At 39.5% G+C, this 60,948-nt stretch overlaps 1 protein-coding gene across 1 annotated transcript; it reads left to right on the top strand.

The window, feature by feature from the left end:
- Positions 1 to 10,270: 10,270 nt before the first annotated feature.
- On the top strand, positions 10,271 to 59,820 carry TBX20 (T-box transcription factor 20). The gene is made up of 8 exons (XM_040260204.1): positions 10,271 to 10,864; positions 14,163 to 14,418; positions 15,419 to 15,583; positions 19,516 to 19,624; positions 23,036 to 23,194; positions 32,354 to 32,430; positions 53,256 to 53,368; positions 55,714 to 59,820. The coding sequence occupies exons 1-8, from the start codon at positions 10,738 to 10,740 to the stop codon at positions 56,052 to 56,054; spliced, it is 1,347 nt and encodes a 448-aa protein (XP_040116138.1). The 5' UTR covers positions 10,271 to 10,737; the 3' UTR covers positions 56,055 to 59,820.
- The last annotated feature ends 1,128 nt before the right edge of the window (positions 59,821 to 60,948 follow it).

Raw genomic sequence — 60,948 nt, forward strand, 5'->3', positions numbered from 1 at the left:
CAGTAAAGAATCCGCCTTGCAATTCAGGATACCTGGGTTTGATCCCTGGGTTGGGAAGATCCCCTGGAGAAGGGAACAGTTACCCACTCCAGTATTCTGGCTTGGAGAATTCCATGGACAAAGGAGCCTGGCAAGCTACAGTCCATGGGGTCACAAAGAGTGGGACACAACTGAGCAACTGTCACACACACACAAATCTTACTTATACACTATAATAGCAGTTATATAAGAAGCATTCAATCATCTTCCAGAAGAATGTACTGTGGCACAAAGGACAAGTGATTGACAAGAAGTCATCCTGACTAGTAAAGGCCTTCAGAATCCTGCCACGAATGGTAGCTTCTATCCCTAGGTGCCTCCTTAGAAGCACAGAACTTTCTGAGGTATTTTGTTTGCTTGATTTCTTCCAGATACATTGGTTTTAAAGTGTTCTTGGAGTTGCAAAAGAGAAGGGCTATAAGTGCTGGGAGATGGGGGCACAAGAGAAAGGAAAATAAGAAGTTAAACCTATACTCCACATTAGCTGTGTGACTTATAGTAAGTTAAATAACTTCTCTGTGCCTTTGTCCATGAAATTCTACCATCTCCTCATCTGCAAAGTGGGGAAAATGAGATAATACAGGTAAAGTGCTTAGGATATTGCCAAGCACATATAAGCACTTGAAATAACCATTATATGGGCCGTTTACTTCATGTCAGATGAAGAAAGTCAATTCAAAAGCACCTCTAGGATTTTGGGGAGACTGATGAGGTGAGACCAATGCTGACTGAAGCTGAACACAGTCCTTAAGTATTGGGCTCTGTGCCCAGCACATCCCACTTAAGAATATTCACAAACATTCACTACTTAGAAGATCAATTTAATAATTAGTCTTGCTTTGTTAATTGTATTTTACTGATTAGAAACTACTGCCGAGAATACTGGAGTTGCTGAGAGTGCTAATTTTTTAGCAGCCATCTGAAAATAACAGTGACTGATTGTGCTGTTGGGACTTTTACCTTTAAATGGACCATGTCAATAGGGCATTGTGATGGGAATGCAAAGAGGCTAGAAGACAAAGTTGTATGATTCTCTTTCCTGGCATTTCCAGACCTGACATTCAGCCCTAAACCTGACACCCCCAACCCCAACATGAATATTCCTTAACATCAGGAGACAGTTGCTTCCTTGTAGGAAGATTAAAAACAAACCTAAAGAACGCGGTTTGTAAAAACACTTTGTAATAACTAATAAACTGTGCTTAAGGAGACCCTACTCTGTGCTCAGCATTCTGCACGTGCATGTATTAGTCAGTCCTGTCCAAGCTTTTGTGACCCCACGGACTGTAGCCAGCCAGGCTCCTCTGTCCATAGGATTCTCCAGGTGAGAATACTAGAGTGAGCAGCCATTCCCATCTCCAGAGGATCTTTCCCACCCAGGGATCAAATCTGGGTCTCCTGCATTGCAGGTGGATTCTTTACCATCTGTGCCATCAGGGAAGCCCCGTGCAGTATCTTATTTAATGTGCCCAACAGTCTAATAACGAAGCTGGTAGTATTCCATCCGTTTTACAGCTAAGGTAAAGAGGCACTAAGAGACGTGAAGTCCCCAAAGTCACACGGAGAGCAAGTGGCAGAGGAGAAATTAGATCCCAGCAAGTCATGAATAAATCCAGCAAGTCCTTAAGTAATCTTTGGACTTCTTTGGTCCCTCTACACTTTTTTTTTTTTTAATTAAACGGGTGGGGGTGGGGTGGGGAATGCTTTTTTAAAAAAAAACACGTATAATTCTAGTGTAATAATAGTATTAACACCATTTGTGGTCTGAACCTTCTTAGTTTATCTTAGATGCATCATCTGAATTTATCTTCAAGAGGACCTTGAGTTAAGTATCTAAGCAGATCCATTTTACAGATGAAAAACTGAGTCTCAAAAAAGTTCAGTGGTTTGCTCCAACGCCAAAGAGCTAGTAAAGGTCGAGTTGGGAGGTAGGAAATAAAAGTCTAAAAAACTGTCAGCTTTAGAAGAACTGGTTTGAGACAGCGCTAGCCGCCACCAGACCCCGCGGCTCGGCCTTTCTCAAAGCGCCCCAGAAGCGCTGCAGCTGCGTTGGGACAGACGGCGGTCTGGGGACCCAGCCCCCACCCTGCCCTACGCTAATGGGGGTAAAGCTCGGCCGGCGCCATCCTGCAAGCCCAGTCTGATAATAGCCCTGATTAAATAGCGGGGCAGCCAAGGGAAGGCCCCCGCCGCCGCCAGCGCCACCGTCACCGCGCCGACTAGGCAGGGACTGGCAGCGGCGGGGGCTCTAACTTTAATGTCTGCGTCCCGGCCGTAGGAACTGCGGCGGTTGGAGCCGAGGGTACTCTCTTGGGCCTCGGGTCCTGGGTGGGAGCCGCGTGTGCGGGAGGGTGGCCCGAGGACCGCTAGCAGAGAAGCAGGTTAGCCTCTGCTTCTCCACCGTTCGGTCGTTCGCAGGAACCCCCTACGGCGTCGTTTTAGGAAGCATCTTTAGGAATGTGAATCCACCTCTAGCGTCACCAAGTGATGAAACTTGGTGGAGTCGGGCGTACAGTGCTGTTGTCCCCTTCATTCTGGTCTGTCGTGGTCTCTCCAACGTGGAAGTCTGACCCTATGACAGCCGCAATGGAGAGGGTGGGTTGGAGGGAGAGAACCAGCGGATCCGCGAGGCGACAGTGAGCCTTGCAAGCCCGAGGGCTCGGTGAGTCTGCGCCTCTCTGTTGCGGAGTGTTGGCTTCCTGCCATCCTATCTGCATTACTGGGGCCGCGGCTCAGCCGGCGCCGGGCACTGTGCGAGCCTCTCGCTTCGCGCTAGGGAAACTAAGGCTTAGAGCAGTCCAGATAGCCCAGGGTCATTTGACTAGCAAAGGACAAAGCTGCTTCGAATCTCCAACGCTTGCAAGTCTTCTTCCCATACTTGCGGGGTACCCAGAGGCCAGTCAAGTTGTGCACGATCTCCAAGGCCGCCCCGCCTCCATTCTCCTCGCCGCCTCCTCGAAACCTGTAGATTAATCGGTAATTAACCCCAGAAAATAAGAAAATAGTGACAAAGCGCCTGGACTCGCGGTCTACGTGCGACAACGAAAGACCTTTATTTGGCCCTCCTTCTTCTTTGCGCGTGGGGAGAGTGGACCATGGCAGGCGAGTTATATCTGCCCACATTTGGAGGATCAACGTTCTCGAGCAGGTGGACCAACAACAAAGACAGGCAGATGTTCACGCGTTTCTGGAGCTGCTATTTACAAACAGATTGAGAAAATTCAGCCCTTTCCTCCGAACTGCCTCTGTTTCCAGAACTGGAAACTAGCCAGGTTAGCGATAGCATTCGATGTGGGTTAGAGGTTAAGATTGTGGAGTCGAAAAACTCGGCTCACACAGTCCAAGATCAACTGCTTTTCCCCGTGAAACTACCTATTCGTGCGCCCAGATCAAGTGAGTTACTTCGCTTTCAGCGCTCGGAGCCTCATTTTCTGCAGCGTTAAAATGCACATGATAATGCTACGCGACTGATATTATCAACATTACCTATTTCTTGGAAAGCCTACTGCAGAGACTAACACATATTAGTAGGCAATAGCTCTTTGTAATGCATTGAAAAACTAGCATCCAGGCTTGAAATGTACATAGAACGTCTTCCAATCAGTGAGTTAATGGAAGGAAATGCAGTCCAGAGGCCAACTGTGGACCTTCAAGCCTTTCCAAGGAGGGCATTCACAACAGAGAGGCCAAATGTCTGAGCATCCCTAGGGACCTGGCCCCTTCCTAGTGGCAACCTATGGGTTTTTCTTACATCACAGAAACTGAGACCCAGACACTTTCACAGACTCCAGAGAGAAAGCTGTTTCTTACATTCCTTACAGTTCCAATGTGGAAACGGGCTCTTGAACACAGTTCTCCATCAGATCTAATCTGTATCCACTACAAATGTGTAAATATGTATTAAACTGAAAAGGGGACTCGCCCAAGTTCAGGAGTTGGCTAATACTAATATCTGTGAAGTCCTTTACCCTCATGAAGACATTAATCTTCACAACACACTTAATGTAGTTTGTTTTTACAGATATGGAAATGGAGGCATTTTCTCCAAACTGGTGTTTCTAATGCCAGGCCCTATACCTTCTTCTGCAAGCTTTTTTAATTAAAGTTGTTTAGTCTGCCTTTATGCCCCTACATCTTTCAGTTCAATGTTGAGAAGACTGTAATGTATACTTTTCACAGTGATGCTCTTTTATAATCTCCAGCTAGATTTTGAATCCTTGATAGTCAAGAATCATATGCAAATTATCCAACACCATCCCCACCCCCCCATAAGCCAGTGCCTTGTCCAGGAAGGAAGGAATGTCCATAATCAAAAATAGGTTTAATCGGCAATGATCACTGCTTTTGTTTCCTCAAGTCTTTATCACAAGCTCTATTGTGTGTGTGTATGTGTGGTTTTATGTGCTTATTATTGTTGTCTCCCACCACACTGTGAGTTGCATGAGGCAGAAATATTAGGGTTCTGATCAGTGGTTTATTCATCCAACTAAGCACAGTACCCAGCCCAGGGTAAGTACCAGGTAATATCAGATAAATGAACAAATACTCTGCACTCTTTATCTTTTGTGAGATACATACATCTTTGTTCCCTTACATTAATACATGCTTCAAGTTGTCTAGAACATGCTGACATTTGAGAACAGGCACCCAAGTCGTTACTGAGTATATTTTGCCCTCCACAGGGAAGAGACCAAGATGAGCTTCAATCAAATTGCTTCTGGGTAGACTTGCAATGGGAGCAGGCTGCAGAGACCCTGCAGGACTACTTCCTGCCTGGGTCTTCCCTGCCTTGAGCTCCCAAACCTCTTGATAAGGACCTGGTCAAGTATGTCACCAAACGTCAGGTTCCAGCTCCTGAAAAGCAAAGGCAGAATTTCCTCCAGCAATCACTTAGTTGCTGGAAGGCTGGCTCACCTTCCAAAATGCAGTAACCGCTGTAAGTTTCATTAGCTGATATATGATATCTGCAAAACTGACGCTGCCTTGCGGGAGGAGAGGTACTCGAAAGAGAGCTGTGGTTGCTCTTCTATGGAAGTTGCCTTATTTACTTTAGAGTTTGTTTTTAAACATATAAGAAACCACAGCTCAGGAAGCACGCTTTAAACATATAAGAAACCACAGCTCAGGAAGCACGCTCTGTCGTCCTGTTTGGCTACTGCCTTCCCTATCCACGCAAGCCTCATGCCTCCACACTGCCATACCAGGTCACCTGGCCAAGACCTTCATCCTGAAGCAGGGGACCATCCTCTACCCGCCTTCCTCCTCCTAGCGGGAGTTCCCACTGAGTCAGTCTCATGTGCGTGATACTAGCGACGGGGGAGGGGATGCTTTCGAAACTAGAGATTTGCGTGGGAACCTCCGCTCTACTGCTTATTATCAGTATAATTTCAATCAAATTCTTAACTTCCCTAAGCCGGCTGAGATTATGATGAAGCCTAAAATTTAAGGCTAACAAAAATAATATTTTAATGCAGTAATTTAAAGAATCAAAATTCATGCAAAAATTCATGATGTACGAAATATCTAAGTGTTAAACACATGATTGGTCAGCAGCCAGGCCTTGAGAGACAGAAGGTGAGGATGTCCCAAAAGGAGGATTGGAAAGGCGGGCAGGAGCACGTGTGGAGGAAGAGGAGGGAGGGTGGAGAAGGGGTGAAAGAGAACAGATCTGGATTCCTAGCTCACAGGATCAGAAGAGATCTTTCTTTGCTGTTCTTGGGATCACGCTGCGAGTTGTGTACCCGATTCTAGCGCACAAGTTCTTCCCTAGTCAGAAGGAGGCCTGCGGCGCTTAGGTCCTGCAGCCTCGAGTTCCTGGGGGATGTACAAGCAAGCGAGTGTCAAGGGAAGGAGCTGGAGGGTCGCAGCCCTGAGGGAACAGTCTGTGAGGAGGCTCTGGGACTCCGCACCTGATCGCGTTTAGGCTCGGTGGCGCAACGCGATGGGAACCCGAGAAAGGCCCCGGGAGTGCAAGTTCCAGTAGCCTGGTGGTGGCGCACACCCACAGTCGAAGGCCTCCTTGAGCCTTAGGATTGCGCGGGGCTCTGGCCTTCGAAGAATTTTTCCCTTCACTGTCTGAGGGTGTAGGCCCTGGAGATGCGTGCGACCTGCCTTAGGCCCATACGACATCTCTTTCCTCGGTTCCACAGCCGGGCGCCAGAGTGAAGTCCCGGCCGCATGTGAGCGCGCGTGCGAACACCCACCCACCCACCTATACACCCCTCCCCACACAGGGACCGTCAGATGACACACTCTGGCCTTGCCCCTTGAAGAACTGATCTTTGCCTCGCCCTTAGAAACGGAATTGGGTGGGGTGCCTTGCTTCGCCCGGTCCTGGGGCCTCCGGGGTGGACCGGAGCTCCGGCGGACCTGCCCGTTCTTGCAGCCAAAGCTGGACGGGGAGCTTCTCGCAGACACTTGGATTAAAGAAAACTTAACTCCATCAGGATGTGCTCATGTAACTCCAGAGGAACTCCGCGGTTCCTCTGAGGAAATGTTTGGACCACTCTATTCCTCGCACAATGAAATCCGAGGCCGCACTGCACGCTCTCTACGCTGTACGACGACGATGCGCGCTACTCTAGGCGCGCTCCCGGGACGTGTAGCAGCTGCTTTCAAGGGAAGTTGCGGCCGCGCTCCCCACACTACTTCGGGTGGGTTTCCTGTTCGGTAAACCGAATTTAGGAATTCAAAGGCACCGAAGCCCATTTCTTTTGCTTTTAAGGCGTTTACCAAAAAGAGCGGAGGACAGGATGGGGACGGGATCTCGAGAGCAGAGCTGCCCGGGTGTTGAGAAACCGGTCTTCTTTCTCGCCCTCGGGTACCCGGCGGAGCTCTCGGTCGGGCACCGGGTCCTGCAGCTCCGGCTGTCAGCGGAGGGCTCTGCATTAGCTTCAACATTCATTCAAGCGAGAAGCCATTGGCCGAAATCGTGAAACCGCTTCTTCCTGCACAGTTCTGAAGTCGACCAACTTTTGAGTTTCGGAGGTTACAGAGGAAAATTTGAAGCGGCGCTGTGTATAAGGAGACATCTTCCGGTCCTCCATATAATCAAACTCTGTACAACCAATTTCAGACATATAACCTCAAATTTTAATTCCTGAGTTCCAAAGTTTAGCAAGTTGTAAATAATCGTCCATTATCACCATGAGACCCCAATCCATACACTCCGAAAACTGCACAGATACCTGAATGTGAGCACGCGAAAGAAACATTTCTGAGATCGCAAAATTGCAGTTTAAAAATTAAAGACAATAAAATTCTGTATTTATGTTTCATTTATACTGGAGTAACTGTTCAGGCGCTTTATGCACTTTATCTCGTTTAATCCACAGCGATATTCTAGGTAGAAATAAATTAATGAAGATGATGAAACTAAGGCTTTAAGAAATTGAGGTAACTTATACCGAATCTCAGGGAGGGCTAAAGTGGGTTAAAGTCAAGATTCAAAGTCTTCTCCAAGTGCAATGGACTTTCTGGACCCCTCTCTCCCCAGACTCACCCCTACCCCCATCCCCCCTGACGTCAGCCTAAGAAGGACCTTCTGGGAAGTGTTAATGTGATTACTTAGTTCCAACTCCCTCGGTGGCTTTACCTATTAACCCGCGCTAACACGAAGGGACCTCAGAACCAGGCGATCTTCTCTTGGGGTGGGCTTTTAATCACTCTGTGATGGCACCTCCCTGCCAAGTACCGGTTCCCGGCTTTTACAGCACAGTATTGATTTGCAAAGGCAATAAATCTAAGAGCAGGGACAGTGCGCCCCAGATAATTATGTTGCAGTATACATTTTATTGCTGTGGTTTCAACACCAACAAGATGCATTGCTTTTTAGGGATCCCCAAAAGGCTCACCTCTCGAGCCCCGAGTTTGTTTAAAGTGGACTTTTCAGTTCCTCTTATTTGTAGTCTCCTTCCGCGCACTAGCTTAGCTAGCTTAGCTTCCTATTTTGTCTTTAGAAGGATGAACAGTCCAAGTTCGCTGCCCGCCAAAGACCCAGAACCGGACTAAGAGTGCGTGGGCAATTGGAAAAGTGGAAACTGACCCTGGGCAAAGCATTTTCCCCCTGGTCTGCCAAGTTTTCCAAAACTGTCCCTGTCATGAAATTATTCAAATTCCAGCCTCAACCACTAAGATAATTAAGAAAAGATATGACGCTTTCTTTGTGTAGAAATGCATTTTTTTAATAGAGGTATAATTTCACAATAAGTTTTTGAAAACTAAAACCAGCAAATAAGATTTTCGATGCCCAATTGAAGCGTAAAATTCTAGACTAACTATGCCATCGCTCATCCCAACAAACAATGCCACACACCCCCTTCACGCCCCCCACCCCACCCCACCCCCCGCAAAAAAAAGACAACCGCTCTTGACAGAAATTTTCTTTCCTGGCCAAACCCTAAGCATTTGAGACAGGACAGGAACAAGCTTGTGCGCCTTACGTTTAAATAAGGGAAATGTCACAGTTGCATTGGTTGAGGTGGAGTGTGTTTGCCTGCTGGGGGGGAAGATTTATTAATCCAAGGGTCTGGGTTGTCCAAAAACAGCAAAGGACTAGAGACTCAAGAATAGAAACGAATCTTCAGGCACATGAAGTGGTGCTGCCTGTATTCTTACTAAAGTTTAAGCTGAAAGCATTCTCAACCAGCGTTACTTTACTATGGATCTCCCGTGTGAAGAAACCAGGCACAGCTGCAGGGCTGGGGTATGATCAAGATCTCTGCCTGGAGTGCAGGTCCTGTGCCTCTAGCTGGCTGGGTCGATTTTAGGGGAGATGCATCCACCCTGCTAGCCAGACTCGATTTCTCGCTGTCAAAAGCAAATGGACATGGGCTAGACAGTATAAATCGTTTCCAGCACAAAAATCTATAGTTTTACGAATTTCCCCCAAATTTACACATACACTTTCTGTACACAGAGATATTTCAAAACTGTTCCTTAGTCACTGTTAGGCAGTTTGTTGTTAGAAACTCTTCACATATGGTGACAAGACAGGCTTAACTCACAAGTCCCCCACCTGTCATCATGTTACTTACATGGCTGATTTCAACTTTTGAGTTTCAGCTTTTTTCCCTCATAAGTTTATTTCAAGGGGTGGAGAATGTCTGTGCCATGGAGAGAGGAAAATGTGGGGGTGAGAAATGGGGGGGCTGTTTTCCTTCTCTTTCTTTTTTTAAAGACCTACCAAGAGGCTCCTAATCGCCAGACCAACTGGAAAGGGGCGCAAATATTTACATGTACAGCTTGAGTGTGTGTGTCAGCCTGAGTTTACACGGCTCCGAGTGAAGCGGATTACCCCGCGAATTTGGAGAATTTGAGTTATTCAAGCTTAGCAAGGCCAACAAGACGACCCCCACAAGGCCGTGGGAAGTCCGAGTTCGAGAAGACTGACGGCTCGGCGTCCGCCGCGCCCGGGCGCTGTAGGGCTTGCACTCTCCCAATGCGCGTCGCATGGTCCCCTCAGGGTGCCGCGCCACCAGCACGTCGACCGCCCCTCACCTTCCCTTCCGTCAAGGCCCATTTTCGAGTCCCTTTCGGGAATAGGAACCCCGAATGAGAGGCGCACCAGTGTGCAGAAGCAGCCGTGGTTCTGAGAGCATCCTTTGCCAAATGCTTACAGCCCACTCTTAGCGCATCGTTCTCAAGGCTGCTTCTCTCCAGACCCATTGTCTAGCAGTCAGATTCTGAAGCCCATCGGGTTCTGGGATCCAGCCCTTCACGCTGCCCGGCAAATGGGATCTATCCCATTGGCGCCGACTCTGCGGCGCCAGTTTCTGTCCTACTTCTAGCACTCTCCAACTTTCGTTTGGAACTTTGATTACCAGTAAGAAAAAGAATGGGAGAATCAAAAACTCCCCGAGGCTTCCTCTGGTCTAGATTCCTGCAGTGGGCCACTCCTAGGCTCCCAGGTCTTGAGACAAAAATGCCCCCTCCCGACAGCGAGCACCTCCCTCCCACACTGGAACTGCGAGGCCTGACAGGCTGCATCCGCGGTCGCTGCACTAGCCTGGTGGTGGCACCCCATTCCCCGAACGGATGCCAGGTTCCACCGGTCTGTGTGTGAGGCCACACCGGCACCGCGCCCCGGGCGCACCCTCCCCACCCGGACCGCGGCCCCGCCCCCGGCGGCGGAATCAGGAAGCGGTGACGTGTAGCAGCGCTGACTGGCTGCCGGCCGCCGGGATCGCCGCTGCCATCAAATTAAGGCGCAAGGCTTCGAGCTCCAGGGCGCAGTGTCCTCCGCGCGCCGCCGCGCTCGCACGGCTACGCTCGGGCTCCCAGGCATCCGCCCCCTTTCAGCGACTCTGAGCCGCTCCGACTGTCCCCAGAGTGGGGAGGGAGGAAAGACGTGGAGCGGGTGCTGCAGGACCTCTGGGCTTTGCGCAGCTCATGCTAGTCTCCAGCTTCCGGCGCAGCCTGTGCCCCTGCGGAGCGTCCCTGTACTTGCACACCCAGTTGAGCCCGCAGTTGGTACTCTCTGGCTAGTTCGAAGTCTCAGCGGCTGAAGACTTGCGGTGGGGCAAAGGAGACACCGGTGTGGAGCTCTTGGGAGGCTGGGGCTGACTCATCTAGAGTCCCTGGCTCCCCTCTGGCTGCACTTGGAAACTTTGCTCTGTGTTTCGGTCTTTGTCTCTTTTGGGGAAGCTGGACAGCAGTTCGGCAGGCCCGGTCCCTGGCCAGGACCGCACACTGGGGGCCATGGAGTTCACGGCATCGCCCAAGCCCCAGCTTTCTTCCAGGGCCAACGCCTTCTCCATCGCCGCGCTGATGTCGAGTGGCGGCTCCAAAGAGAAGGAAGCTACGGAGAACACCATCAAACCACTGGGTAAGTCGGGCTGCTAGACTGTCCGGGATGGGCAGGCTTGGGGGAGGGGGGGGGCTGCACATTTGTTTGTCTTTCTGTCCCCTAGCTTCACGACGCTCTTGAGGGTGTCCACCTTTTCCGGCTCGCGCGGCAGCTCTGACCCGCGGGTCATAGACTATACGTTGAAATTATTTTTTTTTTCCTCTTAGACCCAGATTCTTTGGGGACTTCACAGTGTTGTTATATGCAACCAGTTTCATACCTCATATGTCGCTTTCCTTACCTATTTGTCTAGAATCCATTTGTCAAGTCGAACATCCGGGGTGTGTGTGTGTGTGTGTGTGTGCGTGTGCGTGTGTGTGTGTGTGTAACATTTTTGGGATAAAGATTTAGGGATTAATAATGATAAAAGCCCCTTTTTAAGACTCGACAGAATTTATGATGCATCTAACACCTGCTTGTGCACTTGCAACCAAGGAAACTGTCACTTCACAAGAAACTAGTTTAATTTTGTTTTTCCCTGACTTGAATAGATTACACAAACTCAGCTCCTTAAGACCCCTGTCAGGTGCTGTAGAATAAGCCAGTTCTACCGGAATGAACCATTTTCTTCAGAGAAGCTCCAGATATATCAGTAAGACATTTCATAGCTGCTGTCACTTTCAGTGGAGGTTGGCAAAAACATTAGCCAGTAATCATTTCCCAGATTCCTCCACTTTTAGCTATACTGTTTATTTAACAACCTTTGCCATTTATAGAAGACACTATGCTCAGAGAAAAGGGAGAAAAGTGACTATACTCCCCTTAACACAAGTGAATTGTGTGAGAAAGAGACTGCTGGAGATGTGTTTCAAGTCCCTTCACAACTGGGAGGAAGAAGTGTTCTCATCATCACCTTCTGGGCACCTGGGTAATAATTAGTTCACATCCTGATCGTCTGGTAGCCCTAAAACAGTGAGAAGCATCAAGTAAACTTAGGGTAACTTTTTTTAACTTCAATTTTTTTCCCTTCTCCCTGCCTTTCTCAACATTTTAACATCTCACACCTTGAAACAATAATAATATGGAAGATGAAATGTTATAGAAGGAAAATAAGGGGCCTCAGCAGAGAGAAGAGAGAGCTAGAATCCCTGCAGAAACTTAGAACCAAGGCAAAGGAAACAGGAAGATCTGCAGAAAACGTGTCAAAAAGTCTCTCCTCCAGGGTTTTTACTCCCTTTCCCCGGTTCTTCCCATCTAACCTCCCGTGTAAATCTAAACCTGCTAAAGAAATGGAAATAACCAATCAGATAAACTCCAACTGTTTAGAAAAAAATTCACCACCAATTTCAAAGTTAACTTTGTGGCCCTTCCCAACATTATCCACTCCTATTTAGAAGGCCTCCAAATTCTTTATAAATGCCCCCATTACTGTTTGGTAGCTAGCAGGAAAAGAGAATTTCAGGTTAAAATTCCTGACAGATGTACAGTAGACCGGGAAACATGTTAGCTTCAGCTCTACTGTCATTTCAACATTGCTTCCTTCTCTACTTTCCTGAGGGGGAAAACAATACCTTCCTCTGAATTCTAAACTATAAAACTATTGGCAGCTCAAAGCACTCCCACTTCATTCCAGTCTGTAAAATGAGCATCCTTCCTCCCCTGGGGCTTTTGAGACAGGCTCTGAAAGAACCTGAAGGCATCTTAGTCCCTTTCTAGGGCCAGTGCAACAGCACTATTACCGACTGTAAGCCAAGGACTCCAGCACGTGAAATACCTGTTCAGAGAGAATGCAACACTAGCGAGATGCTAAAGAAGCTGTAGGGTGGGAGTCAGAGGTGTCTCATGAGTGCTCATTTAAACACATTAGGTCTATTCAAAAGAACCACCTCAGACAGCTAAGTCATAAATTTTTTTAAAATTGAGATATAACTGACATAAAATATTGTGTTAGAACGTTTCTGTATCATTTCCTTCTTCCATTTCCCAACCCTGACACACTGGTTAGTTTGGAGCTTAGGGAATTTGCCTTTTTCAATTGTCAGAAAAATTTTAAGGCTACTTAATTCTCTATAAAGATGTTATGTGAATATGTTTCTGAAAATATTAGTAGAAAATATAATTTTGTGACTGCATGATTCTCTTTGAATTTGAAAACAAGGATATAATTAATTTGATTATTCTTATTTAAAATTTTTTCCATGAGTTGATTATTGTAAGAGAAGGTTAAAATTCTCTACCTCTTGCTTGCTGCCCCAAGTCAAAGAGAAATAAAACATTATATATATGTGTGTGTGTGTGTGTGTACTTAGAACTTGTTTCAATTCCTTGAGGGCACTTAGAACAGAGTTGTTTTGGAGTCCAGTTTCACATTGTCGATTCAAGTAGTTTCTTTTTTAAGGGACGCAAGATAATTGGGCCAATTACAAAACTCCTCCTGTATTCCATCAAAGTGACTGGTGTATTCCCAGGCCCTTATCAGCTGTGGAGGAGAATGTTTGGTTCATAGGCAGTGGTATTCCAGCCTGATGGTTGATGGAAAACTGTTCTTCCTACTTTAACACTCTGCTAGTCTGGGTTTGGGGTTCTTTTCCTCACAGAACATTTTTTGAGAGAGAGAAAATACACACATTGTCCCTCAAGTAATTGTTTCAAGCCACGTCCAAAAAATTGGAGAGTGTACTCCCGTGATTTAACAAGCAATATGTTAGTCTTTCATAAGATCTCAGACTGGGAGGGAAATTATAAAAATGTTCCAATCTAACATCTGAAAGTCTGGGAAACTGAGAACTGGGCAAAGAAGTGAAGTGACTTAATTTTTAAAAAAAAAACCACATCCCCAACACCACAGCAAACCACACCCCCTTTTCATTTTCTCTTATGGGGAGAGGGCTTCAGGAGGGAAGGGAGGTTCCTCTCAAAGTGAGGAAGGAGCTGATATTTTCGCTCCTTTGATCTCTGTGGAAAAAGTGTCTCCTCTTTGTCAGAGAGGAAGAACTGGTACCAGGGCCCACAAACTGAGAAGAATGTGGAGGGATAACAACGGGAATATTTCCACTCCTCACGTTTTTTCTTCTCCAAAGTGGGTTTCAAGTAATGGTAACAAGAACTGGTTCTGGAACTCACTGACTTGGTTCAGTAAGCAAGCAAGCAGGAGCCATGCCACCCCACAGGACTCTCAGGCTTGGTTTATATAGTGAATGGTTTGCACTGCCCTCCTGGAGATCCTGAGCATAACTTTTCCGAAGTCAAATCTAGGTACGGTATTTTAGTTGTGCTGCTGTCTTTCTATCTCTGATTGACAGAATTAGCTGTCATTCTCAATTCTTTTTGCCTGCAGAACAATTTGTTGAGAAGTCTTCCTGCGCTCAGCCCCTGGGAGAGCTGACCAGCCTAGATGCTCACGGGGAGTTTGGCAGCAGTGGTGCGGGCGGCAGCAGCCCCTCCTCCTCTCTGTGCACTGAGCCACTGATCCCCACCACCCCCATCGTCCCCAGCGAGGAAATGGCCAAAATTGCCTGCAGCCTGGAGACCAAGGAGCTCTGGGACAAATTCCACGAGCTAGGCACGGAGATGATCATCACCAAGTCTGGCAGGTAGCAGGAGGGCCTTGTTGGCTGCGGAGCGGGGAGGAGGGAACGGTGCCCTGGGTGGCATAGGGAGTCTCCAGGAACTGGGTGAAACTGCTAGTACTGAGCTTGAAGAGGAAGCTTTGCTCAAGGAGGGTTTCCTTCCACTGACTTGCTTGTGGTAAGATCTACTGAGACAGATGTCCAGGCATTTGCTTTCTTGGGATCTAGCTATGGGAAGCCCTACCCCCACCCTAAGGGCAAGAGACTGGCCTCTCTCCCTCCCTGCAGCCCAGTTCTGTTCTTAGGTTCTGAGTTTGCGTCTGGAGGGAAGCGGGAACTTGTGCCTGCTGCAGTGCCAGAGGGCTGCTCCGTGCTGTGAAGGAGGCAGGCGGCTTCCTTTTTATCACCTTTTTATCTTCCTTTTATTTGCAGAAGCTCCCGTTAAAAACAAAAATTAAAATCAGGGAGATAGAATGAAATTTGAAATGACCACTCTCCTGGTAGGAAGGAGCTCTGGTGCGGGGCCCCTAGATGCCGAAGTCCGGGCTGATTCAGGGAAGGCAGGAAGGCAGCTCCTGGGACTGGGGCTAAGGCTCTAGGGATCGGTGGCCTCTTGGCGCCCGACTGCTCCAGCTCTCAGGTCTCTGGGATGCACCCTCTCAGAGTCCCCCGAAAATAAAACCAGCCTGAGAACTCCGCTCTGGCTTTCTACTAAGGCAGGGGTGAGTTTTCTCCCTGCAACATAAGGAGGTTACAGGACTCTCTCTGCTCTGGAGACGTCGGTTCAGAGCCTAATGGGCTTGATGATATAGCACAGGATTTTCCCTAATTGCAGACCTTTGGGTATTAATGAGGACTCCTGTAGAGATGACACTTAAGATTATCTAGGCTTGGGAGAAGGTCAGTCTCTGTATTCACATCTCTGTGGCTTTACAGGAAACAAAGAGTTTGGGGGCTGGGTAGAGAGGGAAGGGACCTCTCTTCCTCTCTAATTCTGGCGATTCTCTTTGTCTCACTGTGTCAGGAGGATGTTTCCTACCATCCGTGTGTCCTTTTCCGGTGTGGATTCTGAGGCCAAGTACATAGTCCTGATGGACATCGTCCCTGTGGACAACAAGAGGTACCGCTATGCCTACCACCGGTCCTCCTGGCTGGTGGCTGGCAAAGCGGACCCTCCACTGCCAGCCAGGTTTGTGTCTCCAGATTTTCAGCCAAGCAAAATGTCTCCTGCCCTGGCTGTTTGAATTTTCAGCAGGTCTGTTTTTAAAGCCGTGAGTTCTGGTAAGAAAGCGTTCCAACCCCAGGCACTCCAGGATTAACTATACAAAATATGGATTAGTCTCTGAGAAAGGCAGAGTTTCTACTCAGAACACTGCCTTTAATTTTATCTTTCTTCATAATTCATTTCAAAGTTTTTCTTAAATTTCAAATGGAATGTTTGTTAGAAATCTGGACCCATTTCATATGACACCCCTCATTTCTATTTGGCTAACACCCAGCAGAATAAACCTACTGATGAAGAGACTGCCCTAAAATTCATTTTAAAAGTGTGCATTTTAGTACATTCGTAGCTTTTAGTAGATATTTGTTATAGTGTGGTTATAACTTCACATAGTAAACATCATTTTGGTAAATGTGGGGTTTTTTTTTGACTAATAAAAGGCTCAGAGATGTTTAAGTATGAAAAACTCTTTTTCCCCCCTCTCCGTAATTAGGGATAAATGTAATTCAACATCAGGTTAATATACTTTTACTGAAAAATTATTCAATTACTATGTTAGGTAATGACCCAAAGAAAACATGTCCATTTTTGTGCTAGTCATTGGTAATGTTTTTCCCGGAGAACCCTGTTTAACAAATCACATGCAAACCTTTATTGCTGCTGCTTTGCCCAAATGAGCATTCTGGAGGGAAGAAAACGGTATTTTTACTTTATGTGACTATGACTAGCTGAAGAACAGAAATCTAACAGGCACTCTTTAATACAAACAATGAATCTTTACATTTTACACTTTACATTTACATAGCTGATTATACATTTAGGGCTCTAAAACCAAAACTTACAGCTTTAAAGTTGTTTTATGACTATGTCATTTTTATAATCGATAGGCAGTTCATATCAAGGCTAAGAATTTATTTAAATATACGGGTTTAGGAACTTTGATGTTATGGTTCAAAGTGTGGTTCTTTGTAAGTATATAGTTTGGAGTCTTAAATCAAGGCACAGAATCAACACAGATAATTTACACATACAGTTCAATGGAATATTAAGCTTACTTAGTAGTCGATCACATTATTAAGCTTACAGTCTGTTAGATACACTAGAGACAGGATTAAAAGGAGCCTCTCTGAGTTTTCCATTCCCACAAAAGACTAGGAAGGATCCCAGCCTTTCCAAATCGACATATTAAATACATATTAAATAACAATCAGGACTAAAAAAGAAAAATTTAATGACACTCATTTTGAGTGACTGTAAATGATAAATTTACAATAGATATTTAAAGAAAAATAATTAGTGTTCTCTACTATTAACTAGCCAGTTCACACTAATCTAGAGCTTCTTTCCAATATTTACAATTTTTTTTTAAAGGGGAAAGAGAGAAAGGAAGAAAGGAGACAGAGAGCGGAGTAATTTAGCAGATTCCTAACTATTTTTACAAGCAGCCTCCCCTTTTCTTTTTTTTTTTAAGTCTTTCCTCTAAGAAGTTAATCACTCTTATTTAGCATACATTTTCCTCCTATCTAAAGGTATGGGGAACTGGTTTAGGCCAGTTGGGAATATGACATGCCTTGTTTATGTTACTAATCTGTTCTGGCTGGAAAAAGAAAGCATGTACCAATACACTATCTTAACTGAAGCATGTTTAAGCTATTGCTGGAATTTTAAGTCCCACGAGACTTGAGAGAAGCGGGGCTTCCTGTATGCTTTTTCGTTCATCCTAGTTCAGTTTATTTATATTGATATTAGATTAAAATGTTTGTGCCTTATAGGATAGAAATATTCTAGATTATACAAGCAACTATTTTTTATTGCTATTAAGACACTGCTATAATTTCTAGCTACATAAGGGAAAGGTAAAGAATTTGGGAGGTGATCATTTTTGTACTTATAGTAGAAATTCCTTGCAATTCTAGCTCTTTCAAAGACTTTATTTTAGACTAAAATTCATCAGTCAGTTATTTCTAATCAGAAGAAATGATGCTTGACAGTATCATTTGGTCATAGTAATGGGCAAGACATTGTATTAACCTAAATAATGTTTTATTTTAAATAAATTTATGAAATAAATTTCATAGGACATTTCCTTTTTTAAAAAAGTTGATATTTAAATAAATTAATATTTATTAATCTTATTATATGTGGTAAATTGATACATAAAGAAGGACCATCTCACCAACTTTTAGGACTAAATATTTTTAGTCCTTTTTGGAGGAGTGGGTAGGATGTGGTTGTTGTTGCTCAGGCCCTCAGTCCTGTCTGGCTCTTTGTCACTCTATGGACTGCAGCACATTAGGCTTCCCCGTCCTTCATTATCTTCCAGAGCTTGCTCAAACTCATGTCCATTGAGTTGGTGATGCCATCCAACCATCTAGTCCTCTGTCATCTCCTTCTCCTCCTGCCTTCAATTTTTCCCAGAATCAGTGTCTTTTCTAATCAGGATGTGGTGCTTATTAGGAAAACAACTGTGTATATAGAGTAATAGCCTTGGAAGGGTGATATTTGAAAAGCTATTTAATATTATGGTTGTGTCATTGAAGAACACTTCAATTGAAAGGCAATTCTGAGCACTCTTTCCAAAAATTATTCAGGCAGACAAATACCTAAAACCTTTAAAGTTCTTGTATGGGTCTGGTAAGAATCTTAGTACTGTTAGCCTATTTTTGCTTAGATCCTGGTGGGCTTTGTGAGTTGCAGCCTGTGATTCCAATTCTTCTACTGTTAGTCCTCTGTGTGACAAACCATGGCATAGACTTCTTATTCTTTACATGAATGTTGTTAGGAAAGGTTTTTTTTTTTTTTAACTTTTTCCCTTTCCTTTGTTCCCTCCATAATATGTATGTTAATGGTAGTTAGAAAGATTTGATATAAAATATAAATATGAATAACCTGTGGCATGGATAAAGGAATTTATCCCATTAAATCAAGGACATTTCCTTCCCCTATTATTAGTTCTATAATCTCCCATGACTTCAGAAAAGCTTATGTTAAGTGGATATTAGAATTGTGATTTACAAAGAGCTGTACTTAGTTTAAAGCTTTGCAGGTAAAGCAAATGACTTGCATTTAACTGTCAGTAGGTAAAAGCTAGCCAAAAACATAGCAGCTGATCAATAAATGACAAATACCTGATAAGTACATTTTTCCCCCATCAAAGCTGTTTTTGGGGGAGGGGTGAGTGCTTAAGCTATTTACAGATAAATACACTAAATAATTTGAAGCTTACCCAGCTTGTTTTCACTCTCATTAGCAAGCACTTAACTAGATAATGATGAAAGAAATAATATTAAGGTACCCAGAGAAGCAAATAGACTATGTGATCTATTAAAAGTTCCCCGGGTCACTGTATTAAGCACTGTCATGCTTATAAAGAAAACAAACTTTAAACTGAGCCACCTTCGAGTTTAAATGGATAGATTCTCTAGAACTGTTTCCTCTTTTAAATTATTTGTCTTCACTGCTTTTTAGCAATGTTTATGCTAGGAGCTCATTATGCAATTAGTATAACCTAGACTTTCCTTTGAAAATATCTACAATTGAATTTTATATTTGACAGAAGCAGACCAGTAGTTGATTAATTAGATGGGGAAAAAAAAACACCTTTAAAAAAATAACTTGCTCAGCAAATGATATAAAATGTAATAAGTATTATCCCTTGAAAATCAATAATAGAAAATGTATTAAGTATTACCCTTTTAAAATCATTGGTACACAAACACATTTGTATGTTTTAGCATTATTTTGGCATTGCTGTATTATTAAATTTGAGATTAAATGAGGCAAATAAAAATTCACCATTTATATGAGATTTTTGTGTTCCTTTAGAATCAGGATATTTTAAAACCCACAGTGAGATTTTTAAAAAATGTCTCAATAAAATTCTGTCATAATTTTCTTAGGTTGTATGTACATCCAGACTCTCCTTTTACTGGCGAGCAGCTACTCAAACAGATGGTGTCTTTTGAAAAGGTGAAACTCACAAACAATGAACTGGATCAACATGGCCATGTAAGTAGTGCTTGGACTCCGCGGATTCCCTGGGGTAGAATGGAGAAGCCACGTGAAACCTTCTCTGCTGAAGTCTCTTCCTTTTCTCCCTTTTCCCCTCCAACCTTCCAGCTCAGAGTCATTCTGTGAGAACATTCTTGTGTTCTCTGGGGAACTCTGATACATACAGAGATGCTGTATGCCATTTCTATGTAAGAGGGTCTGGGACCTTTGGCACCGTGGAATCCCACTTCTGCAAATGCTTTACCACCTGTGCCAACTAAACAAAGGGAATGTGCATTTTGAAGGTTACTACAGCCCATTCTTGGATTAAATATTTAATTTCTATCAGTGATAGATAACATAGCATAAAGGGAATGGGGCTGAGACCTCCAATGGCGGTTTCCCAAAGTGTGTTCTGCAGAATACATTCTTGTGAGATACAATGGGACCAAAGGGTTTTACGTACAAATAAATTTGGAAAAGTGCTGTTTGCTTATTACATATCTCTTCTGTAGTGAATCTTACGAATATTAGAACACAGAGAAGTCTTGCAGTTAAAAACAAAATGATTTGATTTTATATATCAATAAGGAATTCATCAAAATGTGGAGAAAAGAGAAACTGGAATTCTGAGCTCCTATCAACATTTAATAGAACAGCCATTGACACAGGCTTTTACACAATTGCTAGGAATGCTTTTTAAGGAACTATCTGTGATGTTATTTCATGTGCTTAAGTAAAGATTTACATTTTAAAAAGTGTTTTAGATTTTATGCTAAGGAAACTTCAGACAGACATGCATGCTTCTTTTTGATGAGGAGAATACTGCTTCCTTTTTTTTTCTTTGCCCTGTTTGCCAGAAAGCAAGTTGGTATTTTCATAATTTCTCTCCTTGGCTTAGATATTCTGATATAATTATTCTCTCTCTTAGCCCTTTTATTAAGGCTCTTGTTACTTAAGGTTTTAATTTTTATTGGATCTATGCAATTTAGAAGAAGAGTCTCAAGACTTTTCAAAAAAAATGGTTACTTATACATAGATAATCAGTTAAAGAGCCCTAGACATGGTTTCAAAAAATTGGATTGAACCTAAAACCAAGTAAATCACTTCAGGCACTGCCACCATCCATATGCCCACAGGAGACTTTGTTTATCCTGACCAAGTCAGAGTAACTAGGTTAACCTTCAGCTCAGTTGTCTAGAATTGGTGTGTTTTCCTTTCAGCATCAGTTTCATGGAGAAGAATAGCACTAAGCCATACTTCAGGAGCTCTGGGTTCTAGTCTAATTATGCCAAGATCAGACCGTGACAAATTGTTTGCCTAAATCTTAGATGATTGCTAATATCTATTTTGGCTTTAAATTTTTATTATTTAATATAATTCTTTTTCAACAGAAACAGTATATTCTGAAAACTACAGGGAAATTTTTTAGATCTTGTGTTGTTTAGACAAGTTCTCTGAATCAGCCCTGAAGAAGCCCCCCTTTACAGATATATTTTTGGTTTTATAATAGGAAAATTTCTTATTTCCAGGAATTTATTTCTCCAATGAAATAAAGTCTACATTTCTATCAGTGTTTCTTAGATCCACGAAAGCCTGAGCAGAGGTTCAAGAAGCCCTGGGGTCTGAGATTCAGTCTCGGGTCTGAGTCTGTCCAATACCCTTTCCTAAATGAAATTAACCTAGGGCTGGTATAAATAAGGAAGAGGGGACCTAATTTAAAGCTTAGGGCTTTTTCCAGTGTGTATGTATGTGTGTGCGTATGTGATTTGAAAACTCTTATCTTCTTAGTAGAACATATAGTGAATGTTCAGGTTTTTCTTATACCAGTTTCAGGAGGCAAATGTTTGGCTTTATCACTTCAAGTTTATTCCAGTTTTAGGACTGAGCACAGATATCTTGAATTCCTTGGAATAAATGCATTATACAAAGAGATAACTTTTTAAAGTTTATTTTGATTCATTTTAAGCTCTCATTTGCTTCAGTAATTCCTATTCAGATTTGGGATCATAAAAAGATGGCATATTCAAAATTCAATGCCAGTTAATGCCCTGTAACTTTGTTGGTGTATATCTCAGTACAGAAACAGATTGATTCTCTATCAGTTATCTCACAGTGACTAGTATTTAACTCTCCTAAAGTCAACCAGCATTAACATTTACCCACACACCCAAGTTAGCCAAGGAAACAAGAGAGCGACAGTATTGCATGCTGTTGACCCTGGTCCTGCCACAGCATGTATCAAACACCTCCTCTGAGAACCATGCTCTCTGCTAGGCTCCTGGGGTGAAGGGCATACAATGTGAGCCCTGTTATCCCAAGAAAAACATACTCAATTTTGTATCCTTAGGTAGCTGTCTGGGTGTGGCATTGGGGGAGATGTAGAAAATCTTTAATATCTGAAAGTAGATTTGTTGCTCAAATTTCATCATGGCAATTGTATTTTATTTAAATGAAAAATATTGCCTTTGTAAACAAGGGTATGTTTCTGATTTCTAAGTATTGGGCAACTTTTATTAGCTATAGAATGGAAGATAGCTGTCATTATCATTCCTATTTAGTTTGTAACTGGAAGTTGGAATCAATGAAGCTATCAGGCATGATGATGATAATACAGTTAATATTTACTGAGTACTTCCTATTAGCTATGTGATTTACAAGAGTTACATCATCTGATTCTCACCGCAACTCCTCTGAGTTTAAAACTTAAATGCTTTTGCATTTAAGAAAATGGGGTGAGAAAGGTAAGATCACTTGGCCCAAGATTAAAAGAGCGAGAAAGTATCGCTTCAGTATTCCAACCAAAGTCTATCTCACACCTCACTACCGTTTAAGTTTTATTTCCCTACCATCCGATCTGCCACCCACCCCAACCCCCAAACCCCCACTGTCCCAAGTAACAATCTGGCTTCCTCAAATATGTAATTTCTTACTTTAGAAAATTTAGAGACATACTGCCTTTGGTCTAACCAGACTGAAAAACAAAAACTATTTTTTTCAAAATAAACATATCCTGCAGATGACTTTTTCTTCTATAATTTTAGAAAGAACACTTGAAACAACCTGTGTTATTTGCAGTTGTTTTGGTAAAATGTGATTCACAGTGATGACTCTGCTGTATTATGTACAAATTACTTGCCTGGAGAATGGAAAGGGTAGATTTTAATCTTAAAACTATATTTAAAACTGTAGATTTTATGATCCTTTCTTTACCTCAATGTAATTGGGCCTGTTTAGCAATATAAGAAGAAGGAAATGGCAATCCACTCCAGTGTTCTTACCTGAGGAATCCCAGGGACGGGAGAGCCTGGTGGGCTGCCGTCTATGGGGTCACACAGAGTCGGACATGACTGAAGTTACTTAGCAGCAGCAGCAGCAGCAATATAAAAACCTAAAATTCAGTACTGTACTTTCCATTCTTCATTGTAGATAATTTTGAACTCAATGCATAAGTACCAGCCACGGGTGCACATCATTAAGAAGAAAGACCACACAGCCTCATTACTCAATCTGAAGTCTGAAGAATTCAGAACATTCATCTTTCCAGAAACAGTTTTTACAGCGGTCACTGCCTACCAGAATCAACTGGTGAGTGTACCCTTCACAATTTTTTTTTGCCAAAAAAGATGAGGTTTTAGCAGATGCTTTTATCTTCTTGGAGAGAAGGGCCATCCCAGTTCTCAAAACAGAAGTTTACTTTGAAGAAAGCTATAGAGAATCAACCTCGGGACCTCCAAGTATGTTGAGTGACTGCAGCTCAGTGTTTTAAAGGTCTGTGTTTCCTAGAACCTTTACCTTCCCAGTCAAGCTGTTTCCTGCCCACTCTCCTGCCAAAACCTATCCCAAACTGACTTCTTACCAGGTTCCTTTACCGCCTCTTGGTAGGGCCTCATCATGTACATAACCATATACTCATGACTTTATAAAACTTTAAAGTTCAGTTTTTCTGCTAAATTAGCACACACAGTCTAGCCAACTACCCAAACTATTGGTTTGTTAGATATTTTGTGAGCCTTATTCAGCTGAAATTCAGGCTAAGATAATTAGAGTGATTTTAAATACCTCTTTAGATAATAAACTGTATTATGTAAACATCAAGATATCTAATTTATAATATTGAGTTTTGTATTTTCTACTCTGTTGTAAATCATATTTAAAATTTATGCATCACTCCAGTACTTTTGCCTGGAAAATCCCATGGACGGAGGAGCCTGGTAGGCTGCAGTCCATGGGGTCACTAGAGTCAGACACGACTGAGCGACTTCACTTTCACTTTTCGCTTTCATGCATTGGAGAAGGAAATGGCAACCCACTCCAGTGTTCTTGCCTGGAGAATCCCAGGGATGGGGGAGCCTGGTGGGCTGCCGTCTATGGGGTCGCACAGAGTCGGACACGACTGAAGCGACTTAGCAGCAGCAGCAAGGCTTAGACTAAGTTGGTAAATAATTATCAAAATGTTGCTAAGGACTGGGTGCTATTAAGATTCTTCACAATTTATTCTTCTTTAATGGTCAGCATAAACTTGAAGGCTTTCTATATGACTTTGAGTAGACTTCAGTTCATCACTGTGGCTGCCATTTTCTTTGCCTGTAAACTGGGACTAAGAACTGGACCATCTTAGGGAATTCCTGTAAAGCTCAAAGGAGATGCTCTGCATAAACATGCCTTTAGAAACTCTAAGGCACTCTATCAAAAAGGCATGTTGTGACTATTAGACTGTCTCTGGAATGTCCAAAGAGGATTTGTCACCATATGGATTTTTAAAAGTTAATGGCATTTTAAAAAATGAAATAATGTATAAATAATAAAATCAATGTATGAATGTTATCATATTATTTATCTTTAAGTAAAAGCAAAGTACTATCACTTTTTTATTATCCCCAAAATAACACAAGAGTGGCAACTTTCAGAGAATGCCCAAGCTAAAAATTTGGGTATAGACTGAAGCCCACAGAGGCCTAAAACACTAATGCTACTTTTCTTAGAATCTAGAACACTGACATCAACAATCCCATTTTCAATTTATTTGAGGACACATGTAAGGTAGATATCACAGGTTCAGAAAAGATTCCTGAAACATTCATTCAACTTACACTAACTGAATTAGTAGCTTTTATACTATAAACATTGAAAAAAGAAAGTATTAGTCACTCAGTTGTGTCCAACTCTTTGCAACCCCATGTACTGCAACTCGCCAGGCTCCTCTGTCCATAGGATTTTCCAGGCAAGGATACTGGAGTGGTTTGCCATTTCCTTCTCCAGGGGATCTTCCCAACCCAGGGATTGAACCCACATCTCCTGCACCGCAGGCACATTCTTTACCTACTGAGCCACCAGGGAAACACTCATATAACACTGTGTGTGTGTGTGTGTTTTAGTTGCTCAGTTGTGTCCAACTCTTTGCAACTGCATGGACTGTAGCCCACTACGCTCCTCTGTCCATGGAATTCTCCAGGTAAGAATACTGGAGTGGGTTGCCATTTCCTTCTCCAAGGGATCTTCCCAACCAAAGGATTGAACCCAGGATTCTTGCATTGCTGGTGGATGCTTTACCATCTGAGCTATTAGGGAAATACAAGAGACACTGTTGATGTTTGAAAATGAAACAAAAATTTGTCATGTGAAAACTTCATTGCTTTTATGAAAATTATCTGTGAAAATTATGACAGAACAAAATTAAGGGAATTTTAAGTATAACATCTGAGATTTGGTCTAATTGGCAAAAGTGCAATCCTTAATATTGGCAGGACCTCTCATATCACAGAAAATGGAACAGGAGGCTATTATCTACATGATTATAATAACAGCTAATATTTGGGTACTTACCAGGTGCAAAGCACCACTTAAAGCACATTGTCTTATTTAATCCTCACAATGATATCTTGAGATAGGAACAACAGTATTTTTATGTTGCATTTCATAGCCAAAAGAATTGAGGCATGGAGTTAAATAACTTATCCAATGAGACCTTGCTGCTTCCATCATAGATTTAAATCCAGGTGGTTAGGTGTTAAATGTCAGTGTTCTTAACCTCTAAGCTTTAGGTACTTGGTGTCCCCAGCAAAGCAGAACCTCACCTCCTCTCAGCTTGTGACCCTGATGGGTTCAAGACATCCTTTTTAAAGGGTTTTAGTTCTTTATGTTAATTTCTTTTCTTTTCAGCATGTGCTCACTGCTTACCTGCTATGTGCAGGCAGCTCCTCACACTGACAGCAGTCAGTGTAACAAGATGGTAATCATTCTAAATTGACAGAATATCTGCTGGCATTAGCTGTTTCTAATAGGAGCTCTATGCTTTAGTGACATTATCTCATTGAATTCTTTTGTTCCCACTCAACATTTATTTGGAAGATTTTCAAAATCCAAAAGTGAAACAGATAGTAAAGTGAAGCACATGTACTCTCTAGCCAGATTCAACAATTAACATTTTTCCAGTTTGCTTTACCTTCCCTGCTCCATTTCTCAACCTCTGTTTAGATATCTACTTTTCTCCTTCTCTCAATCATGATACTTATAAGTACTTCTACAAGCCCAGACTGACAATAAGATTATTTTGTAACCACAGTATCTTTAACACATTTTAAACTGAGTTCATATTAAAAATTTCCATATGGACCAACAAATGTCTTTATAACCCCTAGCCCCTTCCCCTAAACTAGTATCCACCAAAGGTTCATGGTTTGGATGTTACTTTTAACTTAGAAAAAAAAACTATATATATTTTTAATAATATATCACTTAATTCTGATACTAATCCCTGAATAAGGCCCTATGAGCTCCATTTTGTGGATGAAGAAACTGAGGTTCAGAATGGTTAATACACTAGCCCAAGGTCACAAATCTGGTAAGTGGGATAATTCCTTTTGGGTGTTAATTCCTACTTTTTGAAAGCATCATGCTAGATTGCAGGATTAAGAAAGTGACCACTGACAGTGTAAGGGCTGGGAAACTGAATTTGAAAATACTTAGTTAAAATAGGTTAAGATTCTAATAACCACATATCCCAATACTAGTTACTCCTCTTGAGAAATGTTTACTTCTAGTTAAGATTATAAGTGGGCTCAAAAATCCACCTACCAGTGCCTATCTAACTTTCACTGCATCATTAAGTGTAGTGATTGATATGATTAGTCCATCATTTCATTGCTAAATAACCCACAATAAAAATGACTAAAATCAGAACTTATTTTGTCAATAGATCCTGCCAGGTCTGAGTTTATTTCTATGCTCCTACCTTTAAAGCCATAATCCCTAGCACAGTGCCGCGTGTGTGCACACACACGTGTGTGTATGTGTATGTACATCCCCCCCTACACACACTGGCATTGTGCTGAGGGTTATGGCTTTAAAGGTAGAGGCATAGAAATAAACACTGCTACATCATGCTTGTCTACTGATTTACCTATAATATACATAAAATAAATGTATAGGAATTAAATATGTACTAAGAACAATATAAAATAATTTTTTCATGGCTAAATAACAGAAAATAAAGAGAAGATTTAAAATTTCACACTTAAGATCATATTTATATCTCTTAAACTTTGGATAGACATTACTTTCATGTATATTAAAAGCCAAATCAAAGTTTCCAATAGAATTTGTGAAAAAGCTTCTCATTCAGGGTATCTGGTAGTTTTATTTGTAAGAAATGAAAAAGGCACTTTTTCCCCTATTTTTTGCTATTTTTTTCCTCTGGCTTTTGTGAGGAAATGATTGCATTTCTTTACATTATTAGTTTAAAGCTAAATACATTACACTCTCAACAAACTATTTTATAATTTAAGATTTAAAGGTCATACATTGTTTTTGAGCAGGCAAGCCATTGCTGTAGAGTTGAAGTATAGGTCAGGTTTCATTTTTAAATGCCTTTGGACAGATCTTTTCCTGATAATTGGAGAAATGGTCTCTGAGGGCCAATTTCACCTTGTGGTTGGGAACCCCAGCTCTACTCAGAGTCCAGTGATATCACATGGAATAATAACTATTGGAAAAAGTCCCTCTCTTTTTGGTGCAGCTGGCAGTGTAAAAATCTGCCCTCTATTTATGCATACACTTATCTATAGATAAAGGAGATATTGAAAAAGTGAATTTTGTGGTTAGGAAATGCATTATGATCCATATTTTCAAGATAATACAGGAAAAAAAAAACTGGTGTATTTTTGCTGGAATGGGCTTCCCTGGTGCCTCAAATGGTAAAGTATCTGCCTGCAATGTCGGAGGCCCAGGTTAGATCCCTGGGTCGGGAAGATACCCTGGAGAAGGCAACCCACCCCAGTATTCTTGCCTGGAGAACTCTATGGACGGAGGAACCTGGCGGATTACAGTCCATGGGGTCACAAAGAGTCAGATACACTGAGTGACTGACACTTTCACTTTTCACTTTCAGTCCATGATTTAGGCTGCCGTCTTATGGGGTCGCACAGAGTCGGACACGACTGAAGCGACTTAGCAGCAGCAGCAGCAGATACACTTGAAACTGCAGGATTTCTTAAGCACATACTACTGTCCTTACTTGCTAATTGTTTTTCCTCACAAAATGAAAAACACTGTGTTTTTAAAATTTGTTGTTGAATCATAAAGACATTTCGGTTGTTTCACATGGGTTCTATATATATTATGTTTAGTAATTGCCTATTTTGGGATCTTTCTTTTAGTTTTACCTTTGACATGGGTGACGTTGTTCAATGGCATTACAAGCTGCAGGCATTTTATATTACGAAAATGATGTCCAACTGAAATCACTGTATATAACTCAGATCCTTTCTTTCATCGGCTCTCAAATGTATAACTTTTTCAGTTCTCCCAAATTTCATAAAGGAATGTAAAACTATATCTGCAAAAATGAATTTCTGTTAGCTACTGGTTTTTATTTAAATATCTATGGGATAAAATCTGTGCCTAAGCTTTTAAAAATGTATGATTAACTAGAATGTTAAAACTTTGCTATTTAAAAATTTCTTTTTCTGAAAATAGAAAACAAAATGAAATGCTTTTTATATAAACTTAAAAAGAATTTCACTTAGTCAATAACTGGTAAACATGAAATCATATTTCTGACTGCTTGTTTTTGAAGCGAAGTTCAACAAACATTTCTGGAGAACTTATTGTTGGCACCCCGATAGATTGAGTCTAGTGATACTGCAGTGAGCTCATTAAGAAGTTTAACCCACAGTTCCTGTGTTGCTGATCAGGACTTCATAAAGCCTGTTCAAGACTGTAGTGGTTAGTTCAGGGCCCCCAAACAATTGTAGTAAGAGATCTATTCAGCTTTTATCCTCTAACTTTCAAAAGTAATTATTAGATAACAGGAATTAGTTAATATGGCCCATAGAGAAAGTAAATATTGGGTTAATGTCCTGAGATGCTTCTCTAACTAGCACACTAAAGTTAAATCACTGCTGAACCAATTGGTAAATCTAGCTGTATATACTATTCTTGAAGCTACAGTTTGAAATTATATCAAAATATAAAGTAGAAAAGTTACCATTGATACTCTTGGGGATGACGAAAGAAAGATACTGGAAAGAGAAAAATTCTAATAAATGAAAGAAAATTCCAAAGAAATCTGAAAACCTGTGTTGAATTGGATTTACTTCTCATTCAAAGTTATAGTGGTAACACTAGATATGGAGACACATTAGCTGACAGCACACACTGAAAGTATTTACTCTCTGTAGTAACTCCACAATCGTCACATTCTAAGCTAATAGTCTTTACCTTTTGGAAATACAAATAACAACAAATGCAATTCTCAAAATCCTTTTCAGGGACAAAGTAGATAGAAGGTCTTTAGTTATTATATGGATAATATTTTATATTCTTTTAGTTTATGAAGACTCAAAGAAAGCTTGATGTGGTTCACATTTTTTAAAACTATATTTCATTTATTTATTGCTGCACTGCACGGCTTGCATGATCTTAGTTCCCTGACCACAGACTGAACCCAGGACCTGGCTGTGAAAGCACTGAATCCTACCCACTGGACTGCCAGGGAATTCCTGAGCTGGTTCACATTTTAGAGGGATGGTTGCATAAGGACTTTGTTGAAAATTGTTTCTCCATCAGATATTATTTGCCTCTGTCTTCAGAAAATTTTATCCACTGGCAAATCCATTCACTTTTTAATCTTATTTTACATGAGTTTGTAGGAACTAAACTTGAAAGGAGCCTTAACTTTATTCATGTAGCTCACAGTTTCAGTTTGAACATTTCCAGGTTTGGTTCACCCCTAACATCATTAACCCTGCAGTGGATGTGGTGCCACCCTCTTTGCTGCTGCTGCTGCTGCTAAGTCGCTTCAGTCGTGTCCGACTCTGTGCGACCCCGGAGACAGCAGCCAGGCTCCCCCGTCCCTGGGATTCTCCAGGCAAGAACACTGCAGTGGGTTGCCATTTCCCTCTCCAATGCATGAAAGTGAAAAGTGAAAGTGAAGTCGCTCAGCCGTCTCCGACTCCTAGCGACCCCATGGACTGCAGCCCACCAGGCTCCTCTGTCCATGGGATTTGCCAGGCAAGAGGACTGGAGTGGGGTGCCACTGCCTTCTCCGCTACCCTCTTTAGTAACAAATGACTTCCAGTTCTGGTCAGCTGTGTATCCCTTTGCCTGTTCCATGGAATTTTAGGGACTGCATGTTCTCAGTCTTATTGATGAATTATTTTGAAAGTGTTTTCATGATCTATAAAGCAATTTAGAAATCTGAAGTATTTTCATTTATAATTATTCAGTAGAAAGAGACAAAAAAATCCTGTCTTTGAGGATTCAGAAATCTTGTTGATAATTTATAATCCTAGAATATATTGATTGCTTGGGCTTTATAAGATGTTTATAATTTATTTCAAACAAAATTTTTTGCCTTTGCCTTGAAAATTGCCCTTTAGTACTAAATCCTAGTCTGAAAAGAATGGTTAAAATAGACTCACCCTTTAGAAATCCATGCCGTTAATTAAAGAGGTGGCTGAGTGTGAGAGAGGTTCTCTAAAAACTGTTGATGGCCATACATTAGGGACAACCTCAGCAGTTCCTGTATATTTCTTTCAACTTAAAGTCCTGTTGCTGTCCATTAAGAACAGGTTTCTTACTTATCTAGGTTATTTTCTTCACTGTTTACCATTTTCCATTAACTAAGCTAAAAAGGAAATTAGCTATTTTATTTTTGGCTGCTCTAGAGTAAATGTCATAGGCTAAAAAGAACTTCTGAGGTACTGCCAAGTGTCCTTAAAAATAAAATTTAAATAAATAAATAAAATATGCCAGAAAATCAAAATAAATAAATAACTTGTATAAGGAAAAAAACCTAATATCAAAGAATCAGTCTTACAACTTGCCAGTATTAATGATAGAGAAGTAGCACCTCTCTGGCCAGGACAGTGTGGGAAGTTCTATTCTGAGTGAGGCATATAGCTTTTTGTAGTTTGCACATTGATTAGTGCATACTGAGAAAACTTGAGAAAGAAAAACAATGATTTTCTTTTGTAATGAATAAAGCAATTCTTCAGGTGTTAATGGTTTAAAGTGAACAGTAGATACATTCTGATCAAAGGAAAAGTATTGGCAAAACAATATTTCAAACTGTTGTTGATTGTTGTTCTGTTTTTAATTGTGTTTACTATTTACTTTGAAAGAGGAAGGTATGCCTCCCTCAACCTCTAACTTTCTTTTCAGGTTAAGACTATTGGGCGTATATTTCTCTCTCTTTCCAAAGATGAATGTGGGCTCTCATTTGGACACAAATGAGCTATGATTCTCTTTAAAGGTGTCTGTGGTTCTAACTCAGATACTAACTAGTTGTGTCCTACATTCTCCTCCATGCCTTTTAGCTCTAATACTCAGGAATTTTGCAAGTCAAGTATCTTTTAATTAGTGTTTCCTTTATTTACTTATTTTCTTTGTACCTAATATATTTTTCCTGAAACATGAAGTGCATATGTCTTAATGGATCTTTCTGCATTAATATTGTATACTGTGGGAATTATGGCTAGCACAGCATAGACACTCAATACTTCAGACTTTCCTAATGAGAATCAGACTATGATTCTTATTAGGAAATAAGAATATTTTTTGAAATGCTTTTTCCATATAAGTGTAGAGTCTGTAAGTAACATTCTGTGGGAGGGTAACAGGAGACCCATTAATTTGATTCTAATTTTGTCAGATAGAAAGGGGAATGGGGTAAATATATATGCTGAAAACTTTATATCATGTATTTATGTCATATTTTTCAGTACAGTATTGAACATGAAGCTATTATTGGCGTATCTATTGTGGTATATCTAGGTGCCCATGGTATTAACAAATGAGGCTGTCAAGTCGGCATGAGGCAACATTCTTGTTTTTATTCCCCATTACCCACCAATGCTGGCGAGTATTGTCCAGTTCTGGACAGTTTCCTCATTCCCTAGTCCAGCTCTAGCCTTTCACTACTCTTAAATACTTTTCACATCAGGCACACTGTTCATAAAAGGTCCCCATTTCTAACTGTCTCTATTTATTGACTTCCAGCCTGTTTTAGGAATAGATACTCTATCCTCAAATACTTCCTTTTCCTTGATGCCTTCTCTGACCAATTCACCCAAATTTATGAATTTCTTTAGCAATTTCAACCTTTATCACAATACTGAGTGACATTAAGATATTCTTAGACATTCTTGGGGTGCTATGATGGAAAATGAACAAATTTTTTATTTCTGATTTTGTTTCCTTGACCACAGACATGACACTGTTTTGTTACTCATCTTCCCTTTCCAGATAACCAAGCTGAAAATAGATAGTAACCCTTTTGCCAAAGGATTCCGGGACTCCTCCAGGCTCACAGACATTGAGAGGTAATGAGAATTTTCTGTTTACTTTTTCGCCCAGATAAGATAAAGAAAAGCACTAGTTTGTAAGAGCACACTCCTTGCAACACCAAAGAGACATAACTTTACTGTATATAGTCTCCAATACTCTGTAAGTCTCCCGTTCTCTGCCCGCACCTTCACTTCCGCTCCGCCATCCCTGGGATTCTCCAGGCAAGAACACTGGAGTGGGTTGCCATTTCCTTCTCCAATGCATGAAAATGAAAAGTGAAAGTGAAGTCACTGAGTCGTGTCCAACTCTCAGCGACCCCATGGACTGCAGCCTACCAGGCTCCTCCATCCATGGGATTTTCCAGGCAAGAGTACTGGAGTGGGGTGCCATTGCCTTCTCCAAGTTACAAAACCTATAGATATGCAACTGCTGAAGTTCTGAGAGCTGCTGCAGCTGGATCTATTCTATGCTCCATTTCTGAGTGAAGTGGTTTCTTTGAACAGGACATTAATTCAACTGCAAAAAATAGGGCTTGTTTGTTACCAAAGACTCAGTCCTATTGATGATATTAAGCTTCATGTCTTAAGTGGCAATCCACAGAGAAAATAGAATCTTAATAGCCTTTGCCTACTGAAGTGGATATATTTGCTAACATAAAGACTATAAAGGTAGCTTGGAATTCTGAAGCAAAAAAAGGCAGTTTAAATCAAGGTGCATATTTTATTTACAGGGTAGAATGCTTATATTTAATAGGAAAGCTATTGGATATCAGGACCTTTAAGGCAAGTGACAATCATGTGCCTGTAATTTACCCTAATTTTTAATTAAAATGGTTCACACGTTTATGTGATGAGTAATGACTATATTGAGATGCATAGTTGCCCAACATAAATGTAAAAAGTTTTTTTTCAAAGAAAAGATTTTTTTCAACCTAACTGATTATTTGTACCCCTAAGTGTACTATGCAACTTTCTGTACTTACTCTTTTTGTTTTGTTTTTGGTGAACACATTTAAATTCTACTGTCTTTGCAAATTTAAATTATAAAATAGTCACCATTTTATAATTAAATCATCAGATTTTATCATCAATCTGAGGCCAAACTATGATGGAGGTAATGAAGATATCAATCCACATTTACAAAGACTTTTTGTGACCCCATGGACTGTAGCCTACCAGGCTTCTCTGTCCATGGGATTTTCCAGACAAGAATACTAGAGTGGGTTGCCATTTCCTTCTCCAGGGGAATCTTCCCAACCCAGGGATCAAATCTGGGTCTCCCACATTGTAGGCACATTTTAAATCTGATGAAAATCATCAGATTTTCATCCTCTATACTTAATCTCTTATATGTCTTGGAATCTTTACGGACAGGTGGAGTACCCTAACTACCAGCCCTCTGGTTTATCTCCAGATCTTTAGGTGATTTCCCCACCAACTGCTACATGGTTCTGTCACACTCTTTTTTACCTACCACATGGTCGTATGTCCTGACCTCAGTACTTCTCTTTGCTGTCCAGGCAACTCACATTAAAGGATTATTATAAATTTTAGCAACATCTGTCTGATTATTCTATCATCCTTCCCAATGCCAGAGCATAGGGTGTGGTTTTGATTTTGGGGGGAAAGATATAGAAGCTCAGTGGGGAGGCAAAGAATCCAGCAGGAGACACTGAAAGTTGGGCAGGCATTTGAGTAGAAGAGATTAGTTAGTTGAGCCTGACAAGTGATTGGGGGTACTGAGATCAGGGAAAGGAACTTGAGCTTGTGGTTGAAACTCCCTTGCAAAATGGATGGCAAGGAGGTAACTCTTCGATTAGGTAGAACATGCTGCTGCTAAGTCACTTCAGTCGTGTCTGACTCTGTGCGACCCCAGAGACGGCAGGCCCCCAGGGTCCCCCATCCCTGGGATTCTCCAGGCAAGAACACTGGAGTGGGTTGCCATTTCCTTCTCCAATGCATGAAAGTGAAAAGTGAAAGTGAAGTCGCTCAGTCGTGTCCGACACTCGGAGACTCCATGGACTGCAGCCTACCAGGCTCCTCCATCCATGGGATTTTCCAGGCAAGAGTACTGGAGTGGGGTGCCATTGCCTTCTCTGAGGTAGAACATAGGCATGCAAATAAGCCATAAGATCCAAATCAGTGAGAAAGTGGTATCAGCAGCGTGAGTGACAAAGGAGTCCACATTTACAAAGACTTTTTGTGATCCCATGGACTGTAGCCTACCAGGCTCCTCTGTCCATGGGATTTTCCAGACAAAGAGTGGGTTGCCATTTCCTTCGCCAGGGGACTCTTCCCAACCCAGGGATCAAATCTGGGTCTCCCACATTGTAGGCAGATACTTTACCATCTGAGCCACCAGGAGGTGTTTTAAAAAGGCTACTTCCATTTAGGTGTGATCTTTCTCATCTCCTGTTTCTAGAGTGCCAAAGGCACTGATTCACACTGGATTTATGCAAGTGGGATTATACTAGATGAATTTTTTCTCCTTTCTAATCAGGTATCAGGCAAAAATGAAGACAGTGGTTCAGTGGGGCAGTAATGATGTGTTTTTATAGTGTGCCTCATATCTTCTGTTTCAGGTCAGGGGTTGAGCATGGTATATGAAGACAAAGCCATTGGTTAGAGTCCCTGCTCTGCCTTTCCCTGGCTGAGTGATCCTAGAGAAGTTACCTAAGTTAAGTAGATCACTTAAGTAAGATCTTAAGTAAATAAGTTAAGTAAGATCACTTCTAAGTGATCCTCAGAAGTTACCCTGAGTCTATTTCCTCATGCAGAAAATGGAGAACATAACACTGCTCACTTTATTATGAGGACCATGTAAGATGACAGTTATGAAAGCACTTTCAAAATCTGAAAATGTAAAATAATTATATTTTATTAGATGAGCATCTGGCAGAGGCGTGGGTCGCAGTGGCCTGCTGCAGTCTTGCGGGCACTGCCTGTAGCAGTGCCTGCATGGGAACTTTTAAAGGAGGTTACCATTATCTTCATTACCTCCATCATAGTTTGGCCTCAGGTCAAACAACAGGGAGGGAACACAGCCCCGCCCATCAACAGAAAATTGGATTAAAGGTTTACTGAGCATGGCCCCGCCCATCAGAACAAGACCCAGTTTCCCCCTCCGTCAGTCTCTCCCATCAGGAAACTTCCATAAGCCTCTTATGCTTCTCCATCAGACGGCAGACAGACTGAAAACTACAGTCACAGAAAACTAACCAATCTGATCACATGGACCACAGCCTTGTCTAACTCGATGAAACTATGAGCCCTGCCATGTAGGGCCACCCAAGATGGACGGGTCATGGTGGAGAGTTCTGACAAAACGTGGTCCATGGGAGAAGGGAATGGCAAACCATTTCAGTATTCTTGCCTTGAGAACCCCATGAACAATAGGAAAAGGCAAAAATATAGGACACTGAAAGATGAACTCCCCAGGTCAGTAGGTGCCCAATACACTACTGGAGATCAGTGGAGAAATAACTCCAGAATGAATGAAGAGATGGAGCCAAAGCAAAAACAACACCCATTTGTGGATGTGACTGCTGATGGAAGTAAAGTCCGATGCTATAAAGAGCAATATTGCATAGGAACCTAGAATGTTAGGTCTGTGAATCAAGGCAAATTGGAAGTGGTCAAACAGGAGATGGCAAGAGTGAACATTGACATTTTAGGAATCAGCAAACTAAAATGGACTGGAATGGGTGAATTTAACTCAGATGACCATTATATCTACTACTGTGGGCAAGAATCTCTTAGAAGAAATGGAGTAGCCATCATGGTCAACAAAAGAGTCCAAAATGCAGTGCTTGGCTGCAATCTCAAAAATGACAGGATGGTCTCTGTTCATTTCCAAGGCAAATCATTCATTATCACAGGAATCCAAGTCTATACCCCGATTAGTATGAAAAAGTTGAATGGTTCTATGAAGACCTACAAGACCTTTGAGAACTAACACCCCAAAAAAGGTGCCCCTTTCATTACAGGAGACTGGAATGCAAAAGTAGGGAGTCAAGAAATACCTGGAATAACAGGCAAATTTGGCCTTGAAGTACAGAATGAAGCAGGGCAAAGGCTAATAGAATTTTGCCAAGAGAATGCACTGGTCATAGCAAAACCCTCTCCAACAACACAAGGGAAGACTCTATACATGGAAATGACCAGATCATCAATACCAAAATCAGACTGATTATATTCTTTGCAGGCAAAGATGGAGAAGCACTATACAGTCAGCAAAAACAAGACTGGGAGCTGACTTTGACTCAGATCATGAACACCTTATTGCCAAATTCAGACTGAAATTGAAGAAAGTAGGGAAAACCACTAGGCAATTCAGGTATGACCTAAACCAAATCCCGTATGATTATACAGTGGAAGTGAGAAATATATCCAAGGGATTGGCTCTGATAGAGTGCCTGAAGAATTATGGACGGGGGTTTGTGACACTGCACAGGAGACAGGGATCAAGACCATCCCCAAGAAAAAAAAATGCAAAAAGACAAAATGGCTGTCTGAGGAGGCCTTACAAATAGCTGTGAAAAGAAGGGAAACAAAAGGCAAAGAAGAAAAGGAAAGATATACCCATGTGAATGCAGAGTTCCAAAGAATAGCAAGGGGAGATAAGAAAGCCTTCCTCAGTCATCAGTGCGAAGAAATAGAGGAAAACAATAGAATGGGAAAGACTAGAAATCTCTTCAAGAAAATTTGAGACACCAACGGAATATTTCATGCAAAAATGGGCACAATAAAGGACAGAAATGGTATGAACCTAACAGAAGCAAAAGATATAAGAGGTGGCAAGAATACACAGAAGACTATACAAAAAAGATCTTCATGACCCAGATAATCACAATGATTTGATTACTCACCTAGAGGCCAACATCCTGGAATGCAAAGTCAAGTGGGCCTTAGGAAGCATCACCATAAACAAAGCTAGTGGAGGTGATGGGATTCCAGCTGAGCTATTTCAAACTGAAAGATGATGCTGTGAAAGTGCTACATTCAGTATGCCCGCAAATTTGGAAAACTCAGCAGTGGCCACAGGACTGGAAAAGGTCAGTTTTCATTCCAATCCCAAAGAAAGGCAATGCCAAAGAATGCTCAAACTATCACACAATTGCACTCAACTTACATGCTACGAAAGTAATGCTTAAAATTCTCCAAGCCAGGCTTCAACAGTATGTGAACCATGAAATTCCAGATGTTCAAGCTGGAGTTAGAGAAGCAGAGGATTAAAGCAGAGATTAAATGGCCAACATCTGTTGGCTCATCAAAAAAGCAAGAGAGACATCCAGAAAAACATCTACTTCTGCTTTATTAACTATGCCAAAGCATTTGACTGTGTGGATCACAACAAACTGTGGAAAATTGAGAAAGAGATTGGAATACCAGACCACCTGATCTGCCTCCTGAGAAATCTGTATGCAGGTCAAGAAGCAACAGCTAGAACTGGACATGCAACAACAGACTGGTTCCAAATTGGGAAAGAAGTACGTCAAGGTTGTATATTGTTACTCTGCTTATTTAACTTGTATGCAGAGTACATCATGAGAAATGCTGGACTGGATGAAGCATAAACTGAAATCAAGATTGCCAGGAGAAATATCAATAACCTCAGATGTGCAGATGACACCACCCTTGTGGCAGAAAGTGAAGAACTAAAGAGCCTCTTGATGAAAGTGAAAGAGGAGAGTGAAAAAGCTGGCTTAAAACTCAACATTCAGAAAACGAAGATCATGGCATCTGGTCCCATCCCTTCATGGCAAATAGATGGGGAAACAATGGAAACAGTGACAAGACTTTATATTTTTGGGGACTCCAAAATCACTGCAGATGGTAACTGCAGCCAGGAAATTAAAAGATGCTTGCTCCTTGAAAGAAAAGTTATGACCAACCTAGACAGCATATTAAAAACCAGAGACATTACTTTGCCAAACAAGGTCTGTCTAGTCAAAGGTTTGGTTTTTCCAGTAGTCATGTATGGATGTGAGAGTTGGACTAGAAAGAAAGCTGAGCCCTGAAGAATTGATGCTTTTGAACTGTGGTGTTGGAGAAGACTCTTGAGAGTCCCTTGGACTGAAGGAGATCCAACCAGTCCATCCTAAAGGAAATCAGTCCTGAATATTTATTGGAAGGACTGATGTTGAAGCTGAAACTCCAATACTTTGGCCACCTGATGCAAAGAGTTGACTCATTTGAAAAGACCGTGATTCTGGGAAAGATTGAAGGCAGGAGGAGAAGGGGATGACAGAGGATGAGATGGTTGGATGGCATCACCAACTCAATGGACATGAGTTTGAGTAAATTCCGGGAGTTAGTGATGGACAGGTAACCCTGGTATACTGCAGTCCATGGTGTTGCAACGAATCGGACACGACTGATGACTGAACTGAACTGAACTGAGATGAGCATAGTTTTACTCCATCCAAGTTACTTTCAATAATCTTAATAAAATACTTCTAGAATAAAAATAGCCCCTTAAGTTTTACGTATGTTTATGAGAGACAAGTATCCAGACTGACTGCCATTTAGAGTGACGGACTTGATAATGCATGCAGCCACATTTTCCACTTAACTGAGTAAACATCCTGATGTCAGGAACACTCACATGTACATGAAACTTAGAAGCTTTCAGTGGTCTGAGGGCTAAAAGAGCATCTTATGAGACTAGCTGCAAGTTTGCAGCATGACCTAAGTAGTGTGAAATTGGCCAAGGTTTTGGATTTCATTTCCAGGTATTTAAGTCTGAATTTTTCCTAAACAGCCTTTGGGGATGGAACAAATCAGATCAATTGATCTTTGGAGACCTAAAGAAATTAAATTAGTCTGGAGTCAGTTACTGCACTAAACCATCTAGTAATTGAATTGCCCCTTGTAACTGATTGAAAACAGCCCTATTTGTAACAATATAGAGAGCTTTTGTAAAATAAGAGATCTGAGAGAAAAACACATCTTTTTATGACATGATGACAGAAATTGCACTTTTCTAACCTAATTGAATATGGTGTTATAAATATGTGACCTTAATGATTTCAAGTTTCCTGTCCCAGATTTACAGCTACTGTATGGGATACCCAAACAAAAAATGCCTTTAGGACTGGATCTGTATGCCTTATACCTCCAAACTCACAGTATTATTCCTTCCACATTTGTACAAGCTTTGTAGATACTCTAAAAGCCATTCTGATTTTCTCACTCTCATTTTATGAAGTTCTATTGAGATACCTGAATGTGTCACATTCTTCACATGTAGCCTTACTCCCAGGGACAACATCACCCTCATTTGTAAAAGAAAACTAGCGTCATTAACAAAAGTAGAAGGTATTTTCATTAGATGTTTTGTACATATACCTACAGTGGACAGCTAAGAAGCAAATCAAAAGTCCAAAAGGGTTTCTCAGTATGATCTGATTTATAGCTATTTAGTTCAAGGTGGAGAAGGCAATGGCACCCCACTCCAGTACTCTTGTCTGGAAAATCCCATGGATGGAGGAGCCTGGTAGGCTGCAGTTCATGGGGTCTCGAAGAGTTGGACACGACCGAGCGACTTCCCTTTCACTTTTCACTTTCATGCATTGGAGAAAGAAATGGCAACTCACTCCAGTGTTCTTGCCTGGAGAGTCCCAGGGACGGGGGAGCCTGGTGGGCTGCTATCTATGGGGTTGCATAGAGTCGGACACGACTGAAGTGACTTAGCAGCAGTTCAAGGAGAGAATTTCCTGCTAGTGCCATTTAGTAAATATAACTTACAGATAGTCTGTCAGTTGGTGTTTTCTTTTTATTTTGGGGGGAGTGAAGGGACACTTTCTAAGTGAAAGAAAGATAGTAAGGGAAAGCATGGTATTACTTCTGAGAAAGGACAGATGAAGATATTTAAAGATATGAAGATATGAAGATATTTAAATGTTCAAAATTAAGTTTCTTCTGTTAGGCTTTTTGTTTTTGTTTTGTACAAATAGAGTAAGTGGGAAAGGAATACGTTAGAAAATATATAGTACTGAATACTGACAGAGAAAGTGGAATAGACATTACCAGGCAACAGGAAAAAAGAGGAGTCAGGTATCTGATATGACAAACTCCAGATCTTTTTACTTGTCATTTTCAAATTTTCTTGATACTGTTTGACATTTATACTTCCAGTGTTTGGAATCATTTTGTCCAGTCTTCTAAAAAAAAAGTCATTGGAATTTTGATTGGGCTTGTGTTGAACTTGTATAATGATTTGGGGGAGAAAAATGATGTCTTTACAGTACTGAGACTTCTAGGAATACATCATATGTTTGTCTTTTTACTGAAACTTCTTATGTTCTTTAGAAGTTAGGGTATTCTCAAGTCTGTAAGTCCTACACATTTTTTTCAGGCACATAGCCAGGTTTACTAAAATTAAATTGTCCAGTTTAATAGCCAATGGCCACAGATGGTTAGTGAAGAAATGTGGCTATTCCATATTGAGAAGTACTATAAGTTCCAAAAAGACAAAAACAAAAACCAGACACTGATTTTCAGGATTTAGTGTGAAAAAAGATAGAAAATATCTCAACAATAGTTTTAGGATATTGATAACATGCTGAAATAATATTTTGCAGATATATTGGGTTAAATAAATTACTAAAATTAATCTCATCTGCTTTTTAAAACTTTGACAGCTAGACTATTTAAAATTACATATATGGCTCATGATAGCTTTCTTTTGTCTTGCATGTACTAGAAGGTTATTTTAGGGGTGGCTTACTTTTGAAAATAGAATTTTCTAGTCTATAAAAAGTTATTGATTCCTATATGTCATTGGCATCCTGCCATTTTACTGAACTGAAAAAACATTAGTTTTAATAATTTTTCTTTTTAGTCTCTTGAGTTTTCCACTTAGATCTCCATATCAACTGCAAAAATGACAATTTTATCTTTTTCTAATATTCATGCTTTTTACAATGTCTTTTTCGTGCTATATTAATTGACTAAAATTTCCAGAACACTATTAAAATGTAATTGTGATAGTTAGCATTTTTCTCTTGTTCTTGACTTATTTAGTAATGCCTCTAGTTTTTTATCATTATATACAGTTTTCATTGGCTTTTGGTTTTGGATTGATATGCTTTATCATACTGAAGTAATACCTTTCCATGCCTAAATTAAGAACTTTTTGCTATTCTGAATGTTACTGAATTTAAATGCTCTTTTAACATGCATGGAGACAATTTCAATTATTTTTCTACTGTAAATAACAATAGGATTAACTCTAGTCATATTGTCTATGGTGAGCCATCCTTCCATCCTTGTGTTTCTGGAATACATCCTATCTGGATTCTGTTTTTCTTGTAATGCATTGCTGAATTTAATTTACCCATATTTTATTAACACTTAAGACTTTTTGTATCAGTCTTCATAATAGAGATACATTTTGTTTCTTCTTCCTTCTTTGTCAGCTTTTAGTATCAGGTTTCTGCTAGTCTGAATGAACTGAAATACCTTCCTGCTTTTTATTGCTTAATCAGTTTAAATCCAAAGAAGTGGTCCTTTACAATCTTGTGCATAAATTCATCTGGGGAATTCTTGGGGTGAATTAACTACCTTTAACTACTTTTTTGGTTTGTTCCATAGTTTATCAGTCAGATATGCATTTACTCTATCCCATTTAATGCCTGTCTTGAGTTCTGCTTTGTCTAACCTTATATTGCTATACCTTAACATTTGTTGGTTTTATTTGCCTTTTAATTTTTAAAAATCTTTGTTCTAACAGCAATAGACCCCTCTTCTCTTGCGTCATTAAACAAATATCTTGACATTTCTTTCGTCAAGTAAAAAACAGCCTCCTCTTGATGCCATGTGTCTCTTGAGTTACTGATTCTCCCAGTTTTCTACTCCTCCTTATAGTGAAGCTCCTTAAAAAGAGTTCTGTGCATTTTCTTCTCAGTTCTTCTCTTCCCTTTGTCTCTTCTACCCTGTCTTTTAGAGTTCCATCTACTCCTCCACCAGTCCACCCATGTCCAGGTCACCAGTAAACCCCCCACTGCTACGCTCAGTGGTCACATCTCAGTCCTGTTTCACCTGTTACAGGGGTTTGACATTGTCATTTATTCTCTCCCTTTTCCTCTTTGCTTCCAAGACCTCTCACAATCTCTTGTTTTTATTCTACTCCACTGGCCATTCTTTCTCCATCCACTTCTTGCTTCTTCTCCTTGTCCTCTATCTGTAAGATAGCAATGTGGTTCAGGCCTTAGTCCTTGGACTTCTTCTCTTCTCAGTCCACATCCCCTTCCTGAGTGATATGAGCAGTTAGTTTCCTGCCTTTAAATGCTGTTATATGCTGACTTCTATCAAATTTACATCTCTGGTTCTGGTTTCTCCAGAATCAAAGCTCTGGTTGTCTCTTTTCTTTTTCCCTCTCCCTTAAGGGTACCTTAAATTTCACACATCTATGACAGGATGCCCAATCACACTCTTCTACATCTGTGCTTCTCTTGCAGTTCCCTTCTCAGCTGCATCCTTCCCATTGCTCAGCCAAGACTGGGAGTCACCCTTCCTGGCTTGTCTTTATCTCTCACTTTCCCTTGTGGCTCAGCTGGTAAAGAATCTGCCTGCAATGTGGGAGACCTGGGTTTGATCCCTGGGTTGGAAAGATCCCCTGGAGAAAGGAAAAGTTACCCACTCCAGTATTCTGGTCTGGAGAATTCCATGGACTGTATAATTCATGGGGTCGCAAACAGTCAGACACAACTGAGCGACTTTCACTTTTACATACAGTTGACTACTTTTTCAAACTATATCCAGAGAAGTCCAACTACTTACCATTTCTGCTGCTACCACTCTTATCTAGGACATGATCATCTGTTTCCTAGATTGTTAATTTTCTTTTGATTTTTCTATGTCCATTCTTACTGCTCTTAAGTCAGCTTTCAGTTCACCAATCAGAATGATCTTTTAAGAAAAAAAGTCAATCAGATCACATCAGTCTTGCTCAGAACTCTCCAGTGACTCATCTTCCCATTCACTGTAAACCCAAAGTCCAGGCCTGGAAGGTTCCATAGATTGTGATCCCGACCCTCCCAGTTATCTTTCTGAACTCATCTACCTTTGTCTTGCTTGTTTTTTTTCACATAGCCAGGTCCATCTCAGCCCCATTTAGGGCCTTTATACTCACATATGCAGCCCCTATATCTGATTGGTCCAGTGCTTTGCCTTTTGTTTCTTACTATATCCCCAGAACCTAGAATAGTGCCTGGTACGTAGTAAACACTCAAATATTTGTTAAGTAAATAATGATATGTATTTTTGTAAAATATCATATAGAATATCTGTATTTTAAAAAATGTGTCTGAAGGTCTTTGTGTCTTAACAGAAAAATTTTGTCTATCTCCAAGTATTACAACTGATGATATGTTTGGTTTTGTTTCTTTGTAACTGTTTCTGCTGTTTGTTAAGTTCAGCTATTCATTTTACCTTTTATTTTCTCTTCCTGTCTTTTGTTGAATTTATCAAGTCTTCCCCCTCTTTATTTTGGTTAACATTCCATAGTCACCACGTGTTACAGGCAGTGGGCTATATAGTTGACACATTTTATTTCAGTTATACTTAATAATAAAGAATGATTATCATGCCTATTCAGCTGAAGCTTAAAGAGATTAATACTTTATGCAAATTCATATAGTGTAATTTGTGACAGCTGAGCCTCACACCCAGGTTGGTTTGTCTGAAACCAAAGTCCTTTCTCTTATTCATTATATTTCTTTTAAATATGCTTTTAAATTCTGAAAGACTACAATTGTAAAATTGATATTTCTATGTTATTGTTAGGAATTAAACTATATATTTTCTTTTCTTGTAAAATAGGAGATATTTGAAAGTGAAGTGAAAGTGAAAGTCATGTTCGACTCTTTGTGACCCCATGGACTGTAGAATCCATGGAATTCTCCAGGCCAGAATACTGGAGATATTTATTATGTGATTATTTCCTTGTAGTGCCCCTCCCTCAACCTATAGTTTTGTTTTAAATTATCTGGGACTTAAAATCCAGCTTCTTATTCATGTATCTTCTTCATCTTCTCTTTAAATTCTTTTTCTTAATGTTAATGTAAGGATCAGAAATCCATCAACTGAAATCATTTAAATTTAATTCTAGTCCTATTCATTTCATTGTTTAATGTTCACTTCTGTTGCACTCATTACTGAAATTGTGTTCAGACTATTCTCAGCTCTTGATAAATGTTGAGTAATTGGCTGAGGAAGAATATATGGGTTATTCTCTTTATTAGTTTCTATATATCTGAGAGGATCTGTTGCCATTATTATAAACCTGACTAGGGTCACAGTTTTTCTCCTCAGACCTCTTTCAACCTTTCTTTGTTGTCTAGTTTTTAAATACTGTAGATAGGGTAAAAGCTGATGCTAAACCCACTGTCTTTCCATTGTGAGAAAATTGCCTTTTTTTTTTTCCTGTCTGATAAAATATGCTTTTAGAAAGTTTTCTTTGAAATTTGGAAATTGTACCAGTATTTGTTTAGCTGTAAATTTTTTTTTCATTCGTATTTACAATATAATTGAGCCCTTCAATTTGAAAAATCAAGTTGTTGCTCATCTCAAGAAAATTTTTTTTCTCCTCTTCTGGCTTCTAATCTGTCTGCTCTATTCAGACATACTAAAATTCCTATTATATATATGTTACATCAATTCCCTACTTCTCTTATCTATTGTTTGATAATTTTTATCTTTTTAACTGTTACTCTGATACTGGAAGGATTTCTTATATGAATCTTCTAATTTGTTGAGTCTGTTTTCCACGGCATCAGGTATTTTGTTTGCTCTCCCTATTGAGTTCTTTTAAAATGTGGTAATTACTATATTGTCATTTTTCAAGTATACTTTTACATTTCCAAACTCTTTCCTTTTCATGTCTGCTAGTCCCTGCTTTATCAATACAGGGTGTTCTTAAATCTCACTAAAAACTTGAAAGTACAGTTAGAGACTTAAAATACTTCTCCCTGTTTCTTGGAACAAGGCAGTTTCAAAAGAGATTGCTTGTTACATTTTTTAAAATTAGTTTTCTCCTTTTGGATTGCAGAGTATTTTTGTAATGCCCACTTATTTTTCTCTAGCTCATGTATAGAATGGAGTATCTGTTTAGTGTTAGGAGCTGAGATTAATTGTGAATAAAACCATGTGAATCTATGAAATCTTTCAGGTGCAGACTGAAAAAGAGGTAATAATTTAAATTTATTGTGAGTATGCCCATGTGGAAATATAATTATTCTGTTCGGGTTAGGAAGTTGTTGCAGGTAGGAGGAGATAGCCTTGGAAAAGGGAGTTTTAACTTTACATTAACTTTGATTAAATTACCCTGTCTGCCTCAGCAGCTAGAAATCAGCAGCTCTCTCTCCATGCCCAACAAAGCAACCTCATGGCCCTTCTCCAGAGCCCATTGTGGTCACTGGCCCCACACCTTTCAGTGTACCAAAGCCACGGTGTGTGCAGCTGAGAGTGTGCTGGTGTGGGATTCCGTCCTCAAAGCCTCCAGCAGTGTGAGAATCTGCTTCTCATCAGCTGCTCAAAGACCTGCCTCTGTTGTTGATCTCTGCTGCTCCAAGGTGGGGTTTAGGTTAAGCTCTGGCAGAGGGCTTTTCATATCTTCCCCACTGCACCCTCGCTCCCCCAGATCCCCTTCTTCCGTACAGAGCAATGAACCCATGCTGTTTGATGCTCCCTTCATGTCCTTTCCTGTGACTAAAATGTCAGTTTGCAGCTGGTACCCCACTGTGTTTTCTCAGTCATGTCAGGGGGCCAGAGAATTAAATATATAGGCTTATCTCACCTTAGTCTTTCAGGATTCATACTGAGAATCTCTATAAAATATGTTTAGAACTCCCTGGCATTGCACAAAACTTTCAAACACATGAAATTTGGACACAAGCCCAGTGGGAATCAGGTCGTTTTGCTCAGAGCTCAAATACTCTCTATTAGTTTAGCCAAAGAAGAAAACTTCTGGAAACAAGATTGTAAATTTGATATTCTGAAAATCTATAGTTTTATCTATATCAGGCAATGGAGCATCAATTATTTTTTGGCAGATCTGCTAAAGAGGTTCACAGGAGATAAGGACTTCTGGTGCCAGAAAGAAAGTAGTGTTGGTTCTAACATAGCTCTAAGCTGGCTTGTGGAGTTTCTGAGGCAGTAAAGTTTTCGTAAGAGCTGTGTGGGGTAAGTGGGGCTCATCTCTAATATGGTAAATAGCTTAGAGCAGGGGTTGGAAAAACCCTATTGTCTACCACCTGTTTGGTATAGCCCTCAAGATAAGAATGGTCTTTACATTTTAAATGGTTGAAAAAGTTATTGTGACATGTAATAATATAAAATTAAAATTCATTGTTTATAAATTTTTATTAAAGGACAATCACATTTTTCAATTTATGTATTTCAATTTATGTGTATGTGGTTGCTTTCAGGCTACAGTGACAGAGCTGAATATATATGACAGAGATCCTAAGGCCTACAAAGCTTAACATATTTCCCATCTGGCCTTTACAGAGAAAATTTGCTGATCCCAGGCTTAGAGCTTTAAGGGCGTGTGGAAATGATGGCAGCAAGGAAAACTCCTCCCCAGAAATTTTACCTTCTTAGAATGATATTTAAAATGAAGAAACTCAGAATTTCATTTTGAGGCCCATGTGGTGATGCTAATTGACAAAGCTGGTGAAATCTGATCTCTGCCAATACTTTATCCTTCCTGTCTTTACAGTGGTAGTTTTTGAGACATGTTCTTAGGGTCATTTTAGCACCTGTAGTGCAAGCCAGCAGAAAGACAGCAGAGCAGAATGACAAAGTAACAACCTGGAGATGCATACTTTTAAAAATTATCTATAAATTTTAATATCTATGCCACTTATATATCTTCTGTCTTGTGCCTCCAAAATTATGAATAATTGAAAAATAGGTTGTAATTTTTTTTCTCTTTCAGAGTACTAGAAACTTGCAGGGCCTTTAGAAAACAGTATAAAAGGCATTTGGGAAAGTAAGTGTTAGAAAAGCTTCTAAAACACAATCCAGTTTATTATTAAGGAAGTAGAAAATACTTTTCCCAATGTTTCTCGAACTTGCATTATAAAATGGAAAAATAATGATATTTTAAAAGTGTAAAAATCCAGTGCTCAAACTTTAAATAAGTCAAATGTGAGTCTCCACCTTTCAGAATCTTCCTCTCCCCAGACAGACTCTGTTCTCATATGAAGGGTACATGTGTGTGTATACCTACATGTACCTTAAAGGTAAAATCCTACTTGAGTTCATACTAATCCTTTCCACTTCTATTCAGAATGATAAGGTTTCTACTGAACCTCTCTGACCTTATACCTATCTTCTTTTCATTCATGCTGAGTCTCTAGTTCTCAGTGACACCAGGAATTATGATAGAATATTCTGTCATTGCTCCTTTGCTTTTTCCCGCAGCATATAGAAGTATAGCAGTCTCAGAACATGTATGTCTAGATATCTCCAACACTGTGACAACTAAAAATAGTTAAAAATCTTTTTATGGCTATTTTTGTCCTTAGTGTAGATTCTACTAGAGTGTATTTGTTTTTTTTGTTGTTGTTGTTGTTTTTTTGCCTTTGAATACGCCATGTACTCTAGATTTGTCTTGCTGCTGCTAAGTCACTTCAGTCATGTCTGACTCTGTGCGACCCCATAGACGGCAGCCCACCAGGCTCCGCCGTCCCTGGGATTCTCCAGGCAAGAACACTGGAGTGGGTTGCCATTTCCTTCTCTAATGCATGAAAGTGAAAAGTGAAAGGGAAGCCGCTCAGTTGTGTCCAACTCTCAGCAACCCCGTGGACTGCAGCCAGGCTCCTCTGTCCATGGGATTTTCCAGGCAAGAGTACTGGAGTGGGGTGCCATTACCTTCCCTGAGATTTGTCTTGAAATCATGTAAATTATTTATTAAATAACCATATAAGAAAATTATGCTTTTTTAAATTCCAAAAAATTAAAAATACAATAAAACATGAACTTAAATGTGTATCATTAGGTTAGTGGTATGACTACCAAAACAAAGACATACAAAACAAAAACACTCTGGTAGAATCTACACTAAAGACAAAAAGAACCACAAAAAGATTTTTAACTACTTTTAGTTTCCCTATCATTATACCAGTGAGGCAAGTGGGACCTAGAGAGTGATCTGCCAGATCACACAATTCATCAGTATAAGATTTGGGGTTAGAGCTCAGGGTTCTTTGCAACTAGGACTGGACTTTTTCAAAATGACTCTTTAAAATTTTTACTTCTATTTATATATTTGTAGGTTCATAAATTGTTAGAGCCATAATAGATCTTAGAGATCATCTCTCCAGCCCACCATTTCCCTGCCATACCTTCATTTAATGGGAGAAGGCAGAGACCAGATGCAGATAAGGAATCTGATTACACAGCTTCTTATTAAAGAAACTTCTTTTTCATCATCTCCAATGAAGACAGAGTTAGTGTAAGAGACTGTATGTATAAAATGAGTTATTTTGTTTGGTAACCAGGTTAAAGCCTGCTTTTAAATAAAATCTATTAATGTAATAAATTGAAACAGTCTGATGACAATAACCACAAAAAGGAAGGGATGACTTTCAACAGAATGATAAGTAGTTATAACAAAACTCTTTTAACTAGCAAGCTATGTCCCTGCATTTAAAATGTCACTTATTTATTCACAGCTTCTATGAGGAAACATTTATATTACAAAACAGTGTCAAACAAACCAGTGAATTTGATAGAGTACCAAAGTTATTCACAGTTGATTCATGGTCATAATTTATCCTCCTTTTTTTCTTGCTTGTGTCTTTCTATCTGTACGAAGGATATTTGTTCCCTGCCTCACAATTTACTAAAGTTTATTTTTAGAGGCTGCATAATCTGTACTTTGCTTGGGACCTTTGTTCTAGTCACAAAGGTTAGACTTAGGGAACTATTTTTTCCCCCACAATGGTACAGTTTACTTAAGTTGCTAATAATGATATAAAACCAGAAATGCAGATTACTATTGAAAAGAAAATTAGTAAGATTAAGTCAAATAAATACAAATAAACTAAAATCTGAAAGAGCTTTTAAAAAGATTAGAGTTACTTTGTTTTTCCAAAATATATTGTGTATATTTCTGTTCTCAAATTAAAATTAATGATTTATAATACATCTCCAATTATATTATCTAAAGTTTTCATTTATTAAGTACTTTGTGGAAGCAACAAATATTGATATATTATCTAATGGTAATTTATAATATTATCTGCATAAATCTTTAGAAAAATATTGTGACAAGCAGTTATTTATAAAGGCTCAGTAAGACATGATATAAACATGAGAAAACTGATGAGCAAGGATAACTTTAAATATTTTGTTTCCTATAAATTAGATTTGATTTTAATGAATCTGACATTTTATCCCTGAATGCAGCTTTTTTCCAGGTTTGTATTTAGAAAGAGAGAAAGTTAGAATATAAACTGAAATAACATTTAATTTTTACTTAATTTTCTCTGTGACATATATATTATAGGATGGTTTAAATGAAGGATAGCATGTTATAGCGACTAGAAGTCTTAATTTAATTTAAAATGATTATGATTATGTAGCCAGCTTTAGGAATATGATTTTGATACTTAATAGTAACTTAATTTTGTTACCTATAAACATTTACTCTGCACTTATTATATGCCAAATGCCAATATAAACTCTGTGTGTTTAACTCAATCTTTTTTTTAAGTTATATTATTTTGTTTATTCTTTGAGTTCAGTCTAGTATTGACTTAATTAAATATACCAAGTCCTTCACATCTCTGTTACAACCCACACATGTAAAAGATAATTTGCAAGAAGTTTCCAGTGAATAGAAAATGAATCACCTGCACTACTTAACAAAAGTGAAATGAGTAACAAGGATGACTAATGTTTAAAGCCTGTATCACATAATCCTAGTGAGATTTTTTAAAATTTTTTAATTGAAAGAGAATTGCTTTACAGAATTTTGTGGTTTTCTGTCATACATCAGTAAGAATCAGCCATAGGCACACCCACGTCCCCTCCCTCCCATTAGAATTAATAATAATTCTAAGACCTAATATCCTCATGTTGCAGATGAGAAAACGGAGCCACAGAGAAGTGAAGTGATTTTCCCAGAGGCACACAAAACAAGTGGCAGGACTAGGATCTGAGCTAAGCAGGTTCCAATAACTACTGCGCTAGGGTGGTGGTTCTCCAAGTGTGACCTCCATGTCAGCAGCATCAGTGTTACCTGAAAACACACTGGGAATCATATTCTCAGGCCACACTTTGGACTTACTAAATCAAAAACTCGAGGGTGGGGTCCAAAAATCTGTGTTTTGGCCAGCCCTCTGGGTAATTTTGATGAACACTATCTTAGTCTGGTTCGGCTACTATAACAAAAATGCCATAGACTGTGAGTGATTTAAACAACAGGCATTTATTTCTCACAGTATTGGAAGCTGGGGAGTCTAAGATCAATGAGCTGGCAGACTTCAGTTTTTCATGAGGACCTGCTTTCTGGTTCATAGACAGCTATCTTCTCACTGTGTCCTCACATGGCTGAGGAAAAGAAAGCTAAAGCAAACTCTCCCTTCTCTTCTTATAAGGGTACTAATCCCATCACGAGGGCTTCAGCCTTAAGACCTAATTGTCTACTAAAGAATGCACATCCTCAAATCATCACAGTGGGGATTAAGATTTCAACAAGAATTGGGGGGACATAAACAGTTTATGAAACACTAAAGTTTGAGAGCCACTGCCTAGATAAAGCATTGTTCTCTCCCTCAATCAGAGGCCAGCAGTGTAGTGGTAGAGATGATCGTGCAAACACATAACTGCCATCCATCTAGGAAATGCACTTAAAGAGGAATATATTAGGTATAGCAGTGGTGCAAAGAAGAGTGTGAAGGAAAGGGAAGACTTTGCTTTTTGAGCATTAAGAAATTTGTACTGAAGTTTCAGAGACAGAGGAAGGGCAGTCACAATACTGATGAGAGTATGTTGGTTTTGCTTATCTGGAGTTTGAACAAATAGTTCAGATGACTTCCAGTATTTCTGGAGCATTTTGGCAGAATCAACATAATAACTGAAGCTATCCTATTATCTTGCCTACCTTCTGGCTATGATTGTGTCTCTCACATGTATATCATTATTGGAATTAATGCTTACATATTAGTCAGAAGAGATCTCTTAAAGATACCTAAGATAATGATGTATTCTTTTTGCCTGGAAAAATAAGTTAGTGTTAGATATTTAAAATTCAACCTTCAATAATGTTACTCATTCTATTTATTAAAATCCAAAGTAACTACTGTCTCTTGCTTGGGATATAACAGAACTGAGCATTACAAGGCAGTGTCCTAGCTTGTAATACCTAAATCACTTAATTCATTAAATGAGTCATCCCTTATTTTTCAGAGCACAGTAGTCTAGAAATCCTCACAATAGTCTTCCAGGCTAAACAAATTCTTTGCACTTTTCATCCTACTGGAAACAGGGATTAGACATAAAGTAAACAACATGGGCTGTCTATTCTTTGTAACATCTTCGAAGAGATGGCCCTGATTTGCACCACTGTTTTCGATCACTTAAAAGGCAATAATTTAATTATGCCATCCTTTATATAAGAATTGCCATTGCTTTCAGTTCACTTCCAGGCCTGACACAAATAAATCACTTCAATAAAATCCCTTTTTTTTCCTCCCTCTTAGAGATGAGAATAAGTAATGATACCAGTGATTTTCCAAGGAAAAAATGAATATAATATACTTCTTATAGAGAAGCAAAATATTTCACACAGCCACAATTTATTGTGTTAAAATATTTTTCTTGGGTGTATGTGAAAAAGGTTTAAATAATTTTATATTAGGGCATTTTTAGAGAGGCAGATACTACACTCTGCTTTTGAACTTAAATGCTGAGAGAGAGAGCAGTCTAAATGCCTAGGATGGGCAGTGGAATACACCTTAGAAATACATCATCCATGATTTCAGCCCACTGATGATCAAGCCTTTATGACTTTACAAAGAGAAGATGTCTTCCAGGGCATCTGAAGCAAGTTCTTTTCTCATGTGAAAATAACTAATTCTTTCCTAAATTCATTTTAAATAGTAACAGTATGACACATGGCTTAGATTAAAAGCTTGAATTAGATTAATCAGATTAGATTAATCAGCTTGAATATTATAGTTGTCATTTTATTAAAGTTTGCACATCTCAATTGACTTTTTTCTTAATGACCCAAGTTACCCAGAAAGACAGTCATGCTCTAATATTATAGTGAATTAAGACCTTGTGAGTAAGTGACTCAGCAATTGTCATATATGCTATGCACTTACTGGTTTTATTAGTAAACACAGAGTCTTTGGATGACTAATGATATTTTGAACTATGGGCCAGTATTTCATCAGATGTTCAATTAGTGCCATTCATATCAGGTGAGTGTTTTGTGTTTATTAGCTGATAAAGTCACAGGACTGTAGCTCCTTGTGGTAAATTCATTATTATTTTTTTAACGTCCTTAATCTCTATATTCCTATGGTTATGTTTTATAACTTCTTGTTCACGTTTGCCCCTAATTTTGTAGAATTTCGGGGGACTGTCCCTATCCTGTCCTATTTGTTTATTTGTATTTATGAGAAGCAAATACAAAGTTTCTTATATTTATATGCTTGAGGTCATATTTCTGAGCCATCTACAATGAAATGTGCATGTTTTGAATGTTGTCTGCCTCTGAAGTGGTGGGTTTTTGACTGAGAAAATGGTTTTACTGACTAGTAAATCATTTTTAAGACTCCTCTCCTCTGATTACTTAACTTTTTGGTTTACTCACCATGTGTCATTCTCTAACCTAGGGAAAGTGTGGAGAGCCTGATTCAAAAGCATTCCTATGCCCGCTCACCCATCCGTACCTATGGAGGAGAAGAGGATGTGCTAGGGGATGAGGTTCAGACAACACAAAATCGAGGTAAGACTGCTTCCAGGCTATGCAACTGCTAGGAGCAAGAGTGTCCAATGGAGAACAAAGACAGGGAGGTGATGAGACTTCTAGTCCTCAGAGGAGAGATGGCCCCAAAGTATTTCAGGAGCCTCTTCAGGAAGGGACAGCCTGAGGCTCATCATTATTTTGCGTTTACCTTTTAAGTGATTATGCTGTCTGAAGCTTTCCTGTGGCTTGTTTTCCAGTAAAAGGACACTGAGCCTCTGAGTCAGGGCTCAGGAGTTATTTCTCTGTTATCTACTACCAAAGAACTAGTGGATATGAGGGGTAGTTCCTTAGTCTTTCTGATCTGAAAATCAGGGAATATATCTGTTTTACTTATATCAGAAATATCTTATTAGGATCAATAATCAGAATGGAAAATATTTGAAAAATGAAGATTCTCCTAGTGGAGCATTTTGTGTAGAGATGGTGTCCTGGGTGGTGAGAGTCTGGGAGTATTAAAAATTTCCTCTGTTGCAGGAAGGAGGAGCTCTTTGCATCTGGGAGTTCAGACAAAAGAGACTAGAGGGTGCCTGGGCACAAGGATGTTTGTATAGGGAAAGTCTTATATGGACATATTTTTATGTCCATGATAAGTAATAGCATAAACAGACAAAACATATGACATCTCTTATAAATAAATCCAAATGAGCTACTAGTAATTATGCAGTTAGAAAATTCACTGTCAACCTTTGTTTAAACTTCTGGATATTGTGATATAAGAAAAACTTACTCTTACTACTTGTTAATTAGCTAATAAAAAATTATGGAAACTAAGCCGTCATTCCTCATAGTCTGTAATGATGTGCACGTTTGCTCAGGCTTTGAATGTTTGTTAGTCCCTCAGTCATGTCCAACTCTTTGTGACTCCATGGGTTACATACAGCCCATCAGGCTCCTCTGTCCATGGGATTTTCCAGGCAAGAATACGGGAGTGGGTTGCCATTTCCTACTCTAGGGCATCTTCCCAACGCAGGGATCAAACCCACATTTCTTGTATCTCCTACATTGGCAGGCAGATTCTTTATCACTGCATCACCTGGAAGCCCCCCCCCTACCATATACTAAGTATATGATAATACAATAGGCACGTATATTTTATATTGGGATAGTCTGTTATTTTCTATTGATGTGGCTTCTAATCTTGCTCAGTACTATGCTATTTTCATAAACACAGTATTTTGTTTTTAAAACATGATAACATGTTTTTATATCTGGTAGGGAAAATCTATGCTTGTTACAATTAAAAATATTTTAATATTCTAAATGTTATTTGTCCTGAAAATTTTGCAACTTGAATTGAACATGGAAAAAAGTTTGGCATCTCATTGGCTTTGAAAGTTAAGGTGTTAGTCACACAGTTGTATTTGACTCTTTGCAACCCTATGGACTGTAACCCACCAGGCTCCTCTGTCCATGGAATTCTCCAGGCAAGAATACTGGAGTGGGTTGCCATTTCCTTCTCCAGGGGATCTTCCAAACCCAGGAATTGAACTCAGGTCACCTGCGTTGCAGACAGATTCTTTGCCATCTGAGCCACCAGGGAAGCCATTCATTGGCTTTATACTAAACCAATAAATTAATTTGGGAATAAATGAATTTTAAAAAGGCATTTTATTTTTCATCCCAGAGTATGGCATGTGTCTCCAATTATTAAAACCATTCCTTCCATCTTTCAGTAGTTGTGTGAAAAACTTCAAGTAAGTATCATGCATTTTTTAGAGTAATTTCTAAGTATTTATTTTATTTTTGGTATTTATTACTCTCACATTTCAACTTCTGGGTATAGCTGGCACATTAAAATATGTTTGATTTTTGGGTATCTGTCTTAAATATAATCAACATAGTAAATGTTCTTATTATTTCAAAAATAAAAGGGTTATAGAAGCTAAAAAAAAAGAAAGAAGAGAAGAAAAACACTCTTGTGGGTTTTCACAATGGCTTTGGCAACCAGGTAGCTTTGTTGAGGCTTGTCTGTCCAGCCTTACTTATGGGGATGCTGGAGGTTAAGAGAGTGATCAGCTATTTGGAACTTATTTAAAGGGAATCAGGTCATTATCTTAAGGCAGGGTGCTAGCACCGTAGCCAATCTCAAGAGTATGCAGGCAATCTAATGAGTAAGTATTTTTCTATTTATCAAGTTCTCTCTTCCATATATGGTATAAATGATATCCTCTTGTGTGGAAAGGTAGAGATGCCTCCTGATTGAACTGTAGATGTATATCTATATCTATATCTTTTAATTGATGCTTACAGATAATGTAATTCTTGATTTGCATGTTGAAGTAGAGTTTCTGGTCTAATGAGATTTTTTTTGTTGTTCCTTTCAGGATCAGCCTTTACAACATCTGATAATTTGTCTCTTAGCTCCTGGGTATCGTCTTCATCCAGTTTTCCTGCATTTCAGCACCCACAGTCCCTGACTGCTCTCGGCACCAGCACAGCATCCATAGCAACACCCATTCCTCACCCCATACAGGGCTCTCTGCCACCATATAGCCGACTTGGCATGCCTCTGACCCCATCAGCCATTGCCAGCTCCATGCAGGGGAGTGGCCCGACATTCCCCTCATTCCACATGCCCCGGTATCATCACTACTTTCAGCAGGGTCCCTATGCTGCTATCCAAGGACTGCGCCATTCCTCTGCTGTGATGACGCCATTTGTATGACTCTTCTAAAAGGAGAGTCCAGATCCAGAATGTGCAGATGGGTATGGAAATATAGGACAGGGTTGGGTGGGTGGGATGTGGGGTGTTGGAGCAGGAGCTCTCCAGGAGACATGGGACCTATGAAAGAGGAGAGCTGGACTCAACAATAAAACTTACCACTGAGGGAAAGCACCATGGACCAGGCTTCATCTGTAGCTGGGGGACAGCTTTTGAGTTGGAGAGAGAATCAGTGTAAAGTTCTTAGCCAGCCTAAGTCCTGGAACTAAAAGGATATCAATTTACCCAGAAAGTGTAATAATACAAAGCAGATGAATCTTAAGGTGCATTATTCCTAGTGGTTAAAAATGCTGTGTCAATGCAGTAGTGTATAAAGTCAACATGTATAGGTTTTCTTTCCAGTTTCCACAGGTTAAAAGAATCTTCAAAGAGGCAATACTGTATAACATACTGACCATAATGCATAATGACTAACTTTAGTCAATTCTGTCTGTGGAAACGAGAGCCAATAGAGAAATATTTATAGTGCTGTAGCTCAAGCATGTTTAGTTTTCCTTTGTGTTAGTTTGCTGGGAAAGGAGCTGAGATAATGCTAATGCATCCCATTTTGTGGATGAGTAGGTGGTAATGACTTCACAAAGTTCTTTCTATAATATTGAAGGGCCAGTACCTGACAAGTTCTTTTTCACAGTCTTGTCTTCTTTCTTCCTACTTCTGTTTCTTGCAATTATTTGCCATTTATGTAGGAAAAATTTTCCATATACAATTGTGAAATAAGAAGCTCTGTATGTTACATTGTAAAAGTGAGATTTTCTTTTTCTAGGCTGCATTGTAAATACACTGCTTACTTATTCACTGAGGGACACTCTAAAGTCTCTACACCTTGACATGTGAGACTTTCTTTCACTTAACAGCTATAATAAAAAGTTGGTTGCCCTATTCTGAAAGGAATTTTTCTGCCATGAGTACCAAAGTCCCCTTCATTTTTGCTTCATCTTTGAGAGAACTTTGTTTGTTGTTGTTTAATCACTAAGTTGTATCCGACTCTTTTATGACCCCCCCCTTGGCTGTACCCTACCAGGCTCCTCTGTCCATGGGATTTTCCAGGCAAGAATACTGGAGTGGGTTGTCATTTCCTTCTCCAGGGTATCTTCCCAACCCAGGGATCGAACCCACATCTCCTGCATTGCAGGCAGATTCTTTCCCACTGAGCCACCAGGGAAGCCCCTTGGAAAACCTTATGGATGTTAAAATGCACCAGATCAAATTCTCATTTTCAATAAATTTGCTTTGTTGTTGATCAGCCACTGCCACTGACTGACAAGGTTTATGAATGACCCTTCTCAATGCCCATATAGCCACTACTTAACCACTTAACCTATGGTCATGAATAGTTATATGTTCATATATCTGATTGGTTCTCTTTTCTCACTGTGTTACATTCAGTGACTCAATCATTCTTCTAGGTCCATAATATGAAATTGCATGTTAACACAATGATACCCTGAATGAAATGCTAAAAGTGCTTATAAGTAAATCTAAAGAATTTATCCACTTTATTTTCAACTCTTGCTATCTTCTTAAGCCTTATTTTGATATTTATAATAGTTTAACTATATCATAGTTATGCTTGTATTATTTTTGAGCCATATATATATAGGCATTTACAATCTAGGTAGTATATTTGGCATTTTGCAACAGTTCATTTCCCTAATAACAGAGCTTTAATGAAGTTTGTGGTCCTTCAGCTATAGATATAATGCACTCTAGATAAAAGATTTAACTTGTCTTCTTCACAAAGCTCCCCAATACTCTTTTTTAAAATGTAATATCCATTCTACTTTGTTCTAACTATGAAAGTATTGAATCTGTTCAAAGAGATGGGAAATCTTGCTGCTGAGAGTAGAGGTGTATTTGAAAGTAAAATGTAATATATTTATCATATCAAACTCAAGTGGGGTTTTATTTGGTTGTTTTAATGTTAGGCTTTTCCACATCAAATGCCTTTCTTGGGCATTTCCAGCCAATGAAAAAAGGTATAATTGGCACAGCCTGTCTAACTGATGCTATTGTTGGACCTTGCAATTGCCTTTCTCCACTGTATCCCAAGGTTTATTTATGAAGCTGCATTAACTAAACATCTCAAAGTCCTATGGCAGACACTGTAAGCTTGTTTCTAACTTCTTGCACATTATGCTATAGTATTCACAGGTAGTTTACTTTCAAACATAGCTCAGATGTGCATTTCTTTAAAAAGTTAGTTATGCATAATGTTTAAATATCCACAGAAGTTAGGATAAGGATTTACTATTTAATAGTTGGCCTGTTTGTCAGTGCTTTTAATATAGAGTACTACTACTTAAAGCAGGAATAACAAAAGTAAATACTATTTTATATGATGCTACTTAACACTCTAATAAATGACTGGTCTACTAAAGTGAACCCATATCTGAATTTTCTTTTCAAGGAGAATGAAAGGATCATTTTAATACTATTTTGACATTTTTCCCAACTGGTGTGTCTCAAAGTAGGTTTGTATATTTTTGTTAAATATTGTTTTATGATAGTAAGTCCTGAATTCATAACTTTATTTTGTAATTAGTCAATGTAAGACTAAAAATAAGTAGCATACTTAGAAAAAAGCAGAGACAAAGACACCAAAGCATGCTCTTGGAAATTCACACCTGAAATTCTATATCAGATACTTTTTAAAAAAGTATTTAGCGTTATTTGAACAAGAAAGTAAAAGCACAAGTGAAATGGAGCTTAACCTGATCAGTCACTAGTCATGGGAACTAGGGATAGATGTTTGCCCCACAAGGGTCCTTCTGAGCTATTCTATTTATTATTTAACTCTTTGGGTATTTAACATTTAAAACTCTATAAAGCCTGTTTTATCAAAAGCAATTGCAAGAACTAGATATTTAGTGAGAAAGGCAATTGAATGATAAAGAGCATGATTTATGGTATATCCCTTAGCTATATTACAGTATCAAAAAGATTGGGTAATGTGTAGTGCTGCTAAAAAGCAGCTCTGCCTGAATGGCTTTATCTAACCCAAAAGAATTAATTCATAACTTAGTAGGCCCTACATATGTGATATGTTTTTAAAACATTTACCAATTATTCTGAGTAAGCTCTTTATTTTGTTTACTTAGTAAATCTACCCCCTGCCCCTTGCCTATAAAGGTAAGCCTATCCAGCTTGTGTCTAACATATCACAAATTATTAGATAACAAGGTCTACATTAATGAATTTGTATTACACTGCGGGTTTATAGGAATGGTATATTGTCTGAAAGGTCAACCATCATTTCTAGCAGGTGGGCACAGAGTAGGAGATATTAAGCTTCCTGATGATGATGTGTCATCTAGTAAATACCCTGTGCAGGAGTCACACTGACTTGTGAGATATTCCCAAACCATCTCCCTCCACTATTATCCGTATCTTTGTCATTGCACTTCTCTAGTCACAGTACGCATCCTGGGGAGTAAAATGGAAACCCCAAAAGCCCAAGAATAATAAGTATCCTTAGTAGCAAATCATCTGCCTATTCACAGAGACTAAAAATTTTTCACAGAGATATTAGGATATTTATCCCAGTTCTGAATTTCACATTAGCTTTTCAGGCTGTCCTGCTTATATTTAAGTTGAATAATATTGAGGAAAATGAACTTTAAATAAAATAAACAGTGACTTGACCACCCCATTGAAAACACGGTCAAACTCAAATCATGACTTAGTACTAAAGTTCAAAATGTCAGTTGTATAATGTGCAGGATCAAGTATTACAAGAAAAACAGCATTTTTACTCAATTTGGCATTGACTAAGGAAAACTTTTCACTATTAAATGTGTATGGAATTGATAATTACTACAAACAAAACAATATCATACTCTACATCTAGACTGGACAGAAATAAAGCACTGGACAGAAAAGAGTTTCAGCTACCTCCCTTAGAGAGCTGGGCTTGGGTGGAGGATGCATTTTATAAATTTTTATATTATTTTAGAATAAGGATTTTTATATAAACAAGCAAAGGGAAGGTTAAAATGTTTAAAATTTCAGGAAATCATAACATCCTTTTGTCACTACTATCCCATGTCAGTTATAAAATATTCCAGTACTTAGCTTTCTTCATCATGCTTAAATATGCAAAGGTTCATTTATTAATATTTGATAGACCATTAAGTATTTTTCGGTCTTTATTTCTCTGTCTCTCCCTTAGACAATTCTAATCCCCCCTCCCCATAATAAGAAAATAAAAACATTTTGGTGAATAGTATATCTGGACAAAAAATACAACTTGTATTTTAATTCTGGTACTTTAAAATACTATATTTAGTTGTTGCTTTTCTTAGTTTCAGAAACCTAAAAGAAAATCTTTCATTTCCTAAAGGATAAAATTTGATCTAGCCTCTTTAGTAGACTCTATCATAGTTCTTTTGTTTGCTGTGTTTATTTGCTTAATGAATTGCGTGAGAACAGTCACTGTAATGAAGTGTGTGTGTTGGGGGTTGGGGGGAAGGGCATGGGAAATGTTTTATGAAAAAAGAAGTTATAAGCCTAATACTATGGAGTAACATCTAATGAAGTTCTTTTTAAGTGCAATATATTTATTTCTGCTAGAAATGTATTATCAACATTATGTAATATTTGAAGCATTACATGCTATTTGTAAACAGCTTAAAATTATATATTACTCAAAATTGTACAGAAGTACAAATGTTGTGAATATTAATTTCTTTCATTAAATATGGTGTGTTTTTGATATATATGCACACACTTACACCTTTCATTATCTCACACACTTTGCTTTGTGACTTTTGGTACCCTTTCCTCACCTGGAATAAAAAGAGGAAGATTAGGTAAGATTAGGGGGCCCCACTAGTCACTC

Source organism: Oryx dammah, unplaced genomic scaffold, assembly GCF_014754425.2.
Source record: "Oryx dammah isolate SB20612 unplaced genomic scaffold, SCBI_Odam_1.1 HiC_scaffold_18, whole genome shotgun sequence".
NCBI lineage: Eukaryota > Metazoa > Chordata > Mammalia > Artiodactyla > Bovidae > Oryx > Oryx dammah.

Bases quoted from the DNA above. Each gene is read 5' to 3' on its own strand.
- TBX20 (XM_040260204.1), top strand. From the start codon at position 10,738: ATGGAGTTCACGGCATCGCCCAAGCCCCAGCTTTCTTCCAGGGCCAAC. The intron at 15,584-19,515 runs GTTTGTGTCTCC...TAATTTTCTTAG, and splicing joins GACCCTCCACTGCCAGCCAG to GTTGTATGTACATCCAGACT. The intron at 23,195-32,353 runs GTGAGTGTACCC...TTCCCTTTCCAG, and splicing joins CTGCCTACCAGAATCAACTG to ATAACCAAGCTGAAAATAGA.